Below are 68,297 nucleotides of genomic sequence, written 5' to 3' on the forward strand. Positions count from 1 at the left end.
TGGAGTGGATGGGCCAAGTCTGAGGAGATTGGGCTTATCTTAGAGGGAGGAGGGCCTCCTCTGGCTTCTACTTTTAAAATAGTCCCAAATGACCAGTTTGCATTCTAGGCCATAGTAACTCTTTTGCAGAATGAATAGTATTTTCTTAAGCACTTTTAAGTTGTCATTCACAGCCTATTTTAAAAATGACTTAATGAGTAAAAATATGCTGTTTATAAGTCCCTATGTGCATATTTTTTTAGAATGGCTAAAACAGTAGTTTTGTTTGCACACATTTACTGCAGTGGCCAAGAGAGATGCGATTGTGGTCAGACTCCCTCACAGTGATTCATGAAGGTCAGTGCTATCTGCCTGGTCATCTTTTTTAGGATCAAATTGGATTTTAACAATTGATTCACTTGAACTTGCACAGACCTTCAGCCCCACTTTTCAAATAGGGAAATTAAGGTTTGCATATATGCAAATAACTTGCTCCAGTGTAAGCCAAAGGCAGTGGGGCAATGAGGAACACAGGTCACTTGAAAACCTAGCCAACTGTGTTGCCTGTAAACTATAGTGAAATCTCCTTAGAAGAGCTCTGGTCAGCAAGACAAGAAGTGAGTTCTTACTTCTAGACTGGGAAGGATTTGCCAAGCAAATTAATAATCCACAAAGAAAGAAAGTTTAGTGTATATGCCATTTTAAGTCCAGGAAAGCAACCAGTCATGTATAATTGGCATGCTAATTATGAATTATTTCTCTATTTGTTAACCAGATCCCTACATTATCTGTTACAAGCAGTGCCTTTCTAGCTGTATGAGTTATGTATGGTTTACAGAAATGAAACTACATTGATTTAAAACATTCTCTAATTCAGATTAGACTGAATGAAGTTCATGTAGCAAGAACTCTTTGCTTCTTGTCCTAATTTTAAAAATTAGCTTTATTCATAAATTTGTTGTTGTTTAATATTTGTGGGGTTTGGAATACTTTTATTATTTAAAATTAACAATCATTCTAACTTTAAGTAGGAAACTGCATTTTAAAAACCATTTTCCACCAAGAGGAAGATTTAACTTTATTTTTTAAACCGTATCTCTATGAGCCACGTCATTAGGAGCAGCCCAGGCAAAGATAAAATTTAAATGAAAAGTAAATTTTCTTGTAGGAATGGGCTGTATCAAATCTTTAAGTGATTGTTTTAATATCTTATGTCCTTTTTAGTTAGATATTCCAGGAATAATCCAAAACCCTTGAAAAAAACTTTAAAAATATGTCCTTTGTTGCTTTTTAAATCAGTGTGGTGCTTTAGGAGTTTCAGATAAAATGACAGAGACCACCTCAATATTTCTCAGTAAAAAGGAGGATCCAGTGATATTATACTTTATTATAATACCCTCAAATAAAAATGGAAAAATAACTAGGGACTGTATACCCATACAATCCTGCAAATGCAGAGTCACTAATTGACTTGAGTTTTTTGACAAATCTTCTGGTTCAAATTAATTCATGTTAATCAGATCTAGGCCACCAAAGACTGTCTAGAAGGATTTAGGAGATGTACAGCTCAGGCCAGTCATGAGAGAATCAGAATTCTTTTAAAGAGCTACAGTTTTAAATTGTGAAGTGTTGAAAATGGGAAAACTCATTTTTTTTTTATTGGAAAACTGAAGTCAATCTAGAGCACGTCTTCTCAGCAGAGAGTAACATTGATTTGGGGGTTGGGAGTTCTTGATGATTAGTTTTCAAATAAGGATGCCATCCTCTGCAATTCTGAATCATGCCTGGTTTCATCTTCACTTTGAAAACTAGTTATTTTCATCCAGAAAAAAGCATTTTCTACGCAGTGGTAATATCACAATGAAATTTTATCAAATGCCTCAGTAATATATAGTCATCAATGAATCTAACAAGGATAAATTTTATAAGAAAACCAATAAAAGAAAATGATTGTATTGGTTACTAGAGCCAGCATCCAGAAATGAAAAATAGAAAGGAAAATATCACTTTGCATCGGACAGCATTTCAGTATATATAATATGTTGGGATCTTCTCTTCAAAGTTATTAGGTATCTAGCGGAACAACAGGCAGCAAAGGGATAAAAATACTTCAGCCCTTTTAAAATGTCAAAAACAACGTGAAAACCACTGTTTCATCCCTAATCTGTTGTCTGAATAAAGTGCAGTTTTCTGTCCCACTGAAATGTTTATGTGTTTAAGTCAAAATGTGCTGTGAGCCACTGTTTGGAGATGCATCTACACGTGGGAAAAACTATTCAAATAGTGAAGTGAAAAAAAATCAGTGAAGGATTCTACCAGATAGACATCTGGAAAACATGAGAAATGAATTTTTTTAACCTCTGAGCATTGGGGGTCTTGTACTTATACATCATCTGCCTAGTGTTGCTTCCAGATGCAAGAATGAACTTGGTAAAGAATGATACATGTTATAAAGAAGAATAGAAAATACTTAAGATTGTAGGCACATCATAATAATCTGATTTTTTTCTTCAAAAAAGTATATTTAGTTTGAAATTGTAAAACTTGAAATATTGTTTAATAAATTTGTCAGAGCAAAAGAACTTGAATGTTTAATAAGTTTTATCATTAAATTTGGAATATGCATCAGCTATCATAACTGTAGCTGATTCTAAAATATGGATTTATTTTGATATATTGATTCTATTAATTTTTTGTCTCTTTATTTAAAAAATTTTTATAAATTGCCTTGTACAATTTACAAGGCAAATCATTTTAAAGGGTTAAAATTAATAACAATAGCCTCTGACTCAAACTTCCCCTCCTCTGAGTCCTTTTCAATGGAAACCACTTTTAGCTCCTCCAGCTTGTTCTTCTAGTATTTGTGATCATTATTTTGAGAAACATCCTTACACCACTATTAAAAATCCTTCTTTTCAGCTTTAGGTATTATCTATTAGTTTCCTACTTGTGATGATGAGGGTCAGTTTTCTTCCACATCCTTCCTCCCTCCATCTTCATTTTACTTAGACCAATATTCAAAGTTTATGACTATGTAAATATTTTTTACAGCTAAGCCGTACAATATGATACTATTTCCTTTATTGCATACTATATTGTTCTCTCTGGAATTGGTAACTCTCCTTCTCTTTTTCGTTTGCTTAGTTTTCTGTTTTTGTTCTAGCTTATCCCCAAGTCTTGGACAGAGTGGTACATTTTTCTCTGATTTCAGTTAAACAAACCAGGTAACTTTTTTCTTAGGTACACCCCTCCAGAATCTCTTTTCGCCTTGCTCTAGTCTAGACTAAGCTGTGTGCTATTTATTGTCCTAGAAGCTTCCTTTACTATCATCTTGTAGATTCCACTGCCTTTCTCTGCACTGGAATCTTTGTTTCCTGGATCCCATACATTTCAGGTTCTTGTTTTTCCATCCTTTGGATAGTAAGCCTCTATTCTATTAGCTTTCTAAATAAATAAAATGCAGAGAAGATACTTTTTTTTGTCTTTGCATTTACAAAAATGATGTTATGCTATCTAATATTTGATCAATAGTTTGGCTGAGAATATAATTCTACTATGTAAGTAATTTTCCCTCAGTATTTTGATGGCATTGCTCCATTGTCTTCCAGTTTCTGATTTTGTTGTTAAGATTTCCTATGCCTTTCTTTGTATGAGCCTGTTACAAAGCTTCCTGGATTTCCTCTTTGTTTCCAGAGTTTTGAAATTTCATGATCATGAGCTTTGATATTAGACTTTTTTCATTTGCTGTGCTGGGTACTTGAGCCCTCTTAATACATGAATGCATGTCGTTTTCTTCTGAGTGTTCTTTTCTGGTGTTATTTCTTTGATGATTTCCTCTCCACCTCCTGCCCTAGTCTTCCTTTGTAAAGGTACTATCATTCAGAAGCTGGACTTCCTAAACAGATTACTTAAATTTTTCATCTTATTTCTCTCATGTTCATATATTTATCATTTTTATTTGGTTTCTGGGATTTTTTTCTCAACTTTATATTCCAAACAGTGAATTTTTTTCTACGATCATAATTTCCAAGAACTCTTTACTCTTCTTTGAATATTTTAAAATAACATAATTTTGAAAATCTTATTTTTAATTTTCTTTTCTGATCATACATTGTTTCTGTTTTCTCCAAGTCTGATCTTCCCTCCCTCCCTCCCCTCCTTCCTCCTTCCTGCCTTCCCTTCCCTGCCCTTCCCTTTCTTACTTCCCCCTCCCTCCCTTCCCTTTCTTCCTTCCCCCTCCCTCCCTTCCCTTTCTTCCTTCCCTCTCCCTCCCTCCCTTCCCTTTCTACCTTCCTCCCTCCCTCCCTTCCTCCTTTTCTTCCTTCCTTCCTTTCTTTCCCTCCCTCCTTCCCTTTCCTTCCTTCCTTCCTTCTTTCCTTCCTTCCTTCCTTCCTTCCATTTTTATATGTTAGAAGCATTTCTCACATGTCTAATGATCCTTGGCTGTCTGTCCATTTGTGGGAATGAGCCTCTGTCATGTGATCTGGAAGCTGTGTGCAGGTGCACGTGTGTGCCCAAATTCTCACTAGGCTTCACTCTTAGGTGACCCGACAGTATTCTTCTATTAGGGGAATGTCCAAGCTGTTTGTATGTATTGGTCTTTTCTTTAGCTTGGTCAGTTGTTCTCAGAGAGAAATACTGCCTGGGAGCCATTAGCCAGGCCCCCAGCATTCTTGCATTCAACTGGGGAAGGGTACTGTTCTGTGTGTAGACTTTCACTTAGTCCTTCTGTTTCCCGTAAGGAAATCCTATGCTCAGCTGTGACTTGTGTTCTTGTGACCAAAGTCACTCGAATTCAACTTTCCAGAGAATAAATCTCTAGAATTCTACCAGCTTAGTTAGTGATAGTATATTGCCGAACCATGGTGGCTGGAGAAGGAGATCTGTTGTATATAACTGCCATAGAATACACTGTGTATAAAATTTTAACCAATCCATTTGTTTTCAGTTCCCCCACAACCCTACCTCCAGAGGTATCAACTGCTCCATTTCCTAAGCCTTTTAGGGTTCTGTAGTGCAACTATATTTGTTCCCAGACTTTCCCCCACTGCTGGCTTCAGTTTCTGTTTTCTGACTCTGCCTAGAGAGTTATAACTTCTCTACTTGCTTCCAAGTAGAGAATTCCAAGATATTACTGTTATCTTCTCACTTATTCTCTTAATCCTTGTGAGTGAATACTTTTTTTTTTTTGAGATGGAGTCTCACTCTGTTGCCCAGGTGTGAGTGAATACTTTTAAAAAAATTATTTAATTCCCCCTGAAGCAGTGATTTGGAGAGAATAAATGCATCAGTGACAGCATCTGTTACATCTACCCTGTTTAAATAGAAACATCCTTTTTCCTGACTCTTCGGTTGTCCTTTTTATGTTAGGCCTGCTCATTCTTGTTTCTTTTCAGGTTTTCAAAGGAGACTTCCTTAAAGCTCAGCCCTTTGTACTTCCTTCTCTTTGGTGTCTACTTTGAAGACCTCATAAATACAATAATCTTTCTTATGCTACTTCTTTAAAGACTGTATCCTCAATCTTATTTATCATCTAACCCCAAGTTCCATATTTCCATCTGCCCAGTAGCGCAGGGACTAGGGGGAAAGAATTGTGGTCCCAGGTGCAAAGTTTAAGGAGGCCCTCACTCTCAGGGCTGTGCTCCCTGAGACCTTGAGAGTCACCACCTTCTTGAGTTTGGTATCCTGGGCTTCTTACCCTCCCCAGCCCAATGCCAGTCCTGCTGCCTCCTACATAGCCACATTTTGGCTATCACAATGTCACCTCCCACTCATTATGTCTGTATCAGTCCATTCTTGCATTGCTATAAAGAAATACCTGAGACTGGGTAATTTGAAGAAAAGAGGTTAAATTGTGTCATGGTTCTGCGGGCTGTACAAGAAGCATAGCGGCATCTGCTTGGCTTCTGGAGAAGCCTCAGAAAACTTACAATAATGGCAGAAGGTGAAAGGGGAGTGGTCATTTGACATGGCAGGAGCAGGAGCAGGAGAGAGTGCGGAGGTGCCACAGACTTTTAAACAACAAGATCTTGTGAGAATTCACTGACTATTATGAGAACAGCACCAAGAGGATGGTGCTAAACCACTCATGTAGGATCCACTCCCATGATCCAATCACCTCCCACCAGACCCCACCTCCAACACTGGGGATTACAGTTCGACATGAGATTTGGCGGGGATACAGATCCAAACCATGTCAATGTCTAAAACCAACTTCACCAATTTTCTATTCACAATTCTTCCTTTTTTCCCTACCTCTATTTCTGGTTATTTTCAATAGCACTACCATTCTCCCTGTCAGATTCATTTATCACCTTTTCCAGTGTCCTGATATTCCAATTCTAACTTTTACCTATTTTCCCTTTAAAGTATGTCTTGGCTGGGCGCGGTGGCACATGCCTGTAAACCCAGCACTTTGGGAGGCTGAGGTGGGCAGATAACTCAATGTCAGGAGTTTGAGAGCAGCCTGGCCAAAATGGTGAAATCCCGTCTCTACGAAAACCACAAAAATTAGCCACATGTGATAACGCATGCTTGTAGTCCCAGCTACTCAGGAGGCTGAGGTGGGAGAATTGCTGGAACCCAGGAGGCCGAGGTTGCAGTGAGCTGAGGTCGTGCCACTGCAATCCAGCCTGGGCAACAGAGTGAGACCCTGTCTCAAAGAAAAAAAAAGTATGTCTTTTATTTGTTCTGTCCTTTTCATGTTTTTTTTTCTAATTACTTCCAACAGAGATTTTAACTCTGCAAGCCTTGAACAGAGACTTTCCCTGCTTCAAAATTTCCTACACACTGTTTTCATCACCTCCCTCCTAGAAACCTCAGTGTCTACTTCCTCCCCATTCAAATCTACCATGCCTACTAGACTTTCAAAGCCCTCCATTACCCGACTCTACTTCACCTTCAACAAATTCATCTTTCTTTAAGGTTCAATACAAGTCATAACTCCTTCGTGAAGCTTTGAGTCACTATTCATTCCTTCACTGACTAGTCTGTTTAGTTTCCTCCTTTCAGTTCCTCTGGTACTAATTGTTCATTTCACACTTAATTTTACGCTGACTTGTGCTATTCCATGCCTCACGGCCATCTTCCACTCACTGGGCCAGAGCCAAGTCAATCATCTTCCCACTCACAACTCACTTCTCCTTTTCTCACCTATCATTCTAGTTTCTGTCAGGGACACTTCTAATCTCTAAGCCAGATTCATGGATCTCCTTTACCTGCCCCCTGATACTCTGATTTAAAGTTCGATCAATTTTTCCTGTAAAATATGTCTCATGTTTGTATGTCTGCCTCCTTCCCTAGACAGTAAGCATCTGAAAGGCAGGATGCATATGTGAATATGGCTTCTTGCAGAGTTTTAAGCAAATAGCAGGTTTCCAAATTCTCCTTAACAAGTAAGAAAACCTCCTCCAATATTTTACATGATAGTTATCCATGAGAAAGAAGGACTAATTTATCTTCTTATCAAAATATATCATTTCCAAAGAAGAGGATATTGCAGGGTTACCCCAGTCCCACGTGGGAATTATCATTCAGCATGTATTTTTAAAATATTTGTACAATTAGATAAAATGTTTAAAACTGAGTGCCAAAACTGTCTGTAACACTTAAACTTTAGTTATTCAAAATATGTCTCTGGTTACTATGATTATTAAAAGGCTGTGTTTTCCATAAAGGCTTATATAATGTAAGACACCAAGAAACTTTCTAAACATTGCCAACTCAACGTTATAGAATGTACTGACCCCAATAAAGTCTCAATATCCTGTTACCACTTCCCAGCTTCTTTCCCTGTTCCTTCCCTTTTTCCTTGGTGAATGCCTACGGTTTCATCACTAAAAACAAGAAGTTTAAAAACCAAGGAAGAACAAACAACAATCATTATAATTTGCTAATACATTTTCAGTCTTTCCAGAATTCCTGAACAAGTAATTTGTTCAGTTATTCCAACAACAATAAACCTCTGCAAACTATCAAACTACCAGTTATTTGGGAAATGAGAAATTCAATTAGGAAATGGCAAATGGGGTTGAATTAGCACTTCTCTGGGAATATATGGGATCAGAATTTAGGGCAGAATCTCAGAGCTTTTTGGCCTTCATGGACATTTGATGGGGAAGAGTCAACAGATGATGGCTGTTTTCCTAATTGTTCAGGCCTGGACTCCACACTATTTAATTATCCATCTTGGTCTTGCAGTGTTTGTGGTGGTTACCCAGTCGTCATGAGATACCATCTCTACATTCACTCTTTTCTCAGCAGCTTCCTGACTATAATTAACAGGTATTTGCTACTTTTGTCCTTATAGCAAGGCTGCTCCAATTTTATGTGCTTAGGAATCACTGGGATTTTGTAAACATGCAGATTCTGATTGGGTGCTTCTGGGTGGATCTGGAAGGGTGGTTCTGGTTCTGGGTGGGTCTAGAAAGTTGCATTTTGCAAAAGCTCCCACATGAGGCCAATGCTGCTTATCTAAGGAACACACTGGGAATAGTAAGGACTTTGGAATATTCAGAAAAATGTATTCATGTTTCAAAGTATTCTTTTTAAGAATAAAGTGAGGCAGGTTGCCAAGTTTCTGTATGTTGAATTGTTTTTTTTTTTTTTTTTTTTTTTTTTTTTTTTGAGACAGAGCCTGACTCTGTCGCCTAGGCTGGAGGGCAGTGGCATGATATTGGCTCACTGCAATCTCTGCCTCCTGAGTTCAAGCGATTTTCCTGCCTCCCGAGTAGCTGGGATTACAGGTGCCCACCACCACGCCTGGCTAATTTTTTTGTATTTTTAGTAGAGATGGGGTTTCACCATGTTGGCCAGGCTGGTCTCGAACTCCTGACCTCAAGTGATCCACACCCCCGCCCCTCCCCCAGCCTCTCAAAGTGCTGGGATTACAGATGTGAGCCACTGCACTGGCCTGAATTGTCTCGATCTCTTACTGGTAATTATAGGCCCATGATTTTGCCCTTTATTTCCAACTTCTAGTGGTCTAGGGGGTGCCTTGTCTCATATTGGAGAAGGCTGGCATTGCAGACAGGCAAGTTTTCTTTGAACTCACTGGGTCAGCAGCTGATCAGGGCTCTCAGGAAGCCAAGGAAGTGATTCTCAGCCCCTTCAGATCCTGCTCATTTGGGGATTTGGGGTATTTCTAATGCCATCCACCTCTGAGTAATTGGATCTTTATTTTTAAGAGTGCTGCTCTGAAGTACTTAGCTTTGAAGAATATTCAAGGGTCCCACTACTGGCCAGGAGGGCTGCATGTGGACTGCAGGACTCTCTGATTTATGGGGCTTCTCTTTTCCCTGTTCAGCAGGGAGTCACTTGCCAGATACTGAAACAGAAATATGACTCTTGGTGGTGATAAACATTCAGAGAAGAGGGCATGAAATGTGACTGAGCAAGGAACTGAAGAAGAAAATAACATTTTATTAATTGCACTACAGTCAGCCTCTATCTCCATGAGATTGTATGGGGGCCCTTCTTTTGGGTGGTAGATAGAAAAATATGAAGCTATGCATCACCAAGCACTGGTCAAGCAGGAGATTTTCACAATGGCTGCTTTTTGCCTGCTGTTTCAGAAGGGTTGATTCATTTTAAGATACAGATAAGATGGAGATATCTCCCTTTACAAGTGAATTTTATTTTGTTTTGTTCTTTCTTTTTCTAGGACCAGGTTGAGTAGCCTTGTGCTGGAGTTGAAAGACATTTTATCTGAACTGATATTTGTCTATATCAAAAAGGATATAGACAAACTTCTCTATTTTTAGTTTGCTAAATTTTTGTCACAAATGGGTACTGAATTTTGTCGAATGCTTTTTTTTTTTAACATAAATTGATAAGATCATGTGGTTTTTCTTCTTTAGCTGGTCAATTTGTTGGATTACATTGTTTGATTTTTGAATAATGAACTAGCCTTATATACTTGGAATAAATCTCACCTCGTTGTGATATATAATTTAAAAAATATGTTGCTGGATTCAATTTGCTAAAATTTTGTTGATTTTATGTCTAAGTTCATGAGAGATTTTTATCCATAGGTTGCTTTTTTTTGTGCTATTTGTTTGCTTTTTGTATTAGGGTAATGTTGGTCTCATAAAATGAGGTGTTCCCTCCTTTTCTATTCTCTGAAAAAGATGATATAAAATTAATGCTAATTTTTAAAATGTAAGGTAGAATTCTCCAATGAAACTATCCAGGCCCAGGAATTTCTTTTCTGGAAACTCTTAAATTACACATGCTATTCCTTTAATGGTTATAGGACAATTCAGATTTTTATTTCATCTTGGTTGAGATTTGGTAGTTTGTTATTTTCCAGGATTTGGTCTATTTCTTCTAAGTTGTCAAATTATGAATGTAAAGTTGTTTGTAGTATCCCCTTTTTATCTGTATTGAAACCCTCTGCAGGAACTATACTGAAATCTCTTATTTTATTCCTGAGATAGGTGATTTGTGTCTTCCCTTTGTCCTTGTTAGTCTTGCTAGAAGTTAATCAACTTTATTGCTTTTTTTTTAAAAAAAAGAAACAGCTGTTTGTTTATTGATTTGCTCTATTGTTTTCCTGTTTTCAATTTCAATGGTTTCTTGTCTTTTCTTTATTGTTTCCTTCCTTCTGCTTGGTTTGGGTTTATTTTGACCCTTTTCTGTGTTTTGTTTTGTTTTAGGCTAGTCAAGTGGAGCAGTGAGAGTGGAGAACTTTTTCTGTTTTTTTAAGGTAGGAACTTAGATTATTGATTCGAGACTTTTCTATTTTCTAATACAAACATGTTTCCTTCTCAGCACTGCTTTATTTGCATTCCACAGATTTATTATGTCGTATTTTCACTTTCAATTTAGTTCTATGAATTTTTAAAAATTCTTTTGAGATTTTTCTCTTGCACTATAGATTATTTGGACAGTGTTGTCTTATTTTCAAGTGTTTGGAGATTTAGCTGTTGTCTTTCTATTGTTAGTTTCCAATTTGATTTCATGATTGTCATAGAACATATATCATTTCAATTTTTATGAATTTGTTGAGGTTTGTGTTATGACCCAGCATGTTGGTCCACCTTGGCCTATGTTCCACAGCCTTCTGAAAAGAATGTGATCCTGCTGCTGTTGATAGAAATATCATTTAGATCCTCTTGGTTCATAGTGTTCTTCTGTTCTCCTATATCTTCGCTAATTTTCTGTCTAGTGATTTTATCAGTCACTGAGGGGGTGATGAAGTCTCTAACTGTAATTGTGGCAATATGTGTTCGAACAAGACTTCCAGGTGGTTTTGATTATGCTGAAGTTTGGGAACAAGTGCCTTTAACTATTTGCAAATTTCAACATTATGAAAGGAATCCCCTTCAATATTGAGAAAACATGACTTTTTTGGTGAAGTTGAAACTCCCTAGCTTAGGTTCTTTTCTTCCAATTCATCCTTCTGATCATTAGGTACCTTTAATAAAGAAAATTCCAATTATATCACTCCCAGGGACACATTTAATGACTCTCTGCTGCCATCGAGTTAAGCCTAACTATCTTAGCTTGAATGGTCTAGCCTCCTCTCCAGCACTGGAATTTGCTACCATCCTGTATGGGTTCTGCTCTCTACCAGACTGGACAAGTCATAATGTCTCACATCCACACCGTGCCTTCTTTCCCCTGGGTTTTCTTCATGCATTTTTTTTTACTGAAATGTCTTCCCTCCATATGTATTTTTTCCTGTCTTTCTATTTCAAATAATACCTTCTGATCAGGAGTTTTCTTAATATCTGAACAATATAGAATTTCTCCCTTCTCTGAGTCTCCATGGCAGTTTTTGTCTTTCTTTCCCATTTCTTTTTTACATGTTTCTTCTTTAGAGTTATTTGGGATTTTATCTTCTCTCTCCTGCTAGATTGCAATTTTATTGAAGCCGCGGACTCCATCTTTGTATTTCCAGCAGCACATCACATGGTTTCTTAAAATATTTTAAAATATTTGTTGAATTAAATTTTCTGGACAATTAATGATACTTAATGTGCCATTGCTTTGTTCCTATAAAATTAAAGAAGATTTCTAAAGTGAGTAAAGACAGTGTCCCCTTTCAAGGATCCTGGAAGTAAACTATTTTTCTTTTTTAATGAAAGAGCATTCATTAGGAATTTACGGTGTTTCTAAAGTGGCCTTTACATATATTTTAAGCCCTTTTTAAAGTAATGGTACTGCAGTAAAATACATAGCAATATAAATGTAATTGCCAATGCTCATAGTGATTCTAATGTCTAAGTGTAAATGATCTCTACCCTCCTCTTTTTTATCCCCTCTACCACTCTCATGGGCTGTGTCTTAGTCCATTTTGTGCCACTATAACAGAAAACCTAAGACTGAGTAATTTATAAAGAATAGAGGTTATTTCTTACGGTTCTGGAGGCTGGATAGTCCAAGATTAAGCGACTCACACCTGGTGAGGGTCTTTTTTCTCATCATTCCGCGATGAAAGGTGGAAGACAAAGGGGAGGGGAAGGAGGAGGAGAGAGAAGGAGCCTGAACTCATCTTTTTATCAGGAATCCACTCCTGCAAAAACTAATACACTCCTCATAAGTGGGCATTAGTCCATTCATAAGGACAGAGCCCTCATGACCTAATCACCTCTTAAAGGTTCTACCTTTCAACACCATTTCATAGAAGACTAAGTTTCCAACACATGAACTTTGGGAGACACAGTCACACTATCGCAGGTTGTTTCCAATAATCTATTCCTTGGACTATTGCCATGTTTCCTAAACCTGCCTGGTTATAAGGATAGCCTAGAGAGCTCACTAAAATACAGATTCCTTGGCCCCACCCAAGATCTCCAAAGAAAAATCTGGGAATTTATATTTTTAGCAAGCATCCCCTGTGATTCCAGTTTTCAGGCCATGCCTTCTAATAGTTTCAATTTCTCACCTCTCCAATCCATGATTTGTCTGTCATGTTACTTAACCATCAATTTTATTGCAAACTACTTTCATCAAGTATTTGCAGTTTGTAATTGAGATGATAGTGTCTCTGAATGCTTGATTTTCTAAATGAAAGGGACTTTCATGGTGGTCTGGTTAGGAATCATGGAATGCTTAGTTTCCTCAATAGAAGCACAAAATATATTATTATTTTCCCCTAACCAGAATACATTGTTGGATATTACAAGAACAAAAGAAAAAATCTTTTCACAGTATAATATGGAAACATTGCAGAAAGCAATATGAAACCATCTTACCTGTGCTTTAGGGCAAACTATGTTACACTGTGTATATCTTAGCTTGAGTGGTATAGCCTCTGAAGTATAATACCATAGGTATTATACTAAAGAACTGATACAAAAGCATTTCAGGATGTCCTGAGAATGTGTTGGATAGAATAACTCAATCCATTTGGTGCTCTATAGTATAAAAAACTAGGTAATTGCAAATGGGATGAAATAAATTTACTCCTAAGGTGATATAATGTCTACTAATGTTACCATGCGATTGCCAGGTAGCAACTTTGAGTGTCATAAAACAGAAGAGCAACATTGCTATCTTGGCTTTAGAGTCAAAAGGGATTTTAGAAAGTATATCATTTAATCCTATTGGTTATAGACAATAAAATGGTGGATATTTGAACAATTATATCAGGACAGACACTGTTGTAAATGTTTTACATGTACAGCATCATTTCATCTCACTGCCTCTGAGTTAGGTTACTATTGTTGTTTACATATAGGAAAACAGAGCAACAGAGAGGTTAAGTCACTTGCCCCAAAGCACACAGCTAATGAGCAGTAGATTGGAGTCAAGGTAGTCCTACTCCAGTCTGCTCTCTTAATTGCTATTCTCTTCTGAGGAAATAAGCCACAAATGTACTAAGGCAAATCCCTTTCCCCCAATAAGGGCAAAGCACAGCTTTCTTGGCTGTGACCAGTGTCCTTTCTACCTCACCAGGCTAAGTAAAAACGTATCAGACAAATTGCCATGTCTTTGAGACCCCTTACTGTCATCAGTTGGAATATGCTGCATCTCATAGCTACAGCTATGTAAATACTGGAAGGTAAATACTTTCACTAATAGTAACAGCAAGATTTTCTAAAGTTTGCCTTAATTTCAAGTCTACAATTTTTCCATTCATAGACAGATAATTATCTTACTGCCACCATTACATTAATTAAAATGTAAGAACATTATAAATAACCAAAACAAATATTACCACTTAAGAGTTACTTTGCTTTCATATGCATGTGTTATGGGCTAATTTGGGTCTTCTCCCAAATTCCAACATTGAAGTCCTAACCCTCACTACCTCAGAATGTGACTGTATTTGGACACAGGGTCTTTACAGAAGTAATTAAGGTAAAATGAAGTCCTATGGGTGTGTCCTAATCCAATATGACTGGTATCTAATACAAAGAGATTAAAATACAAATAACACAGACAGAGACCATGTCAGGACACAACAAGAAGGTGGCCGTCTGCAAGCCAAGGAAAGAGACCTCAGAGGAAACCAACTTTGTCTATACCTTGATCTTGGACTTCCAGCCTCCAGATATGTGAAATGATACATTTCTGTTTCAGCCACCCAGTCTGTGGTATTTTGTTATGGCAGCCCTAATAAACTAATACAGCGTAATTGTCAGAGCTTATATAATCTTGGGAATATTGATACTTGAGAAAGCACTTTGGTCATTAAGGGGATTCTTTTTTTTTTTAAATTAAATTAAATTAAGTTCTGGGATACATGTGCAAGACATGCAGATTTGTTACATAGGTAAACGTGTACCACGGTGGTTTGCTGCACCTATCAACCTATCACCTAGGTATTATGCCCCACATGCATTAGCTATGTATCCTGATGCTTTCCCTTCCCTGCCCAAGGGGATTCTTTATTTACTTTGCATAGAGCAATCAGCAAATTAAATATTTGCTTTGAATACAGCAATTAACAAAAAGAATTGTCTAGTTCAGGATATGTTGCCCCTCTCTGTGAACATATTTTCCTTCATCGGTAAGTTTAATTTGAATTTCTTCGTAAGGGCCCCAGAAATCATTCCTCATTTTTGCTCATCCCTTCAATCAGCAACTTTCTCAAATCCTGTAACACTGACCATTCTCCTGGCTTTTCATGTCTTTAACCAAGGCTCTAGTTTGAGGTAGACAGCCTGGTAACTAAGTAGGGCAGGGAGTTCTGGCTTAGCAATTGTTCTGTGGCTTGGTCAGTAGTTAAGCCCTTTTAGTAGTTGGCCATCTTGGGGAAAATTTCTGTTCTTCAATACCCGGTGAAGATTAAAAAAAAAGAGAGACAAATATGCTTTCGGAAAGTAGGGCTTTGGAAAGTAAGTTCTGGCAATTATAAGGAGCATTAAGGAAATTGTACTTATTTCCCCCAGGCTCCCACAGGAAGGACTATGGCAAAAGTTCTTGGGAAAAAGATGTGTAGAAAGGTCATCTTTCTGTCTGGAGCTTTCAAACTTAAGATGTTATTAGCAAGTACATGTTATTCGCTAGTTTATTTGAAAAGTATTCAATACAAGCCCTTATACCTCTTCTTCCAAACTCAAAGGAACGTTAAAAACTTTTATGCTGTTTCTTTTGTTTAGGTCTTTTGCAAAACAGCATGAGAAAGATCATTCTTTTTCTTCTAGAATGAAATGTCTGTATGGGTGAAAGGAAGGAGTTTGGATACCCTAAACTTTTCTCAGTTTTGTCATAAATATCAGTACATAAGATAAAACCAATGCCATCAAACACACACCACCAGAACATTCCTCAAGCAGAGTTAGACTGGGGCAAAATGCTCACTGTAAATTTTGATAGCACATAAAAGACTTTAATGTCTCTAGGTCCACAAAGCACCAAGAAGTGGCAAAAATGACAATTGTAATGGAAAAAGAAAAACACAATTCTGTCACGTTCCAGAATTTTAAATTATGTCAGGTTTTAGATGCATTTTGGTAGCTTTACATCCATAAAGTTCTAGGAAGTAGTAAAAACAAGAACAGTTTTTAAAAATTCTGACACGTCCCAGAAAGTTCTAATTGTGTCAGATTTTAAATAATTTTTTTTCTTTCACAGATAACATATATTTCACAAACATACACATGATTCACTAGATGTTTATGATCATATTTTGGTGGGATGGAGGCCTGAGAAGCAAATCACATGAATATCTTTAAGCATATTACTGTAGTTACCGACTTCTGGGAACATGAACTGAGGTATTACTCATGATGCAAAAGTAACATGACTTTCCTGTTTTTGCTGCTAGTTTCCTATTAAACAATTGCTGCTGGCAGCCATAATAATGTTGTGAACATAAAGCTTTCTTCGTCTAACATTCCTGACAAGTGCTTGATTGTCCAGAAAAAGCCATCTGTATGTATCTGAAATCTTGTAGGATGCTATGTGTCACTATTTTTTCACAAAGAAATGTCTGCATCGGGGTGTAGGTGGTCTCTAATGCATTTCTTTAAGTGTTGATTTCTTTATAGCCAGTCACAAGCAGATGCCCCAAATGAGTAAACCAGTATTGAATCCTTGAACCACCAGTCCTATTAGCCATGGGGTGGATGAGCTTCCAAGTACAAAGGAGAGGGCAAAAGTGGGATCCTTTCTTCCTCAGACTCAATAATTCTCTTGAAGTGGTGGTTTAACAGGTGGAAAATGATGTGAAACTTTAAGAACAACAAGTCAAATGCATGGCGAGGCTCCAGGGATTTGTAAAGGGATATGGACGTTTCTAGTGCAGATTACCAGGTCATCAGTTCAAATGCAGCTGTGCTTAGCTATCACTAAACATGGTTATGCATGATGACTGCCTGGGTCTGTTGTGAAGTGGGGTGGTGCTCTTGGTTCCCTAGTAGACAGCTGGGGAGCTGAAAACCCAGCTAAGAGGACCACGATTTCAATTGGCACTCATGGAAATTTGAACTCACCAGGAGACCCAGGCTTGCTGAACCCTCAACTCTCTACCTTCTTAAAGCATCTCCTGGGCTCTGCAAGCTCAGGACGTGTGCTGAAATAAAGCACATCCTGTGACTGTGTGAATGGCATTAATTCTGTCAGCCCAGAGAAAATCTTTCATGCATGGATCCAGCTGGCCGGTAATCGAGCCGGTGAATAGAGGACTTGGCTTCCCAGTTTGACTTCTTGTCTCTGAAAAAGTCACACAGTTCTGAATTTCCTCCAGGCCCCTGTCTCACCCCAAAGTGCCAAGAGGTGTCCCAGGAATTACCTCCAAGAGTGTCATGGTGCAGTCCTTGGATGCGGCTCAGTTGCAGTAGGATTTGTGTAAATGTATATACCATGTTCACAGAATCTCCAATTCTGTCACACATTTTTTAGGACTATGACTGTGTTGGAACCCAGGAGCCAGGGCTCAGCTTCCCATGAAATAACGAACAGTTTTTAAAAGACAGGAAAGTAATCACATCTTTGGTAGTCAGGTTAGGATTATGCTATTCAAGCCAGCTCTGCGCAGAGACAATAGCAGCTGCTGGGTTCCCTGTAGTTGGAGAAACAGACAAGCGGAATGCTGTCTTTCTATGATCCCCATGCCTGCTCTGACATCCATCCCAGACCAAAGAGTCTAGGGGCTGGCAGAGGCAGCTGTGGCTAGGCAGAAAGAGCAACAGTTTGGGGTTTTAGAACATTGAGTTACAGTCTTTGATCTGCCAAGAATAATCCTGGCTAGTCCCATAGCCTCTTTAGAACCTCAGTTCCCCCATCTATAGCCTTTCTATTGCACTAGAAAGGCTTCTGATGTGGTTTCCAACATGCTATTTTAAAAACAATTTGAATCCTTCAGAAGACAGGGCTATAAAAATAGAAGTAATTATGACCTAAGCCACCAATAGTAATTAAATTAAATAGGCTCATAGTGAATGAACAAAAATTTATTTGTTGTGTAGAAACCTGAGGATGTGTTTATAAAGTTTAAAAAGCAAAACCCATACTGGCATTTAAATAAAGATTGCTCTGTAAAACGTGTGCATGTGACAAAGACTGCACAGAAAACGGTGAAAGTGGCCATGTGAGTGGGAGAAACACAGGTGTGGTTTTTATTTTATATAAATTTGTTCTAACATTTTATTTGTTGCACCCATTATTTTTTTCAACAACTAAAAACAAACTTCCAAAGTGCTTTTATCTTTAAATTTACTTTATGGAGGTAGTCACACTGCCTTTAGAAAAACTTTATTAGACTGCACTTACTACATTATCTAGAAAATAACACATTTATATGCCTATAGATTCATCTGCCCCCCAAAACCACACAAAACAAAAAATATAGATGTCTGGTTTTGTCTTTCTCTATAAATAAAAGGAGGCAGAGACAGTAAATATAGAAAGGTGGCATGTTACATTACCATAACACACCAGAAACCCAAGGTGAGGATAAAAGTGCTATTTATCAACCCACTGAGAGCTATGATTCTGTGGATTTTCATGTCTTCAGTGTTACTGGAGCTTAGATAATTCCAGAATTTTATTCTTTATCTTAGAACTTCATCTTTGGAAAGCTTTTTAGTAAAACTAGGAGGTAGAGTAAAGAAGGTATGAGCCTGATGGGGAACAAAGATAAATGAGTGAAACATGTGGAGTATCCATACTCCAAATAGAAACAGAAGGCAGGGGAAATTTCAAATTCAAAGGGAATACTAAGTGTCAAGATACTCATCACTTCCACATTCATGTACTTGTTTGCAACCCTAGCTCAGGCAACACCACCTGATTTCTGTTTAGTATCTTTCCAAAAACACCATTCCAGGTCAGGAATTCATTTGTCTCATTTTAAAATAGAAATTTAGTAGAAAATAAAATAGAAGTAGACAATATTAATATTATATTTCTTTTCATCTTGAGTATATTTCTTATTCTCTCTGTGTTTCTGTTACCTCTTAAATACATATCCATGTATTTATTATTAGGTATCTGTCTTTGTAGATAACATAACAAAGGTTTGTTAGCATTAAAATAAATCGGATATTATTTAGGGTGAAGAATACAGCATTTCTCTCTTTTAATTCAAAAATTTTCAAAAAACAGTCTGGGTTTCTAAGAGAAGTATGACGAACATTTTCTGACACTTAGCCTATTCTAGGCTCTGAGCTATGTGCTTTAAATGTTTTATACCATTACCCCTCATACCAACTATCAGAGATAGAGGTTGTTCTCAGTTTACAGGTGAGATGACTTGCTCAAGGTCTTGGAGCAGGGAGTTAAGCTACACCTGACATGGGAAACAGGTTAAAATTTTATACTGTACAGTTTGTGAGAAAAGAGTAGCTTTCTTTGTTTGGTTTTTCTTTTTTTATTACACTTTTTTCTATTTTTTATTATACTTTAAGTTCTGGGATACATGTGCAGAACATGCAGGTTTGTTACATAGGTATACACGTGCCATGGTGGTTTGCTGCACCCATCAACCCATCATCTATGTTAGGTATTTCTCCTAATGCTATCCCTCCCCTAACCCCCCACCCCCTGACAGGCCTTGGTGTGTGATGTTCCCCTCCCTGTGTCCATGTGTTCTCATTGTTCAACTCCCACTTATGAGTGAGAACAAGCGGTGTTTGGCTTTCTGTTCTTGTGTTAGTTTGCTGAGAATGATGGTTTCCAGCTTCATCCATGTCCCTACAAAGGACATGAACTCATCCTTTTTATGGCTGCTTAGTATTCCATGGTGTATATGGGCCACATTTTCTTTATCCCTTCTATCATCGATGGGCATTTGGGTTGGTTCCAAGTATTTGCTATTGTGAATAGTGCTGCAATAAACATATGTGTGCGCATGTGTCTTCATAGTAGAATGATTTATAATCCTTTGGGTATATACCCAGTAATGGGATTGCTGGGTCAAATGGTATTTCTGGATCAAGATCCTTGAGGAATTGCCACACTGTCTTCCACAATGATTGAACTAATTTACATTCCCACCAACAATGTAAAAGCATTCTTATTTCTCCACATCCTCTCCAGCATCTGTTGTTTCCTGACTTTGAGTGAACAGGCAACCTACAGAATGGGAGAAAATTTTGGCAATGTATCCATATGACAAAGGGCTAATATCCAGAATCTATAAGGAATTAAACAAATTTACAAGAAAAAACAAACAACCCCATCAAAAAGTGGGCAAAGGATATGAACAGACACTTCTCAAAAGAAGACATTTATGCTGCCAACAAACATATGAAAAAAAGCTCATCATCACTGGTCATTAGAGAAATGCGAATCAAAACCACAATGAGATACCATCTCACCCAGTTAGAATGGCTTTCTTTGTTTTTTAAAAAAGATCTTGCCCTTAAGACACCACACCACTGATGCTGGAAGAAAAGTGCATATTTGTCAATTAAGGAAACGTGAAAGAGAATGAGTTAGACTGGAAAAGAGGCCTTGAAATGCAAAGAGATAAAGAGAGATAAAGGTATCTCGGCACATCAGACTTACGCATAACAAAGTAGGTTATAGGTTTTGCACATCTGAGTCCTAGTGTATGAATTCTGGCTTGGCACGCAGGAAATTGTGGGTGGATATTGTGACGGGGCTTCTGTGGAGAGAGTGTCCCTACTCTCCTCTACCCACCCAGCTTCAGCCTGGGTTGCCTCCTCAATGTCAGAGACTCCAATAGCACCCCGTGCTTCTCATTTGCAGAACCCCTTGCCCTTCCGATTACTTTTTTTACATCCATCTCCCCAGCCAGGTCAGAGGCTCTAGGTGTGCTGTGACCATCTCCACTCATCACCATGGAACACCTGGCATACGGGGCCTCAGGCAAAGCTGCTAGTGGAGGCCTTGGGCCACCCCCTTCTCTCTTCCCACACTGGACACCCCAGTTTCATACTCAAGCTCCATCCTCTTCCACTTAACCACAGCTGGTCCTGTGCCTCCTCCTTGAAGCCATTTGGACAGGGAATTCTGGGGTCTTGGGTACCTGGAGCAGGGCCTAGAAATGGAGGAATGTGACCAGGGCAAACAGTGTATATTGTGGGGCCCAGGGCAGAGGCCCTGATTGCCTGAGTCTACAGGCAATGTTGCCAGCATTCCAGAAACACTGTTGTGCATGTGACGAACATTAATAAACTGCAGCACTGCTACAGAGAAATAACATGAAGCCAACTCAGAGGGCCCTGAACAGCAGGAAGCGGTGTACAGGCTTTGCCGGAAGAGAGGGCAGGTCTGAGGGGCAGCAATGGTAGAGCCTGAATGAAACACTCACTGTAGCTTACCATACTCTAGCTATTATTTTTCCATTACTTTTCTATAACTTTTAAGGGCAGAGAATGTTCCTTTTCATTGCAGAGGAAGTTCCATTTACTTGGATGTTTACTAAAGGATAATCTCAAGCTTCCCAGTAATGACTCAAACAAATAGAATTTGGACATTCTGAGAATAACCTAGACCCTCAGATTTTTTCCCAATCTGTCACTAGTAGTTTGTACACCCACACAGCATGCCTAACACGTTTCTGATAATGTATTTAAGGTTCAGAGTGAAATTTCATACTCTGTGAAATTTAAAAGCAAGGTAAATTCTTGTTTATACAGCAGTGCCTATAGGGTAGAGATCAATGAAATGGGGACATCTGAATGAAACAAATATAAAACCCAAACAGAAATTTTTACTGTATGAAAACAAAACCATCTTTTCTATAGCTAGACCAATGCTATATGTCAGGATGATTTTGAAGTTAAAGTTTAGGGCTAACAGGAAGTGAGAGCATGAGGTGCTGAGAGAATTCTTGTGAAGCAGTAGAGAAAGTTCCTGGGAATGAACCAGAATACCATTTGTTTTCCTCCATTGTTTTATTTTAAGAATAATTCTGAGAGATTCAGAATGTGCTTCATTTATAGAAGGAGAAAAAAACAAGGGAATATATATTCAGTAGACAGGAACTCCATTTAAAAAAGAATTGACAATTACTTAGAAGTCAGGAAACCAATTTTCAAATCAATACCTTGTTTGAGAAGGATAACGTGATGTAGTGTCAAAGTAGGAAGCATTATCAAAGCTGCATTTACTTTGCATCAGTTTTTAAGCAGTCCGAGTCAATGCGGAAACATCTGAGAAAGGAAGGTCAGACAAAAAGGAGTTACAATCTGAACTAAATCTTTATGCTGTCTTAGCCAAACCTTACCATACAGGACAAAGCCAAAAATCAAGTTTGAGTTGCGTTTATAACTCACATTTGCTTAGTTGTAGCCTAACTGCCAAAGAACATCTCCATCCAAGCCCTACCCCTGCCCCTGGAATAAACAGCATAACTACAAACAGGAACAGCCGCAGAATTGGGTCCCTTGTGTCCCACTCAGATTCTTGGTGGCATTGCAAAACACAATTTGAATATTATTAAAGGGGACATAGACAACAAAAGGAGGTTTAAAGTAAATTACATGAAATGAGTTTTTATCATCTCTGCTTTATTTGGTATGTGAGAAATTCAATGCCATCTACATATGTACATCACTGAAGAATAATTTCAGCGTAACCAGCTGAAGGAGCAGAAATATCTTTAATTTGTGGAATGATTAATCATGATTTGCATATCATTATCAAATCAAGAAAGTGCTCAGTAAAGTGCACTCTAAGACAAAGTAAAGACATAGACTGCTGGAACGGAATGATGAAGGAACCAAATTTGTTTTTTCAATATTTGGCACAAAGCCTTTTCCCATTCGTTTTAAATTACTAGGAAAAGTAAACGTTTTGGTAAATGCTTCAGAGAGATTTATAGGGGACCCTAAATGCAGTCTACTTGGTGACTGACTCAATTTTAATTCCTTTGGTTCTTGGTTGCAGAAAGGGCAACATTGTTACCACTTGCCTGGTCAAAGGTTACACTTCCTGCCCTCCATCAACCTGGCTGGGACATGTGAGTATTTTTAGATACTACGCAGGTCACCTTCCAAGGGGAATCACTCAGGCTAACCATCTGATTAAGAGGCTTTTGTAATGAATACTGCGGCCAGGTATGCAATTAGCACAGCACTAGCTCTCCCTTGTTTAATGAAATGCATACTAGGTGCACATTCATGGAAGAGCTAAGTAAACAGCCAAATAGTCATTCTTTCTTTTCAAAACTTTTAACTACTATTTTAATTGCATTTTTTTATATATATAATACAAAGTTTTCTGTTCACATCCCAGGGAATTTGGAAATTCAGAGTGCCAGATTTGGGTTGTTGTTTCTCCTAAGAGGCTTCCACAGGCGCAGCTTGAGTCATTCGCTTTCAGCTCAATGTTAATACCCATGGCCATGCATGGGTGCTCTTCCCCTATGATCTCTGTTAATGGAGAACCCTTACTGAGTGCTTACAGGAGCCAAGCACTGTCTTAGGCTCTTGACTTGCTTAAGACGATCATTCTTTCTTTCTCACAGACAAGGAAACTGAAGCCAGACAGCTGAGAGCCTGTGCCCTCACCTGGGACCCAGATCAACAAGACTGGGCCAGAGCAAAAATAGTGAAGACTTCTGAAGTTGTCCTGGGTTCTCCAATATCCCCTCTCTGTTTTCCCTGTAGTAGTGTCCCTCTCCTCGCCCTCAGACACTAAAATGCTGGACTCTAACCACCATCCCAACTCAAAGCAGAGATTTGCCACCTTAATTTCCTCAGCTCAGGATGGGCACTGTTGTGGTACCACCCATGGGTGTTAACTTGTTAGCTTGGCCAATCTAGCCTCACATCCTCTGACTCTAGGGATCATTTCAGGGTGTGTGCATGACCCACAATAGTCCAATCAGAGTTGAGCTAGGTCCTGGCGACAACTGTAAGGCCCAGTCTGGCTGGATCTGCAGCTGGTTCTACCCGTGGTCCTCTCAGCTATGTGACCTGATGAATTCCCTTTTTCCTGAAGTAGTTTAGATTGAGTTTTCTGACATTTGTCTCAGAAAGGAGTCCTTGTATCAGAAAATAAAAATGTTGCCCAGTGGCAGCGAGAAGCCACTGTGATCCTTCAAAGAAGCAGAGGGGTGGGGTGGGTGTTGTGACAGATGAGGGTGAGGGGAAAGAGACTTAACACTGAAAAGCTACAACTTCGACATTTATTTTATCATTTAATGCCCCCAGTGATCTTGTAAAGAAGGTGACATTCTCTCTAGTTCACAGATGAGGAAACTGAGGCCCAGGAAGATTCAGTAATGTCACTCATTTCACAGTTTATAAGTGGCTGATTTGGCCTTCAAACTGGGCCCACCTGGCCCCAAAGGCCACAAGTGACTTTCTGCCACTCAGTGCTGCTCCAGAGAGTGCTGTGTAAGATGGAGCACCTGGGCAGTGAAATTCTCCAAGGCACTGTACGTTTGATGTGCCATCTTCAAAGTACTCAACGTGTCATCTCATTTGCTGGGTGTCGTGGATGAGGTGGGTGAATATGATGGGTAGATGTTATATTCACTTCTTGGAGATGAGCTCCTGTCATGAGAGTGGATAAGATTTGGGCTAACACTTTGGTTGTAAAGATTGAGAGGAAGGAAACAAATATGAAAATGTGATGCATTCAAAGTAGTAATGTTTTGCTGTAAGAGGACTCACAGAAGACAACGTGGACTTAACATGGCTCTTGGATTTTTTTGTTTTTGGTCTGGGAGGAGTCTGAAATGCGACAGTTGCCTGGTAATGAGTATGAGGGCACTAGGTTGAGGAAGGAAGAGGACATTTTCTCTTTCTTTCCCCCCGCTTTTTTTTTTTTTTTTGAGACAGAGTCTCGCTCTGTCACCCAGGCTGGAGTGCAGTGGAGTGATCTCGGCTCACTGCAAGCTCTGCCTCGTGGGGTCAAGCGATTCTCCTCCCTCAGCCTCCCGAGTAGCTGGGATTACAGATGCCTGCCACCATGCCTGGCTAATTTTTGTATTTTTATTAGAGACGGGGTTTCACCATGTTGGCCAGGCTGGTCTCATTTTTCACATTTAATTGACGGCAAGGCAAATATTTAACATTTTAAATGTTGTACTGTGAGTACAGTTCTGTACCAGGTGCTTTGAGAATATTAAAGAGAATTTTGTTGAGGAAGCCAAAATATACAGAACCAAGGAGCAATTAAATAGCAAGACATGAACAAGAGAAGATAAAAACACATGTATGCATATGTTTGGAGTACACCAAGGGTAACAGGAGGGATCATGAGTTAAGTGGGGCTGGCCAAACGCAACTTTTTGTATCTCTTGAGTTTTAAGCTGAGATCCTGAGAATTAACCTCATCAGTAGAAGTGGGCAGGAAAGATATCTTTTATTATAGTAGGAGCAAATTTAGGTGGCCTTTTATTCTACTGAGCAAAAGAAAGTCGTAGCTGGGTCTCTGGAGAAGGGGATGCTGGAAACTAGGGTTTGAGCCAGATTTCCACTGTGCCTGTCTGAAGAGCAGACAGGGAAAGGCAGCCTATCATGAGGTTGCTATTAAAGTCCTGGAATGACACTGGGAGGCTTTACCTAGAATGGCAGCTGGGAAAACATGGAAAAGGTGAATCCAAACAAATAGGGATTTGGGCAACTGTCCTTTCTGGCTCAGTTGCTCAAGGAAAGTGTACACCATTGGGAAGTAAATCAGACTGGGTCTTATTCATCTTCCCTTAGTGTCTGGCACTCCGGGGATATTGATATGTGTTTACTAAATGAACAAGTGAATGAATGAATGAATAAGACTGACTCAACTGGGAGGGTACCTTAGAAGCAGGAGCAAGATAATAGCTATTGATCAATGGCTGGAAGTTACGAAGAGTTCAAAAAGATTCAGAATGGAGTAGGGCCATTTTTCTTTACAGAAGTGAAGAAGTCATTAACTGGATGGGAATTGTGGTTTCTTTTGCGGTGGGGCAGGTGGAAATTATGCTGGAAAGGATGGATCTCTTTGGCTCATTTACATGGCCTGGTTACACCAGGTCTTCAACTTCCACACCAATCAATATTTATATCCTTAATGCTCCCTGGCTTCCCTTCTCACAGAGGTAAGACACATCAGGATTTGAATTCCAGGTACTTTGCTCTCTGTAGACATATTTGCTTTGGTATGAGAATTATCTTGCTTGACATACCTTAGTATTCTTTACCTCTGCTCAGCGGTTTCAGTAGTTTTTTTTTCCCCCAAACCTGTTTATAGGGTTTTGCAGACCTGCCTTCTCTCTTAAAGGGACATTTCTGTTTCCTCCAAACATTTTCTAAAACACCTGAACAAACCAATTAAAAGAAAAAGTCATCTTGTAGTTTATAATGGTATTTGTGACTTTATAGGCAGTGAAATCTCTTCCTATATACATCCTAAATTAACAGAGTCTGCCCTTCATCTTTCCTTGTTTCTCTCAGGGCAGGAAATTGTTCTGGTAAATGGAGTCCCTCCCCCACGAATGCCTGGGATGGCCAGAGCCACAGAGTCCTCTGATTGTGCCCCAGGTTGATGGTTCTGTGTGCAGGGGGTCTGCATTGCTCCAGTGATCCCATGAAATGGAATTCTTTCCCCAAGCTGGAGCCCCTAAATTTACCTCTTTCTTCCTGCATTCCCTCAGAGATAGAGAATCCGAGTTAATCCCTTCAGGATTCTTATGGTTTTAACTCTTGCCTCTTCTGCTGCTGTCCTCCACTTAAATACCCGAAGCGAATTCCCTAAGCTTATTCCAGCATTGATCCTTATTTTCTTGTATAAAGGGAGAACTGCATTAAAGGTAGAGTTTCTTTAAGTGAGATTCTTATGCAATTATATATTTTTTTCTGTATTTAATGGTTGACTGTTATTCTCTTACAATGTCAAATCCTTTCTAACCTTGCTTTTCAAAACAAGCTTTGCTTTCTATTTCTTATAACTTGCTTTGGGGGAAAGAACTTTCACAGCATTTAGAGGAAAGGATGCTTAGACTAGGAGTGAAAATACCAGGTTTTCCTTTTCCCTTGTCTCTTGGGGAATAAAACATCTTCACACAGGCACACTGTCAGGTGCTGCCAACAAACAGCTACTTCTATAAATCAGTTTATTAGGCCTTTAATTTCTGTGACATTTATCTTCCCAACTTAGTTGTAAACTTTTTTTGATCATGGGAACTGACTGTTTATTTCTTTTCCTTTTTTGTTTGTTTTGCATATTCTAAGCCAACTTCAGGATTGGGTTCTCCAAATTGTGGGAAGGGCCTCTATATGTGTAGCTGGTGCCCAGGTTGAGGTAGCTACTAATTCCTGTGGGGTTGGTTCTGTTTGTTAGAATCATTGTTTTAAAATTAAAACATTTTAAAAATGAATTTATGCCAATATATGAAATGTGATGGCATGTTCACTATAATTATTTAGGATATTTTTGTCTACAAGTGTCAGAAAACTCAATTCAAAGTGATGTAAACAACAAATGGAGTGTTCCCTGTACTTTTTCCCTGTAATTTACCTTACTTTTTCTGCCAAAATTATTACTAGCATTCCTTTCACTCTCAAAAGTGCCTGGATTTGGATGATAAAATATTTGGTCATCCATATCCGTGCTTAGTGGCTGCCGTAATAAATGACCATAAAGTTTGTGGTTTAAAACAACACAAATTTCCTTTCTTATGATTCTGTAGGCTAGAAGTCGAACACAGGTTTCACTGGGCTAAAATCAAAGTGGCACCAAGGCTGGGGTCCTTCTTGATGCCCTAGAGAAGAACACATTTTCTGTTGTCTAAAACATTTATTTTTAAATAGACTTTATCTTTTAAAGCAGTTTTAGATTCATAGCAAAATTGGGCAAAAGGTACAGAAATTTCCCATATGACCCTGTCCTCACACATGCATAGCCTCCCCCAGTATCCTTGCTTTTCCCGGTTAGGAGAGGTTGCCTGCATTCCTTCAGTCATGGCCCCTTCCTTCAACAGTGTGCGGCCACGTGCTCCTCATACTACCGTATCTCAGGTCCTCTCTCCAGGTTCCCTTTCCCATGTTTAAATGCCCTTGTAATTACAGCACACCCATCCAGAACAATCCAGGATCATCTTCCTTTTTAAAAGTCATCAGTTGAGTTGCAACCTTGATTCTATCTGCAACTTAATTCCTCTTTGTCCTGTAACAAAACATATTCACAGCAGCCAGCAATTAGGCCACGGTCATCTTTGGGGGGACTTTATCCAGCCTACCACATCACTATACTCATAAAGGGCTTTATTATTGTATTATACATATCAAGAAGTCTAGACATGAGATGACTCCGGGAGGGTAAGTTTACAGCTGATGCCATCATTATGGGCCCAAGTTCTCACGCCTTTCTGCCAAGCCATCTTCAGCGAGCAAGCTTGTCTTTTGCGTTGGGTGCAAGATGGCTGCCGCTTTCTCAGCCACTGTGTGCAGTCACAGCCACAGCCAGCTCAGATAAGCAAGGGGTAAAGAGATGGTTGTTTTGTCTCCTGTAACTCCTTACTAGTGATGAAAATCTTTTCCACAGCCCCATAAGAAGATTCTTGTGTTTCACTGGCGAGGATGTAGCACACCATTGTTCACCCTCTGAAGCATATGGCTGAGGAGGGAGTGGACGCCAGAGTAAACTGGGGTACTCTCAAATGAAGGACAAAAGGGGAAGGACTCACAGGCAGGCAACCAACCATTTCCTGTGCATTCACAGGAAGGCGGGAGCAGGAACCTTCAGGGCACTCTTGTGACACGTCCTAGTTTCTATGCATGAAATTCTCTGGGACTATGAAGTGGGTAATAATTTTATTTAGAGTGACCGTTCCAGAAATCTTAAGGCACAACAAGATTGTTTTCAGTATTGCATAGATGAAGGAAGAAGACACTGTGAAACCAAATGCCACTCACAGAAGGAGGGTCTGAACCGCAGCCCTTAGGTATCCATCTTTGGTTTGCACCTGAGCCTCATTGCAGCTGTTTGACATCTTAGTCCTGTGACGACGTTGCTTCGGGTATAAATGTATGTAAAATCTTGAGGTAAAAAAGCATAACTTGTCAGCATATTTTTTTATGTTTTATAATAACTTTGCAAGTTTTCTATATTATCCATGCTCGATGCTTCAATAACTATTGTAGCTAATAGTCTCATGTACTTTTGTGAATTTATACAACCATATTGATAGCTATAGCCTCATAATGCAGAGCAGTACATTCCAGTAAACAACTGGGCTGTAAGATCCTATTATTACTGGCAGCAGGAATATATGGCAAACACAAGAAGCCACAAGCAATAAAAATTGCCTCATGTCCTTGTAATAGTCCAGGTGAAATGACATGCCAGGCACGGGTAAATATCCACAAACTACCACAGAGCACCTCTTCACCCCTTGGGGAAGTAGGCTGTTAACACCAGAAGAAAAATTGCCACTGAGATTATTAGAATGGAGTAGTGACACCTGGTAGTGAAGTGGCCCATTCTAGTTTTTCCATGGCTGTGGATAAAGTATGGTTCTCTCACATCATTCTACAGAAAAAAGTGGAATAAAACATGAATATGCCATTTATTTATTACTCCAAATTATTATCTTTATGGAAACTCATTCATCTAATCAATAAGTGTTTATAGAGCACCTACTATGTGCCTTCTACCATTTCAGGCTTTGGAGATAGATCAGTGAACCAAACAAAGATCCCTGCCCTTATGGAACTTATATTTACACAGGTGATGGACAAGAAACAGTAAATATAACGAATCAGTAAATTACATGGTGTGTTAGAAGGTGATAAATGTCATGGGAAAAGAAAAGTTAGAGCAGGTTAAAGGGGATTCGAAGTATGAAGAGAGGGACAGAAGAGAAGAGGAGGGTTAGTGTTTACAATCGTAAATATGGCAGTCAGAGCAGGTCGCATAGAACAGGTGGTATTTATGAAAAAAATGGGAGGTGAGGGAGTTAGCTGTGCAGATGGGAGAAGCATAAATCAGATTACATCTCTCCCTGATTACCCCACTCACACTTAAAGCCTTTCAAAGTCTTCCCTTAGCACATACAGGGAAGTCTAACACTAACAGGACCTATAATGTAATTTTTTCTTCCTCTCAAATCATATGTTGTTCATCTCTTCCCCCAGCCCTTACACTGCTTCAGCCACCTGGTCAACCTTCTGTTCCTTAGGGGCTTCACTCTCTTTGTTACTCGGGACCATCTTCCCTGGAGGTTTATCACGGCTGGCTCCTTGGCTCCTTCTCACCCTTCAAGTCTTAGCTAAAATGTCATCTCCTCAGAGAAGACTTCCTAAGTCCCTGTCAAAATTGGACACCAGTTACTATACTGTATCACCCTATTGATTTTCCTTATAGCATTTTTTTACTATAATCTGCCATTTTCTGGTTTATATATTTGTTTCCTTATGTTGTCTGTCTTCTTTCTTTGGAATGTAAGTGCCCTGAAAGAGCCTTACACATGGAAAATGACCTTATCCATTTTATGCCTTACTTTATCTCTAAAATTTAGCACACGGTAAGCACCCAATACATTTGTTAACTGATATGGTTTGCCTCTGTGTCCCCACTGAAATCTCATCTCAAATTATAATCCCCACGTGTGGAGGGAAGGAGGTGAATGGATTATGGGGGTGGTTTCCCCCATGCTGTTCTCGTGATAGTGAGAGTTCTCATGAGATTTGATGGTTTTATAAGGGGCTCTTCCTCTTTCACTTTCTCTTCTCTCTCCTGTCACCTTGTGAGGAAGATGCCTACTTCCCCTTCTGCCATGATGGTAAGTTTCCTGAGGCCTCCCCAGCCATGAGGAACTGTGAGTCAATTAAACCTCTTTCCTTTATAAATTATCCAGTCTTGGGTATTTCTTTATAGCAGTGTGAAAATGGACTAATACATTAAGTGAACAAATGCATGCTTGTGTGTATGAGTATTTGGAGGCCTGTTGCTTTGTAGTAACTTAAGGCTTACAGAGTACTCACCAACCACCACACCACCACCACCACCACAAGTGCGTGCATGTGCACGTGCACACGCACACACACACACAGAGATAAAACTTTTGTGATGTTGCTGGGGAAATTACCGGATAATTAATCTGCACCACCCTGCTCTCTCTTGCCAAAAGACCAATTGCTACGCAAATCTGAGGGAGGTAGTGTGTTTACAGACAGATCGACCCTGGGATGTACTGCAAGTGACCGACATGACAGCTGCTTAATAAAGCACCTGCTCCATTGCAGGTTAAATTAGGCTGATAATTGTTCATTGCTATTTCAGGGGCTATCTATCTATCTGAAAAAATCTGAACTAGAGTCTTGCCAAGGTTTGGAGTTTTTCCCAACAAAATCTGGAATAACTGGATATCAGCACAACCAAGTTGCCACTTACAGAGGTTGTAATTGCACAGCTACAGGTGGTAGCACTTGCTTCGTTTCCATTGTTTTCAAAACAGCTGTCTTGGTAATATGTTTTACTCTTCTGAAATGAGGTGAAAGAAACAGAAAAGAAAAGAAAAAGATGGGGGCTATTTTCTTGAGTTTATTTTCCTTGAGCTCTTTAGAAACTAAATCAAATGTAACTGGTCTGTAGCAGGCATTCTACTAGGAGAGAGTCTATGGGGGTTAAAGGATATTAATGTTTTAAAAACCTAATGATTTTTGTCAAACACTTTCCATAAAGGTTGTTTAAGGATTGCATGGATGGGTGGATGAATAAATAAAATAAAGATGGCAGATTTACTTTATTTGGGAAGGCAGCATGTTGGGATAGAAAATTCAAGGACTCATAATTGCTTTGTGACATGTCTAAAACTGGAATAATTCGGGGGAATTAGCATAACCTCTGAAGAACAACATTGCATTTTTAAAAACATATGAACAAGAAGCTTTCATCTGTTAGTTCAAACAAGAATGGTATGCCTATTTTTCATCTATCCATTAGCAAAGATTAAAAAGTAATACAGTAATAGTCATAGTAAGGGTGTTGTAAGACAAACACTCTCAATTACTGCTGGTGTGAATTGATACAACCTTCCTGGAAAACTCAGTAACAAGTAACAAGAGTCTTAAAAATTTCCATACCCTTTATTCCAATTATTCATCTTTTAATTGAATTTCTTGCCGAGCATGATTTGTATATGAAGAGGTTTATTGCGGTGCTTTTTGTAATAGTGAAAAACTGGTAGCGTCCAAATGTATATTAGAACGATTAAGTAAATGATAGAATATCCATATAATAGTATATTCTACTACCATTAAAACTTATAAGTATGGCTGGGCGCGGTGGCTCACGCCTGTAATCCCAGCACTTTGGGAGGCCGAGGTGGGTGGATCATGAGGTCAGGAGATCGAGACCATCCTGGCTAACAAGGTGAAACCCCGTCTCTACTAAAAATACAAAAAATTAGCCGGGCGCGGTGGCGGGCGCCTGTAGTCCCAGCTACTCGGGAGGCTGAGGCAGGAGAATGGCGTGAACCCGGGAAGCGGAGCTTGCAGTGAGCCGAGATTGCGCCACTGCAGTCCGCAGTCCGGCCTGGGCGACAGAGCGAGACTCCGTCTCAAAAAAAAAAAAAAAAAAAAAAAAAACTTATAAGTATGATGTAACGTTAAATAAAAAAGCAGGATATGAAATTATATATGGACTGTGAATTCAACTATTAGAAAATATGCTGAAAAAATATTGGAAGGAAATTTGAGAACATAGTGAGTGAGTGTCTCTACAGGGTGGAATTATAGATTTTTTCCTTAATAGTATTTGTATCTTTCCATATCTTTTTTATTCATCATGGGTTATTTTGATCCTTCTGGGAAACAATGTGGAAGCAGAAGTAGATCCTGATTTAGGCTTTACCGTATACGAATTGTGTGATATTTGGTAAATTATTTAATCTCTCTGAGCCTCAATTTATACCTGTAAAGTGGGGACAATAGTATCCAACGTGCAGGGTAGCTGTAATGCTTAAATAAGACACTGTATTTAAGGAGCCTTGCAGAATTGCTGGCCTATGTTAGACAGCCAGTAAATAGTGCTTCTTATTACTCTGGGGTAACAGGTGATTACAAGCTGGCAGGAGTGTTTCCTTTTACTTTACCAATTAATCTTTTATTTTTTATTCCATACTCGACATTTTACAGAAAAAAGATGGTAAACTACAGTTAATTACATATATGTTTTCTGATTATTTTCAGTATAGAGACCTATATTTTTATATAAATACCATTAGTGAACACAATCATTTATGTTCTATTAAACATTTTGATTCTCATTTAAGCATTTTGCATACAATTATATATATAATTTTTTTTCAATAGCTACATGTATGATGACAACAGCAGTACACCAAAATTTACTTATTCATTTCCCAATTTGGGGCTTCTTCTTCTTCTTCTTTTTTTTTTTTAAAAAAAAAACTTGTATAAGTGGGATTGCTAGAAACATCTCTGTACAAGTAGCTTTGTTTTCTTTGAAATATTTTCCTGGGCATATGCTACTCAAAGTGGGTTAGTATGTCAAAAGATAGATTGATTATTGTGCTCTTATTATATTCTTTTAGCCCTTCTTTAAGGAAGGGCTAAAGAGGCAATAGAGAACAAAAGCCTCCCTTTTAAGAATATAATCCAGCAGTTGCTAACATCTCATTTGCTCCCTTTGGAATTTAGTAACATGGTCTTCATTAGCAGGAGTGGGGGCTGGGAAGGAGGATCTCTAGTGACTATGTGCTCAGTTAAAACCCATGTTGAGATGGAGTGCAGAGAGTGTATTCTACCATGAAAAGCAGGACAGAATGGAGAAGGGAGTTTTTCCCATTATCTGCAACACTTTCTCTGTGAAGTTTTTCCTGTCATCCTTAGGCAGAAGTAGTTTCTCTCTCTGCTGGGTCCCATATTTATGGTAAATAATTTTTGCACATCCTTTTCTGTCTTGAGTCTGCTCTGCTTGAGGACAAGCATAGTGCTTCCTTCCTCTTGGAATTTACCATCTTATTTCATACTTTTATGGATACTACATTCATTTTTCAGTATCAGACATTATCTAGCACGTTGACATCTCCCTTAGAAGGTGAAGTTCTAAGTCTGTTTCACCTTCTTCCCATAATACACACACCCATCTTATGTCTTCACCCACTCGATATAGTTATACAGTAATTTTATTTATGTCAACATTGTGTTGTGTTTAAATAATTATGACCATGTAAATCCTTGTTTATGTATTGAGCAAGCAATTATGACTAATGCTTGCTCATGTGCTGTAGTGTAATATAATAAAATTTCCCATCCTGTCCAGTATTTTGTTTTCCCTGGAGTTTATAGTTATGCTTGTTTTTAATAAATTATTGTTAAGTATCTATGTAGTTATCACTGAATTCAATCCTAACTTTATCCAAATTGTACAAATATCCTTTTAAAATGTTTAAACACATTAAGCATAAATTACATCTTCTTGAAGAATACACGCCTTCTGATATGCTCTAAATGGGACTGTTTTCTAGGCCTGCCAAATAGCTATTATCTTCCCTTGCTATCCCTCAACTCTTTTTTGTATCGGTTCCCTTGTTTTTGAGGTCCCGTTTCCTGGTTTATTCCCTCCTCTCCCCCCGCCCTTTTTTTTGGTAGAACATACCCTCCAGAAGCTTCTTGAGAAAGGATTTATGAGAAGTAAGATTTGAGACCTTGTTGATCTGAAAAAAATATCTTTATTCTACTCTCATACTTAAATGAGAGTTTGGCTGGATACATAAAGTTGGAAATACTTTTCCTTCAGAATTTTAAAGGGATTACTTCATTGCCTTCTAGAATTTGGTGTTGCTCTCAAGAATTCAGATGCTGTTCTTCTTGAAGCTTCTCAACCATTTTGCTTTCATTTCTCTGGAATAGTCTAGGATCTTTTCTTTGTCCTCAGTGTTCTGAAATTTCATGACAATATACCTTGATATGAATCTGTTCTCTTCTGGGTAACTAGTAGGACTTTTCATTCTGAAAATTTATGTACTTCACTTGTTCAAATTGTTGTTGAATTATTATTTTGATTTTTTTCTTCTCAGTTTCCTTTTTGTTTCTCTTTGTAATTCCTATTATTTGGATTTTAGACTTCTTAGCCTGGTCCTCTGATTTTCTTACATCTGTCTTATTTTACTTCATATTTTATTTCTGCTCTAATTTCTGATTTTCAAATGTTTTATTGTTTTTTCCATTTCTGTTATCACATTTTAAATTTACTTAGAAATGAAAGGCTTATTTAAAAATGTTATATGTGTTTTTTAAAGATTTTTTCCTTCTTGCAAAAATCTTTATTTTCTTCAACTTTCTTTTTATTCTGCTTGTTTGTTTCAGCCTCCTTTTTTCATATTATGGGCTGTCATGCCTGGTGACCCTTGGCTATTTGCTCATTTTAAAATTAAGGCCAGTAAGCCTGGGTGTGGTGGCTTAACGCCTGTAATCCCAGCACTTTGGGAGGCTGAGGCAGGCAGATCACTTGAGGTCAGGAGTTCAAGACCAGCCTAGCCAACATGGTGAATCCCTGTCTCTACTGAAAACACAAAGATTAGCCAGGTGTGGTGGTGGGCACCTGTAATCTCAGCTACTCGGGAGGCTGAAGTAGGAGAATCACTTGAGCCCTGGAGTCAGAGGTTGCAGTGAGCGGAGATCATGCCATCCACTCCAGCCTGGGTGACAGAGTGAGACTCTGTCGCACCAAAAAAAAAAAGATTAGGGCCAGTAAAAACCTCTGTGTATGTGTGCAGGGCCTGTGGACTAGATGCAGAAACAAATGAGTTATATGGGTCAGAGCTGGGTAACACAACATGAGGGAGAAATAAACCTTTATTGTTGTAAGTCACTGAGATTTGGGCATTCTTTCTAATGACAGCAAAACACAGCTGAGGAACACAAGGGTTCAAGACCCTTTTCTTTTATAAGAGTGGCCTCCAAATATTTTTTAAAATCACCCTTTATTGAAGTATAACTGATATATAACAAGTTGCACTCATTTAAATTGTACCACTCCAGTTTTAATGGATGTGTGCACATGGGAAACCACTTTCATAATCCAGATACAGAACGTTCCTATTACCCAAAACATTCCTCATGTCTCTTGCAATCTATTCTTTCTCTGTCTGTGGCCCTAGATCACCAATGATCTACTTTTATTACTGTAGATGAGGTTCCATTTTTCACATAAATGGAATCATAGAGTATGTACTTTTTTGTATCATACTTCTTTTATTCAGCATAATGATTTTGCGATTCACCCATGTTGTTGTGTGTATTAGTGATTCTTGGCTTTTTATTGCTGCATGTTCTTCTACCGTATGGATGTACCTCCAGATGTTTTTGTTTACTCTTCTATATTATTAAACTTTTTTGAGCATTCACCCCTCTACACATATATTTAGTGTATTAGTACTACAGTACTAATATATTTTATACATTATAAAATGACACAAACATCTTTTGAAAAAATGAGATCAAAATAAATATAATTTATTTTTTTCTTACCTCCTAGTGCATCATCCTCATTAGTCCCTGGGTGTACATACTTGGTGGCCATTATATTATGCCTCTGGATGTACATCTCCATTTGGATATAACTTATGATATCTCCAGAATGATTCATTATCTTTCCCCTAAATTCAACTTCTCCTGATAATCTGTGCATGAAATTAGTCTTTTCACTCAATCAGACAAGATTGGTAAGAATTACCTTCAACTATCTCTTTCTTACCCCTTATAAGCAATGCCCAATCAAAAAATGTGTTCTGGATGCATCCAGTAGGTGGTCCATCACTACCTCTCTGTGTTCATGGTCTATTCATATTTACTGCTGCTTCTTGGATCAACTCTGAACAGTTAATTGTCTTTTTCTAGGAAATCATTTCCTTTTGTTTCCAAATGTGGTGGCATAAGTTGTACATAATATTCCATTATAGTCCTTTAATCTTTTCTAGAACTTGTGATTATGTCCTTTTCATATTTTCAATTTTATTGTTTTTCTCTTTTTCCCTTAATCAAGATTGATAGGGGTTTATCCATTCTATTAGTCTTTTCAAGAATCCAGTTTCTAAATTTATGTAGTTTTGTTTTCCATTTTACTAATTTCAGCTTTAATCCCCCCAAGGTATAGTTTAGATCATATCATTCCTTCTTGGTAAGCTCTCAATGGCTCCCCGTGGTCCTCTGAATTAAGTACACACTCTTGAGACAGGTACTTTTGGCCTTAAGGAGATGTGTATTGAATGGAGTTCTTTCTCCATTGTCAGCGAAGGAGAGTTAGGGTTGTGTGGAGAAGAAAACCATGTCTGCAAACCAGCCCATAATCTGTTTAGCTGTGTTATACAACACCTTTTATGTTTAACATCGGGGCAGATCCCTGACCTCTGGCAAGCCTGTGAAATAGTCCTTGCTTTCCCGAAAGTTGGGGATATAAATAATATTTATATATAAGGTCTGCAATACTATAGGATCAGTTTCATGAGCTGTAATTAAATAGGACTCTTGCCATAAATTCTTTAGTTCTTGATGGCATGCAACAGCTGGCGACCTTAGTTTTTAATAGTGTTTTCAGGGGAGGAGGAAAGAAAAAGAGAGGGTCATTAATATGGTCTAGCCTTTGAGACCTTTGTGAATATTTTGGTCTAGTATATACTCCCACCCACTAAGTGAAAGACATCTGTTCATTCTGTCTGCAGTAGTTGGTATTGGCATTGAAGGCAGCCTAAATGAATGGATCATCCCAGTCATGGGCTACTCGTTTGATTGAGAGGCAGTATTTATCACTTTTGGTGGACTTAGTCAGCTGAGCTGACTTTTTCTTTTTTTCTTCCCAGAGTAACACCTCAAAAGCCAATATTACTGATTGATCTGATATCTCTTTTTTACTTCCTATGTGAAAAAAAAGATACCACCAGCTGTCATACTCAGGCTAGTGTGACTGGGGCCTCGTGGGCTTGTGGGTTTTCCTGAGCAGGTTGCATGAGAAGGCCATGGCTTGGTCTCTTCCTCAGTGGTGGTCACTCCCCACACTGAGTTACCAGGCTCACTGTGGATTACTAGGCATGGCAGGTAACCAGTGGTCTAAGACATTGAGGAGATTTATTGACATAAATATGATGGAAAACAAGTATGAATTTATGTGTAATTTTTACTTGAGGGTGTGGTAGATTGCTCCATGGTTATTTTGCAAGATATATGGGGAAAAGTGCCTAGCTAGCACAGAATATGGAGGCAAAATATTGTTTGTGTCGTTTCCAAATTTTAAAAGTTAAATATTTGTATTTGATTTGTTTCTGATCACAAAATTAATAAAGATTCAGTGTAGAAATTTCAAGTAAAAAAGATGAAAATAAAACTCATCCAAATTTCAGGGAATATCATTCAGTATTTTACTTATGTCCTTATGGTTATTTTTGTTCCTTGCTACATGTCTACTTAAGAAAACACAGCTATATTAGATAAATTCTTTAGTAACATGCTGTGGCAGTTTAAAAAATGATTGCAAACTTGTTGACGCTCCTTTCATTGTTCTCTTGCCTTGTATTGGCAGGTTTGTGGTTTGCTTGTAATCAATAGAATGTGACCAAAGTGATTCTATGGGACTTCCCAGGGTAGGTCAAAAAATGTGATTCAGCTTCTGCCTTGTTCTTCCTAACACTTGTGGAGGAGCCTGGAGCCACCATTCAAGTTCAATTTCCTGAAGCAACCATGCTATAAGGAAGCTCAAGCTTTATGAAGAGGCCATGGGTAGGCACTGCAGTCAACAGCTCCAGACTAACTCCCAGATGACAGCCATCTGGGGTATTCAGCCCAGGAGGGCCTTTGATGACTGTAACCCCAGCTTTCATCTTACTGTAATCACTTGAGGAACCCTGTGCAAGAACTGTCCAGCTGAGACCTTTTTAAACTTCTGACACATTTTTTAGAAAAACAAAATAGAGTAATTGGGGTAATTTGTTATGCAGCAATAGTAATCAGCACACATGCTGAAAGCCAACCAACCACCAACTTAGCAGCATATTATGAACTCTTCTTTCATGTCATTCCATTTCCTTCCACACCATTTTAATGGTTCATTGTATTTTATTGTATGGAAAAATATACCATTTTAAAACTAATTCCCTAGTGTTGAATATTACTTTGCCTCGTAGCTAAATATTTCAATGAATAACCTTATAGGGAAATCTTGGTGCATGCTTATTATTTATTTCTTAAGATAACTTCCTAAATTCAGAAAGTAGAAGGGTTGGAGTAATTATTTTTAGCACTTTTTACAAATAGTCTCAAATTATCTTATACCAGTAGTGTCCAATAGTGTCTTTGTACCTGTATGTGCACACACATGCACACAGACAGCTGGAATATGGGAGACTGTGGGTTTTAGAGTCAGCAGGCTTGCAGGCTTGACTTCCAACTCATCTCCACAGTTTGCATGACCTTGAACAAATTACTTAAGCTCTCTGGACCTCATTTTAATCTCCTGTAAACTGGAGAGAGTAATACTTACTTTAAAGGATTGCTATGAGAATTAGATGAGACCGTATTAAAGTGCCAAGCACAGAGTGGCCATTTAAAATGGTAACTATTGTTCTTATAATTAGCAGTTGAGAGTGAAGTAATCATTCCCAGATTTCTTTTTCCTACTCTCTCATGCCTACTTGGTGACTCTGCTTTCCTTCTGGTATTTACTGTGGCTCTGGTCATCTTGGGCCTTGCAGGTAGCTGGTTGATGAATCCTGGGTGAGTGATAGCTGTCAAAAGTCAAAAGTGTTATTTCTGCCAACTGGTGAGTGCATTTTAAAAGGCAATTCTTGAAAGCAAAGGCATTTTGAAGGCCAATGGAGTGAGTCCCTGATGCTGGGGCTCCTGGCACCTTCCCTGCAGAGGAAGCTGATGTTCTTGGGAGGAAGACTTCTGTGTCATCGCACCTTTCAAACCACATGCCTCGGGCACTCCGCATTGTGAGACTGACCCTGTTCTCAGGCAACCTGTATGGGACAGCTGGTCTTCTAAATATGAGAGAAGTAAGAAAACCAAACAATGCAGACAGTTCTTTCACATTAAGTTTTGAATTACTTTGGAGAGACACCACGTGGAGCTCTGGAAAGTGTGAAAGGAAAAGTGGTCACAGATGTGGGGCAGGACCTGGGTGGTGGCTCTGCAGGCACCCTCGAACATGTTTAGCTCGAACATGGGTAGCTGAGAAAGACTGATATTCACAAATGACTTCTGCAGATTATCAGCAGATAAATGGGAATGAATGATGTGGTGAAGATCTGAACCATTTATATTTCTCTATTCCTTTGTTTACTTTCACTCATTCCAGAAAACTAGATAAATTGAGGGCTAAAAAGGGACAGAGTTTTTTCATCTTTAACTTTATTGACTCTTCTATATGGGAATCAGGCCTTGGCTGGGAAGGTGTTTACTTTTAGTAATTTGGATAGTCTTATTGTAAATATGCTGTTATATAGCAACCGTAGAATCTTCTTTAGAGACAGGGACTAGGCAAGATTATTTTTAAACAATGTAAAATATTGACAATATAAATTATTTTCATTTTGGATATTTCCTTTTAATCTTTGTCTACATATTCATGTTGTAAGGTCACAAATTTTCTCATAATATACTTAGCTGTGCAAAAAATATAGCTTTTTGTTTATATAAAACCAACTTGATCTTCCTCATAAATCCCCATCTGTATCTTGGTAGTCAAGATACAGATCTTGATCTTTCCTGGAGAGAAATGTTAACCACTAGATTTTTGCTAACTGGCAAATTTAGTCTATTGCAGTCATTTAATCAGTCTTTATAGAAGTTCAGATGCTTTAGATAAAATGGGCTGTGACTCACGCCCACCCTGCCCTGCTCCTCTCTTAAAAGGACTTGGGAATATAAGGTAGAAGGACCCGGGGGTCCTTGAATCTTTAGAGATTTCCGTGGGATCCGTATTGGTCCCTGTTCTGAACTGTTGGTCTGGTGGCTTCCTGGGAGGGTGACTGCTGGGGTGGGACCAGTCCCATGATGGGTGTCAGCTGACAGCTGAGGCTGAGGCCTGCTGCTGGTGTCATCTGTAGTCTTGCTTGGGAAAGGCTGGAGGTTTCTCCCAGGGACTTGGCATCCCTTACCTCATCTCCTATTAGGCCCTTTGAGCCTGTGCCACATGCTCCATTTGCCCTGGCTGGGTCCTTCCACTTCATTCATCACCTGGGGTGTCCCCAGGCTGTCTCTCAGCTTAGTTGCCAACTGTGTCTGCCCTGGAGACATGAAAGCACCTCTGGGTCCTATCCAAGCCATGCAGAATCCAGGGTGACCCATAAAAGCCTTTGTGTTCACAGCCCATTCTGCCCTGCAGTGTTTACTGGGATCGGCAGCCTCCAGTTGGGTGTAGGCCACATTTCTTCCAGAATCTAAAGACGAGGGGGCCAAAGCCTGCCTTCCCACCAGCCAACACGCATCCCCTCATCTTCTTATTGGGTAGGAACCTTCCTCAATTAAAACTATGATCTAGCTGGCGAGCCTCATCTTACATATTTTAACAAGGACACTTTGTTATTTAGACACTCCTCTCTCCTTCAACCAAGTCTTGCTTTCAAGACCAATGTTTTATGAAAGAAAAAAGAAAATTGGTTCTGAGACTCAAAGCTAATTAATTGCCTCTTTGTTCTGACTACATATTCCACTGCACTATTTACCTGCATACGTTCCCTGGGGCAATCACCCTATTGGTTTAGCCTGGAAGTCAAAGGCAGAAGCAGCCATGATCCAAAGTGGGAAATAGAAATTCATGGGTTTAACATTTGCAATATATTATCCCAGTAACAGAAACATTTATATTATTATATTCAGAGTACATATGATTCAGTAATATGTTTTTCATCACTATAATATGTACCCTTATACTCTAATAAATTTCCAAGTTTCCACGAAATCATTTAAAATTATAATTTTTAGTGGTTATAAAATGTTTCATTAGTTTGACCTTTCATAATTTAATTACGTGTCTCTCTTGTTAGACATAGTATGTCTTTGCTAGTGTTGCTGTAACGAGGTACCACAAACTGGGTGACTTAAACATACAGAAATATATTGTCTCACAGTTCTGGACACTAGAAATACAAAGTCAAGGTAGCAGCAGAGCCATGCTTCCCCTGAAACCTGTATGGGGAGTGTGCCTCTTCCTAGCTTTTGGTGGCTTGCCAGCAATCTCTGGCTTTCCTTGGCCAAAGACACATCACTTCAATCCTCAGTTTTTGCCTTATATTCTCCCTGTCTCTTCACATAGTCTTCTCTTTGTGCATGTCTGTGTCATGTCCAGATCCTTTCCTCCATCCCCCGCAGTTTAAAAAAGAAATTTAGTACTTTTAGAGACAGAGTCTCTCTCTGTTGCCTAGGCTGGAATGTGGTAGTACGATCACTGCTCACTGTAGCCTCAACCTCCCTGGCTCAAATGATCTTCCCACCTCAGCCTTCCAAGTAGCTGGGACTACAGCAGCATTCCACCATGCCTGGCCAATTATTTTTATGTTTAGTAGAGATGAAAGTCTCATTTTGTTTCCCAGTCTGATCTTGAACTCTTGCCCCCAAGTGATCCTCCTGCCTTGGCTTCCCAGAGTGCTGGTATGACAGTTGTAAGCCTGGCCCAAATTTCCTCTTTTTATAAAGAAAGCAGTTATAGTGGATTTAGACTCACCCTAAAGACCTTTCATCCTGACTAAATCGGCAAAGACCCTCTTCTAAATGAGTTCATATTCTGAGGTACTGGAATTGAGGACATCAATGCATCTTTTTTTGGGACAAGTGATTTCATCCGTAACAGATATTGAAGTTGTTTCTAGGTTTGTGTTGTTGGTGATGGTAATGGAGGTTGTATTATCATAGATAAAACTGCTATGGATGTCTTCAGGTATATAGCATTTTACTTCTGTTTTAAAAGAATACTAAAATTTAAAAGCAATGAAATAAGATTGTAGTTAACTATTTTTAACTTAAATGATTTATTTCTACTTTTTATTATTCACACATTTTCAATTGATACCATAAAGAGAAGTAGAATAGAGATGGTTCAGGGCTTGGAATCAAGTCATTAATAGATAGTAGGCTCAGAATGAAATAGACATTGTCTTGTAGATAATAAAGCATCATGGGCAAAATAAAATTTTAAGAACTGGGAAGTTTTGACTAAACTTTTTCTAAAGAGTTGTTTTGGGGATCATGTTGCCTTGGCATGTGTGGTAAAGTTTTTCCAGATATTTTTCCATGGAAGATAATTGGTAGTGTTTTCAACATGTTTTGAAGTTCAGACATTGCCAAAGACTTCCAAAAGAAAGAAACTTCTGTTTGATGAAGAGTAAGATCTTTATAATTTGAGACAAAGCAGTTCCTCAGTCCCAACCCCCTATCTATTCCTGACAAATGCACCCAGATCTCATTCAGGCTCAAGGCCTGAGTCTTATTGCATGCGTGTTTCTGTCTTGGTGTTTCCAATTGCATCCCAGCTACTTGGTTGTGCTTCTCTTGGTTTAGCCTCATGAATAGCTAGAATTCAGTTAGACTCTTGGTCCTCTGGGAAGGCCTGATAATTCCCAGCAAAGCTTGGTTATAAAGTTTTCCTGTGTCAGCCAGCTTTTCCAACTTGGAATCTTCAAGATCTACACTACAGCTCTACCATATTTCCATTGGTAAACCCTTCCTCTTCTCTGGTAGTTTTGGTACCATGATTAGTGACAGGGAGTTAACATTATTGTGCTTTTCTGGTGTTCCAGGCATTGTGTCACGGTTTTCAGACACAATTTACTTAACACTTTATCTTGGAAGCCGGCATTTTAATTCCCACTAACAATTGAGAAAATGGGGCTATGAGAAATTTAAAATATTGTCCAAGGGCTCCCAGTGAGTGAGTGACAAAACCCGGATTAAAACCTATATTTTCCAGGGGCACAAGACTCTGTGCCCTTTCTAGTGCACCACAATTCCTCTAAAGAGAAAGAGGGACTTCTCTGAAATGGGCAAATGACCTAAAGCAATCTGGGTCATAACTGGGACTGGTTTGGAGCTAAGAATCACTAGGCAAATCAAAGTAAGTCAAGAGCAATGGATCTCAACTGGGTTGGTTTTGGTTCCCAGGGAACATGTGGCAAAACCTGGAGATGTATTTGGTTGTTACAACTGCGAGATGGGTGCTACTGACATACGGTGGGTAGAGACCAGGGATGCTGATAAAGATCCTACAATGCACACGTTGCTAATGTAAACAGAAGCAGACCAGAGATGGGTTGGAGTTTGGAATCAGTTCCTTTATAAATAGGCTCAGAATGAGAAGATTACTGTCCAATACACAATATAATACAACAAAGCCTCCCACAACAAAGAGTTATCTAAAATGTTAATAGTGCCGAGGTTGGGAAACCCTAGTCTAGAGGACTGGCATCTCATCTTGGCTTTTCCAAAGGGTTGTGAACCTGAATGTGTCACTTTGCTTCTCTCTACCTTGCTGTCTTCAACTCTGATGTGGTTTGGATGTTTGTTCCCTCCAAATCTCATGTTGAAATGGGATCCGTAATGGAGGTGGGGTCTGGTGGCAGATGTTTGGGTCATGGGGGTGGATCTCTCATGAATGGCTTGGTGCCCTGCCCATGGTAATAAGTGAGTTCTCACTGTGTTAGTTCTCATGAGAGCTGGTTGTTTAAAGGAGCTGGCTCCTCCTCCTTCCTCTTTTGCTCCTGCTCTTGCTATGGGACATGCCTGCTCCCTTTTCACCTTCCACCGTGTTTGGAAGCTCCCTGAAGTCTTCACCAGGAGCAGATGCTGGTGCCATGCTTGTGCAGCCTGCAGAACTGTGAGCCAATTAAATCTTTTTTCTTTATAAATTACTCAGACTTAGGTATTCCTTTACAGTGATACAAATGGACTAACAAATTATGAAGTATGTTTGTAGAGATACATGAACTCTATGATTCTGGGGTTCATTAAAGAAGGTAACTAGGCCAGGCACGGTGGCTCACGCCTGTATTCCCAGCACCTTGGGAGGCTGAGGTGGGTGGATCACCTGAGGTCAGGAGTTCAAGACCAGCCTGGCCAGTATGGCAAAACCCCGTCTCTACTAAAAATACAAATAACTGGGCGTAGTGGCAGGCACCTGTAATCCCAGCTACTTGGGAGGCTGAGGCAGGAGAATTACTTGAACCCACGAGGCAGAGGTTGCAGTGAGCCAAGGTCGCAAGGTCGCACCATTGCACTCCAGCCTGGGCAACAAGAGTGAGACTCCCTCTCACAAAAAAAAAAAAAAAAAAAAAAGAAGGTAACTAAAAATGCCCACACTTGAAAAACCAAAACCAAAAATGGGGGTAATCCTGCTTTTCACCAAATCTGGGCAAGTATTAAAGTATACTAGAGCTGGAGTTTTAAAAGTTCTGATTACCTTTACATGAACTAATAGGAAATAGCTATCTTTTTCTCCCTAAATTATTACTGGGGTAGCATCCTCTCCTTCCAACTGACTGCTTCAATTCACCTTCCCAGTCGGCTGCTGTTGCTGCTCTGATAGCCATAGCCAACAGCTCCACTTATATAGATTACCGTTTTGTTAGAACAATCTTTATCAGCCTATGTTAGCTTTCTCTTGAATCACTTGAAGAGGAGTCTTGAGTCTTCCCTTAGAGTGTGCTAAGGATTTCAGTTTTTAAAAAATGAGTTGGATTTCAATAAAAGTGTGACTATTAACATAAGTTATTTCAAATATTTCATGCAAAGTTGCATACTTCTGGGGCTCAGAGTTTGGAAAGAGCATCAGAACACAGAACTGCTGAATTTGTGTGCACAGACACAAAACCTTAAATCAGCTTAAATTCATTGTGCTAGTCTAACTTCTGTGATGTGAACAATATATATATATCATATGGCCAAGTGTTTTTATCAAATTTTCAATAACCTATTTTGTATTATTTATATAATAGCACATGGAACTTAGTGGTTAGAATATTAATACTAACTAAAAAACATACCTAGTTACTTTTTCTTAGAACAGAAGATAGATGATTCTCTTCTAAGAACACTAAATGGGAAATACTAGGTAATATTTTCCCATGCCCCAGTAATAGGAAATATAATAGAATTTGGTAAAAAAGAAAATTTGCTTTTGGTGTGACTGCAACCGGCCAAATGAAATCACATATCTGCCATTCAATGCAGAAATCAGTTTGTGTGGTAAAAAAAAAAAATACTTCCAGTAATCATGAGCTGTTTTATTCTTCTTTTCATTGTTTTTTGTTTGTTTGTTTGTTTGTTTGTTTTCTTAAGAACCAAAGGTACAGAGCATAGGTTTCCCAGCACCCATCATGAAATAATATTCCGGAGGGTAATATCCTTTTTTCATGTGGATAGGTTAGAGTTGTTGCCAAGCGATCATTATTTAATGACTTCTGCCAAAGTAGTTTACATCGTTGTCCTGAACTGATGGATGTCTCTATCAGGAGAAAACAGCTGTGGTAGGTTTCCTTGTTACTAATTTAAACAAGGCCCAAGAAGAAAGGCCCAGTGAGACAGATGTTTCAGTAGAAAGATTCCCTTATTAACAAATAGTAATTAAGTGTACTATGTACTATGGGGTAAAAGAGAAAGGAGTAGGTCTGTTATCTAGAAAGTATATTGGCTTTGTGGTCAGAAAGGACCAGTCTCAAGTCCTCACTCTACCATTACTAGTTACATGAGCCTGGACAAATTCCCAAGCTTTTTTGAAGCCTCAGTTTTCCTATCTGTGAAATGTGGATATTATCTTCCTCATTGAGTTTTTTTTTAAATGATTTAAATGAAACAAAATATGTAAACTGACTTAAAATAGACACTTAATAAATATTAGTGTTCTTTCCACATGCACACTGCTCATATTCCTCCCGTCATCCTCCACAGCTTATATTACAACGGGAGAGAGAAGGGCATTGTAGAGTACCGTGCAGGGGCATGTGATTGGTATCATGCAAGAGAGAGACTCAGTACTCTGTAAAGGGTCACACCAGCCTGGTGACTTAGGAAGAAAAATAAAACTGAATGGGGACTAATCTCAACCGTCCTCACTTGATGGGACACCTGTACCCTACTTCTAGTTCCAGATTATGCATGAGTACCCATGGCTCTATGCATAACTCTGGCCCAGCCCTTCTTACCCTGCATTTTGTGTGTGTGTGTATGTGTGTGTGTGTGTGTATGTACAAATCCTTGGTTTCAATGCCCTTCCCTTGTCCATTCCTATGTTCTCTGGTCTACCTCCATAGAGCAGGTAAAAATAAATGGTCATAGAATGAATGAATGGAATGAGTGAGCTATACTAAGAACTGTCACTTTTGGAAATATCTAATGGAGAAGAGCATTCTAGGAAGAGTGACTTGCAACCAGCTTTCTCTCCCCTGTTTAAGGTAAATTTAGTAAATTGTGCCTGCCATGCTTTGTTATTTGCTGTGGGCAAATGGTTAAGAGGCCATTGCAATGATAGATTGTTTTTCTTTAGGCTCAGGCCCATGAAGAGGAGCAGGTTAGAGCACATTTCACTAAGATTCCACCAGCATCTTCACTTCATTGTAGGAGCCATGAGCAGGGTTCAGCTCTGCTCCTCATTTTACTGATTCTGGACCTGAGGCCCAGAGGGCACCGGCCACCGGCTCCCTCTTGCCTAGCCCACAATGCTGGTTGGAATGGTGATGAATAGGAACCAGCTCTTCCAATTCAGCTTAAACAAAATGAAACAAACCATCAAACAAACATTACCATTTGCTTTCTATGAGTCATTATTCTGGCTGTGTTTATTTATGGCCAAGCAGAGACCAACTGGTCAGTATTGCTCACTAAAGGCCTCTTAACCACCAGCTGGGCCACCAGGCGGAGAGACTAACTGAACCGGCTACAGTAAAAATCAAACTGTTTCTGTCACTGACCCAACATTTATTCCAGATACAGGATAACAGCTTTTATGTGATCATAAGTTTGCAGGAACAAGAAGTTAGAAGAATGTAACTGTTGCAGGCATAAACCGGTTTTCCCCAAAGTTAATGAGGCTTAAGCTTCTGGGCTTCTCACTTGTGTACAGACCCCACCCATACAAGGCCTTGGAAGGGTCTTAGCAATGTGGTCACAATATCATATGCTTTGCAACATTTCCAAAAGTTAGATATTTTTGTATTATTTTCCCTGAGAAAGATCTTTGCTCCTGCCTCCACCCTGATTATATGAGCTTCAGGCTCCAGAAAAATCTAGATCTGACCCTGGTTATGGGGTATTTTTCTCAAATTCTGATTGCTTAAAGAAAGAACACATAAAAATACTCCTTGGGCCAAAAATGGTTCATTTCCCCTGATTTCGATGTTCCCCTCCTCTCTTTTAGAAACAGCATCCCATAACTTTTAGCTGGGCAGTCTGGCTCAGCTAGAGAGTGTATTTCCCAGCTTCCCTTGCAGTTAGGTGTGGTTATGTGACTATATTTGAGTCAATAGGATGTGAGCTAATGTGAGAATGCACAAATTCTGGGCCTTAAAGCCTAAGCTACATGTCCTAAACATCCCTCTTCCTCCTTCCCACTGGCTGGAAAATGGTGATAACTTGAAGCCACAGGTGCAGGAGGGTAAGACTGCTCTCCCTGTCCTGGCCTGCTCACTCCAGACACAGGTATGAAAGAAATTAAGTCACTTAACTTTTGAGTCTATTAGTTATAGCAGTTTAGACTGTACCCTAATGAATTCACTTCCTCCTTCTTCCTGTCAAAGGAAATAAACAAAACTGAAATCCGACCCAGTAAGAATTTATCTCCATAATTACTCCTGAGCCTATGAACTACGAGTGAGTTTGTTTAAGATAGGCAAAGCTCTAGAAGTGTCCTTATTGATAGATCCTCTCAAGTTCTGTTGTCCTTACATTGTAAAGAGCACTGGACGAGCAGGTAGGGGATGAGGATTCTGTCATTTATAGGTACAGAGCAGGCACTCTGGCTCTCTGGGTCTTTTTATCCTTGACTGTGTGTATTGTGAGTAATTATTATTTCAACAGGGTCTTGGGAAGCTCAAATAAATCCATATATGAGATAGAACTTAAATTTTATATGTATTATTTTACTTTATTTATTCTTGAAATATCTAACAAACTTAATAATGACACAAACCTGTTAGTTTGTTGTAACAATTTATTCAGTGTTTAGCACCAGCCCTGCACCTTGTAAGCATGTAAGTGGTGATTTACTGTTAGAAATGATAGCTTTTGCTGTTTATAATACTTTGCTATTAATAATAATAATATATATCAAGTATTTTAAAACTGTAAAACTGCACAAATGCCTGTTTTTGAGCTTATTCTACAAAAATATAAGCACTTATTATTGTCAGATATGATGCAATAAAAGTAACTTAGGCAATATTTACAAGATACAAGTCTAGAGTGTAGTGGACATGAGAGAGGATGGCTGTGCAGCTCATAGTACCCTTAGTGACCCTGTCTGCGGTTTCATCCCTAGCTCCTGACCTCATCTGATTGGTTCAAGGATAGAGATTTTAGACCCAAGCTGGGCCAATCAGGTTCCCTATCTTGAGAGACTGAAGATGGGTGGAACCGAGTCTGGGGCTCTGAGAGGGAGGTCACTGGTACTGTCTGAGTTTCTGCTCTTCTCGCCCTCCTCTCCATGAGCTGTATCCTTCCCATAACCTGCTTCTTGCATTAGCCAGAGTCTGTTTCTCTGGCTTGTACCCAAAGAATCTTGACTGATACCTATAGGGAAACAATGTTTGCTCTTCTCAAGTGCCTGCCTTGAGATTACATGCCTCTAAGATTTGTATAGAGGACAATAAGAATAAGAGCTTATTGATAAGGCTGAACAAAACTGGGGAAACAATATAAATCCAAAAATTTTTGAAAATTTTATCCAGCTTTCTTCAAATTATTGACTTGGCAGGTATAATGAAAAATATTAAAGCCAAGTAGAAATGTTTTTCTTATCAAGTTATAAAACTATATGAGACTAAACAAAATCAAATTAAGGCTAAATTAATACATTTTGTGTAGAGAAAATAAATACATGATTAAATGTTTCATGGTATCTTTACCTAAGACCACGATGCAGGAGAACCTTGACCCAATTGTAGCAATGTGTGAGCCACCAGAGAGCCTCACTCTAGCACTCTTCCAAGAGGGAGGAGTTTGGTGGGCTATGGGCCTGTCTTGCCCTCCAAGGAGTGCTTTATCGCTAATGTACCAAATGCGCTAATTATAGTGCCGTTTTCTCTTTAAGGCAGTTCTTGAGCACAACCTCTTGAGAATAGTCTATCTCTGCCACTTGTAAAACTGCTATGAAGTGGGTTTTGAAACATAAACAATTACATGGATAATATATGTGGGAATAGACTATTGTTAAAATAAAAATTATATTTATCTTCAGTGGCATAAAATGGAATGTGTCCTTTGCCCTGGTCACACTTTATCTGTCCCCTCCATTTTATAGGGATTTTTTTTTCTTAAATAAATCTTTCCCAAGCATAATAAAAATCTAATTGATCCTTTCTTTGGGGACGTTCATAACCAGATCTTTGATGAAATGCCCCATAATGGTTCTAAATGAGGTGTATTGAACTGTTTTGTCAATTCATTGCAGGAACAGTGGCATTGCCAATATTAAGCACGAGGTAAACAGATCTTATAAAAAGTACTACAGAAGGAGTATAATGTTTGCCTTTTAAAGCCACTGTTTTATATTTTAGATCTTTTAAATATAGTTTGAGAATGTTCAACACTATTAGATAATGAAACTAAAAATGCCATTCAATGTAAAGCCCCGCTAACAAGGCTTGGCTTTCTGTGAAGGGTATTGCCAGAAGTTCCCTTTTGCTTCTCTACCTTTCACAGCTCCCCAGACAACATTCATCCCTTCATTCATTCACTCAGTCACCCATCCAATCATTCCTTCATTCATTCACTCAGTCACCCATCCAATCATTTCTTCATTCATTCAACTATTGTTTATTAAATGCTCGCCACGAGCCATGAGGGGAACATATTTGAACTCAGCTTTGAATATGTCTTTGTTTCCAAAAAGTGTGTCTCTCAAGGTACACTGCCCATATGTATTTCTTACACTCACTGGTCTCCCCTGTGTTACTGGGAAGACTCTTTAACCCTCATTAAATGAATAAATCCCTGCTGCTGGTCATAGGGAGGACACCATAAATGCAGCTTCTCGAGAAGCAGTTCTATCTTGAACTGATGCTTGCAGTTGAGAGGCCTTCATGAGTTTCAGTTTGGGCTCGCATCTGAAACTCCATTTTGTTTTCTTCCTTGCCATATCTCAGATTAGTAGTTATCAGCACCTCTCCTGTCTCATTTTTACCTGCTCCCCAGGGCCTCCTGTAGTGACTTGCATGTTTGCAAGCCCCATGGCCTGTTTCTTCAAGTTGGGACATCCTAAACACATCCTCAAAATTGATAAAAATCTGTCTAGCTGTTTTGGTATGATGTGGTGACAAAAAAGATAGAAACTTAACTTTAGATGTATGGAACAAAGATAAAGCTTGGTAGTATGCTACAGAGAATTCCTGCAGGTTCAAAATGAGTTCAAGTGTGTGGCAACAAGGCTCTCTCCCTTTTGATGCAGATTCAGGAATTTGGATGCCATGAATTTCAATAGCATCAGCTTTGGTTTCAAGCGCCTGTTTCAGGGCTCCTCCCCGACTTTCCACCATCTGGAATCTGAGTGGTTAATGGGAGAGGCTGTAAATACCGAATCATTTTGTCTTCTCCTTGTCTGTCCCTGCAGTGGGGTTTGTTCACATGAAAGCTACATTCTGCAGGAAAGGCATCATGCACCAAGGAGAAAAATGGCATTTCTTGTCAACTTTGACTTTTTCACACACTTTCTCCAAATTCTACTCTGAGAGACTGTGATAACTTTTTTTGAAAGTCAGAATCTGAAGGAAAAGCTGCTTTCCAACTAGCTACAGGGGCATTTCTTGAGATGTAAAGTTGTGATTACATGTGAAAAAGTCTGACCATACTATGAATTATTAATTAACATTGATGTCCTATCAATCAGACAGTGCATTTATAGTTAGATATAAGTTAGAGCAAGTCAGCCATCCTAATTGGCACTCTGGAGGGAAGGAGACTCAGACAATCCCTGCAGAAACCCCTTCTGCTCTAGGGATATGGCGTCTATTTACCCTCCAGACAGTATTAATTCTTGCAAATATCTGGACAGCTTGTTGTTCCAGTGCCAGCTTTCACAAATTGCAGTATAAAGGAGGACCAGTTATTTATTGTTGGGTAACTAACCACTCAAGAGATAGCGGTGTGAAACAACAACCATTAATTTCTTGATTTTGTAATTTGTGCTGGGTTCATCTCCATGGTTCTTCTGCTTATCTTGCCTCCTGGAGTCACCTATGTGGCAATTGATTGGTGGGTTGCTTGGAGGCTGGCTGGTGGGGACCATCTCATTCATATGTGAGTGAATTGCTGGAACAGCTTGCTGTCTGGGCCTCTCTACTTGGCCTTATCCTCAAGGAAGCTAGCTTGGGCTTTCCTATATGGTGATAGCGGTGTTTCAGAAGAGTGAGAGTGGAAGCTGCAAGATCTCTTAAGGCCTGGGCTTGGAAGCCTCACAACAACACTTCTGTTGGTCAAAGTAAGTCACAAGCGCAGCCCTGATTCAAGGAGTAGGAAAATGGATTCCATCTCTTTAAGAAAAGAGCTGCAAATAATTCATGGCCCTGCTTCATCTACGCAGGTAGGAGGAGTCAGTGTTAGAGCCATTGGCCCCTATAAATGTGGGCTGCTGGGATGTTTCTTTAATGTCAGGTGAAAATTCACTTTGGGAAAGGAGTTGCAAAGTGAGCCCAGGTTATGGTCTTTCTACTGTCAGATCAACCCTTGGCAATAAGCTCCTGCACTCTTGCCAGATGATTTTTCTAAGATTCAACTCTGATTGTATCACTCTCAAGCTCATACCTTAGTGGTTTCCTTTCTCCTGGAGTCTACAATTCTCATTCTTTTTTTGAGAGGAAGTTTCACTCTTGTTGCCCAGGCTGGAGTGCAGTGGCATGATCTCAGCTCACTGCAACCTCCACCTCCTGATTTCAGGTGGTTCTCCTGTCTCAGCCTCCCAAGTAGCTGGGATTACAGGCACCCACCACCATGCCAGGCTATTTTTTTGTTTTTTTAGTAGAGATTGGGTTTCACCATGTTGGCCAGGCTGACCTCAGGTGATCTGCCCACCTTGGCCTCCCAAAGTGCTGGGATTACAGGTGTGAGCCACTGTGACCGGCCTATAATTCTCATTCTTTAGCATGGCCACTCACAGTCTGGCTCTTGTCCACCTTTGAATCATCTCTCATGATTTCCCCATGAGTAAGCTTTGCTTCTTGCAGTATCTATTTGTTCCATGTGCTTGTATGCTTTGGTGCAGTTCCTGATGCCTAGAACCTCCTTTCTAGGTTTGTTAAGGATCAGGTGGCTCGCAAAGCTTTCTGCAAGACAGCCTCAGCTAAGTTAGGCTCCCCTCCCTGCACTCCCCTCTGGTGTCCACAGCATCCTGTGTGTGAAGGCTGGTCTCCTTGACCTCCGCTCCACCAGACTGCAAGTCCCTTGAAGGCAAGAACTATGCCTTATTTCTCTCTGTTGCTCCTAGCCCAGTGTTGGGCATGTAAAGGGAGCTTGAAATATGTCAGCAAACATATGATTATATAGTAAAATCTCTTTGGGATTTATTTCCTACTGTTTTTGATAAAAAGACCCCAACTGTCCTTTGGGCTCCCCAGGATGTACAAATATGGAGACACACCATGGAGCAGTCTCCAGGCTTGTTTGTGGGTCATGAGAGATCCTGGTATTTCTCACCACTTCCAAGGCTCTGCCTGGCCCCTCTTCCCAGCACCAAGGTCTCTGGATTCTTTCTTTTTCTTTCTGTATTTTAGAATTATGCCATCACATAATCCTTATCAGTGAAAAGTTCTTTTTGGGTGTAAAAGAAACCATCAAGAAGTGGCAAAACAAACAAACAAAAAAAAAAGCAATATTAAAATCTTGGCCAGGCACGGTGACTCACGCTTGTAATCTTAGCACTTTGGGAAGCCGAGGCAGGCGGATCATATGAGGTCAGGAGTTCAAGACCAGCCTGGCTAACATGGTGAAACCCCGTCTCTACTGAAAACACAAAAATTAGCTGGGCGTGGTGGCAGGTGCCTGTAATCCCAGCTACTCGGGATGCTGAGGCAGGAGAATCACTTGAACCCGGGAGATGGTGGCTGCAGTGAGCCGAGATCGTACCACTGCACTCCAGCCTGGGTGACAGAGCAAGACTCTTTAAAAAAAAAATCTTATCTTCAAATTGCCTATGGAGTCCACGAGAATCCCAGGAAGATGGCACATAAATACTACTTCCCAGCCATGCATGTGACCACTGGAAAAATGCTACCCTGGACTGATATGGAGTCATTAATCAGGTGTCATGCAGTGGTCCAAAATGGCCCTTACGCATCTATAGTGGACTGAGGAAAATCACTCTCCATCCATGTCAGGCCATGACCACCCTGATCATTCACTGAGGCCACCTGGGCCTTGTCACAGCCACTGGCAGCAAAGGCAGCTCACTGTGCTCTTTCACCATTCAACAGCTGCTCCAGGAGAAGGTGTGGTAAGGAGGAGTCAGGCCAGAGGAAGTGAGAAGGAAATGAGAAGAGGTGATGGCATGGGGGTGAGAGATGGAGCAAGGAGAGGGAAGGAGGGGGTCAGGCCTGCTTTCCCCTTCTGTTGCCCTAAGCATGGCCAATCTGTTTCTCCTCTGTGATTTCTTTATCGTCTGGGCTGTCAAGGGTAGAATTTCCAGTTTTCTCTGGCACATATTATAAAGTATTGGGGACAGAGGAGTATTGAACTTGAAGCTCCATAAACCTTGCAAATTTCAGCCCATAACTGATTTTCTAATAGTGCTGTTAATGTTTTTTCCTTTCAAAACCCTCAATCAATGTTGATTACCAAAGGCTTCTGTGTCTCTCCAAAAATAGCTGAACTTGCTTTTTGGGGGAATGTTTGAATAAATATTTGCTCTTATATGATACTATACACTAAGTCTTTAAATAAAACTGGGTTTAAATGAAACCAAAGGGAAGAATCATAACCTTTTACCCTATGCCAGTCACCGTGCTAAGTTTTTTGTGTGCCTTATTTCATTTATCCTCACTTCACCTCTGTGAGGTAGCATCTACTGGTATTATCTCCTGATGGGGAAATGGATATTAGTGTGATTGAGTTGGTTTAGTAAGGCCACACAGATAGTGATGGAAAGAGCTGGAAATATCCTACTTCTGCATAACCAAGTGCTCCCAACCACTTCCCTAAATGAATATAGGTCAATATATATGTGTACATATATCAGTCCTCCTCACCCAGTACCAATTTTTATTGAACATGTACTATGTGCCAAGGACTAGACTAGATACCTTCCAAAGGTCTTCACATTTCATTAAAATAGCCACTCACTAGCTGAGTTTGTATACAACTATTGCCCCTTCTCTACTAAGAGATAACGTAACATGTTGATTTAATACTTGGACTTTGGTTTCAGACAGGCTGGGTTCAAATCTTGACTTGTTTATGTGCTGTTTATTGCATATTCTGGCAAGTTACTTAATTTCTCTGTGCCTCAATTACCTCTCTGTGACAACACATAAGAGTAGTATCCACGTTATGAGGTTTAAAGGACTTAAAATTTCAAGAATGCCTAGAACAGTGACAGATACCACCTAAGTTCTATAGGAGTTTGATTAATAAGTGAACTGGCTTTTAAAACATGGCTCAGGCTGCAAAGAGAATAGGGTGAATAGTGAACTCTTGCTAGAGAATAACTCCTGCAAGAAAGATATTTAAAAGAAAATGAAAAAAAAACTATCAAATTACAAAATCTATCACAAGTTTAAAATGAGAATATTACCCACATGTGTCTACGGAGCTGTGAAGTGTGAGAGTAATGAGCTAAACTGTCTAAGTTTATTCAAAAAACAAAAGTAATAGGTCTCTTAAAATGTTTAAATAACAATGGCTGGTGATACTGGATCTTGGTTTTGAGAGGAGAACACTGTTGTCCACTTCTGAATTATTTGCTTCCAAGATGTTTTTGGATTGTCTAAAACAGGGTTAATTATTTCAGCTAATGAGTGGATTATTTATTATAATTATTTATGCACTGCCAGGGGAACATGAGGTGCTTTCCACACAGGCTTAAGTTGCCAAGGAACACAGTTGACCCTTGAGAAATTAAATAACTGGAGGCCAGTTTTATACTGATACACATATGCATTATTGATGCAGGCTTTTATGAGACAGTCTAGAAATGTCTTGTGCCCTTTGAGTTGATCATGAAAATCAGGCAAGCCTATCTTGAAACTTTTGTGGGCATGTATTCAACCTTCTTCATAATCTATATTTAATTTCCTTGACAGTCATCTTTCCTCAGATTTTGCTTTTAATCCTTGCTATAAGAACCACTACTCATCAAAATGTCCATTTTCATAAGAGGTGGGAGGAAGGCTTCCTAGAGGGGAGTGTCTGCTTTGAAGGAGGAAGCAGAGGGTTAGAGAAATCAAAATATCAATTATCTGTAAGGTCGGCTGCTGCAGAGCAAAGCTATAAAACCGAGAGAGTTTACTGCAAAAGGGTGCCCCCTGCTGGGGACTCTTTGAACTGCACGGTCATCCGTTCTGAAGATTTAGCTCAGCTCAGCCCAGAAACCTAATGCAGCTGCTGGAGAGGGGCCTCCTTCCCCCAGCACACAACTCGTGGTCCCAGACATCTCTCCCAGATGTTTCTTTATGACCCGTCAAAATGTTTGCTAAATATCATCTGTTAATTTCCCAAACATCCTGGCTCTAGTTCTTTTATGTGTAACCTGATTCAAGATCTTAAAATAGCTGACAGCAAAATAAAATATAAAATAAAACATGAAGGTGCATTTGTCCTGAAACATCAACAAAGTGTGCTGTTCAGTAGGATTCCAATCTCAAAGGACATTTATTCATCACGATGGCAGACTGGTCAGGTGTTTGGCGATCATCCCTAGTCTTCAGCTTTTTAATCATGAGATTTTAAAAAATGTCACCATCTGTAGGGAGAGCTATTGGTCTCAACCTCAGTTTGTTGTGGTGGCAGTCACTCTCCACCCTCAGCAAGTACCTCACAGCAGGACTTTGGTGCAATTGTTAAGGAGGTAGCATTGCTGCTGTCAGCCTCTCTTCGTGGATGAGGTCTGGCAATTTCTCCTCTGAGGCTGGTACCAGGCTCCATTTGATGAAAGAATTCACATTCCTCCTAAGGACTGTTTGGATTGTAAGACGGGATTCGTGGATGGAAAAGTGCTTACTGCAAAAGGAGTTTCTAGTGATGAAATACTTTCATCTGGAGAAATGGAAATGGTGGAGCCCACCCATCAAATCACACACCAGGGTTCCTCTACCCCTCAGTGGATAGAGGATCAGTTGCCATGGCAACCAAACCTTCAGCAGTTGCCCTCCAGACAGTGTAGGCTGGTTCTGGCAGGAGGGCTGACGTCAGGAGGTGGGAGGAAGTGGGGAGGAAGTCCACCCTTGAGGCCAGGCTGCTCAGGCCCTTAACACACCCACAAGTCCCCTGGATAGAGGGAAGTAGGTCCAGCTGCAGCTCTGCTCCAGGAAGCTGGGAGCCTGCAGCTGGTCTGGGAACCTTTTGTGCTAAGGGAGGTCTGTGAAGACAAGCAGTCACTGATTATAGGATATTTCATCAGAGCAGCTGCAATTGATCAGCTCCTGAATCAGTGCCTCTCAGAAGGTCCACCCTTAGAAACTTCCCAAGCTGCGTGCGTCACACATTATCTGAAAGGCTCTACTACTGTCACAGTTGTTTTAAAGGGAAAGGCAACCTTAAACAAAAATTTTCCCCTAAGCAGCTGTTAGGATAGGTAACTGATTCTCTGTGTTCCGTAGACTAGCAGCATCATGTCACCTGGGAAACTGATGGAAATGTGCCCCATCCCAGACATACTGAGGAAGAAACTTTAGTATACGGCCCAGGAATCTGTGTTTGTACAAGCTCTCTGGGTTATTCTGATACACACTACAGTTTGAGTACCAAGGAAATGGGTAATAAGTACATAATTTCATTAATACAGGAATATATAATGGAAACGAGTTGGGTGGGGGGGAGGTGAAATGGTGAACCAAACCCTCTCTAACTAAGATGAGGCCACATGTAGGTTCTTCATGCACAGAACCTATTGGTTTCCTCTTCTTCTGGAACCTAGCCCATCTTTAGTGTCCTGTTGAGTCTGGACAGATAGCAGTACTGTCCCCATCTTTGACATCATTCTTATGGAAGACACCAATGTATTCAATGATGATCAGCTTTCTAGTGGAGTTTCCAATAGCCCATTGCAGGGAAACACAGGGACTGCCAAATTGCTCGAGAGCTTTCTAAAGCCATTCACAAGGTATCTCAAACCAGCTACATAAAGGAAAACTTTGGCTTCAGTAACTGTGATAGGCTTCAGAAGATAGTTGTAGGATGAGTGATCACAATGAACTATTATTAAGAGGCTGACAATTTTTTCACAGGGCACTGTGGTGTTTAGAAGGTTGTTTTGATCCTTATCTTTTTAGCCATTCGAAAAGTGCTTGGCCCAGGTCACTCTTAAAAAGGAGGACCTGAGTAACAGCTGCCCTTGATGGAGGGCTTACTATCTACTAAACCAGCACAACAATCCAACTTCTCACTCAGTTCTCACCACATCCCTATAAAGTAGGTGCTTTTAATTTCCCCTATTGAGCAGTGAAAGAAAATGAGCCAGATGAGAAGTAACTTGCCCAAATTCCCAAAGCAAATAAGGGGCCACTCCAGGATTAGAACCCTGAGTAGTCTGACTCCAGAGACCATGGAATTAACCACAACCTCCCTGAAGCCCTAGACCAAAGGCCACCTGCTTTCCAGATCTCTGTAGAAACCACCTCTTCCTCTGTATACCACTCCTAATATTGCCACTGATAATTTGCAGAATTTTACATTGATGATCTCATTTTATATTCACAACAGTCCTATAAAGTAGACAGCTGTATCAAGGTTCCTATGTTACAGATGAGGAAACTGAGGTTCCAACTAGCCCAGCAGCCTGTCTGAAATTATAGTTCATACGAGGCTGAGCCAAGGTTCAGACTTGGAAGCACATTCACTTTTGATACACTCCATTCACTCACTTAGCTCATCATGGCTTGCATCCAAATTATTTATGTTGAAATCTGTGGTTATCAGCTATTGATGGCAGACTTTCTGAGTTAGTAACCACTTTTTTTCTTTTAAATATTCAGGAGATGAGGACTTAGAACTTTTAAAAACTATTACTTATTTTTGTATTACAAAAGTGGTACATGTTTATAATAACATGTCAAACAATTTCAGAAGCCTGTTAACCTTTTTATATTCCCCATAGCACCCAATATGTTGCCCTGGCATAAAGTAGCTTTTTAGTAAATACAATGGATGTAATTAAATATTGAATTGGTTTCTCACACAGGCACTGAGTTTCCAAGTGTTCATTGAACACCAAAAATTGTGCTGGGGGGTTGTGGGGATGCAGCTGTGTCCTCTGTCCTCCCGGAGAACAGGTAATTCAGGTGACATGAATGGGGCAAAGGGGGAAGGGCAGGCCCTGGAGGAGACTGCACTACACAACCAGATTCTGAGATTTCCATAAAGGCTTCCCAAGGAACAATATGAGTGAGTCCACACCTGAGATACATGTCTGAATTCTGCTCGCTTACTCCATGTTATTAATTTAATCTGCGACTGAATCCCCCCATTCACTCATTATCCAACAAATATTTATTGAACACCTACTTCGTGCTAGCTTCTGTGCTTGGCCCTAGAGGATTTTGTTGTTATCAAATAACAGGTTTATTGAGATACAATTCATATACCATACAATTCACCCATATAAAGTGTACAGTTTGATGGCTTTTAATATATTCACGGAATTGTGAGCCCATCACAACAATCAATTTTAGAATATGTTCATCACCCCAACGAGAAATTCCACAGCCATTCCCCACTTACCCTCAAGTCCCTCTGTGCTAGACATCTATTAATCTGCCTTCTTTCTCTATGGATTTGCCTATTCTGGACATTTCGTATAAATGGACTCACATAAAATGTGATTTTTGGTGACTGGCTTCTTTTGGGCTGTGTTTTCAGATTCAGCAGTGTTGTAGCATGTATTAATACTGCATTTCTTTTCATTACTGGCTAATATTCCACTGTATATACCATTTTTAATTTATTCATCGGTTAATAGGTATTTGGGTTGTTTCCACTTTGTAGCAATTATGAATAATACTCCTATGAACATTCAGGTACAAGTTTTGGTGAGGAAATATGTTTTCATTTCTGTTTCTCACTTAGGAGTAGAAGTGTTGAGTCAAGCCCCCACAGGGTTATTGTAGGAAAGCTACCTGGGGGATATCAAGTCAACTAGCCAGAAATTCCTCTCTTAGGTGAGGAATAGAAATGTTTAACCATTGGAGAAACTGCCAGATTATTTTTCAAAACAGCTGCACCATTTTACGTTCCCACCAGCAGTGTATGAGGGTCCCAATTTCATCGCATCCTGACCAACATGTGTTATTATCTGTCTTTTCGATTATAGCCATCCCAGTGAGTGTGAAGTTGTATCTCCTTGTGGTTTTGATTTTCTGGGTAACCTGGAGAGTTTTGAGCACTGTGGTAACACAACTTGGCTTAGTTTTAAAAGAATCTGTTTGGCTAAGAATGAACTGTAGGGGGAAGAAGCAGTGGGGTCGGGTGGGGGGTTGGCGGAACTAGTTGGGAGGGTAATGCAATCATCCAGGTGAGAGAGGCAGGAGAAGTGTTGAGGAGTGATGGAATCTTGGAATCTGAAGAGCTCCCATGTAAGACGTGAGGGATTTCCATATTCTTTATAAGATTGGAAAGACAAGGATTCCATTGTTGTCCCTGGAAAACAAAGTAATGCATGAACCTCAGATTTTGTACTGAGAAAATGCAGTAAGAAGAGTGGTGAGCCTGAGAGCTCCTTTGTGATGGGATCTGTATCTGGATCAAATGCTTGATAGCATAGGGAGGGACTGCGGTGTTGAGCCTGGCCATGGGGTCTGCCAGAGAGCTTGCGCTTGAGACCTGGTTCCTGCACTCATGAGTATGGGTGACTTTGGGCACCCCATTTAAGACCTCTCTGCCCCAATTCTTATCTGAAAAAGGGAAACAATTCCTGACTCTTCCAGAGTTGCTGTGGGAGAAATATTACTTTTAATGGCAAAAACCGCAAATACTTTTGCACCAACCTAATGTTTGGGGGGATTCAAACATTACAGTGATTTTCTCAGAACTTGAGAAGAGAAAGATCAAGTTTGAGAGGAAGTCAGTGGAAAATAAGAGCTCTAAAATGTTTGGTTTAGAATCACCTTTGAGATCCAACTGCCATTCATATATTTCTACTCTCAAGTGCTTTTTTTTCTTTGACCTCCTGGAAAATGCAAACATTTTAGATGTGAAAATCTAAAATTACTTGTTTTTTTTTTTGCCTTCCTGGGTCATATGACAGTCACATGACTTGATTTAAATAAATTGGCTGGAGGTGTGTGTCAATGGATTCAGGAACTGTAACCATCAATAGCTTCAGTCTAACCTTGTACAATGTCACTCAGACACTGTCAAATCTCTGTAAGATCTAGTTGATCAATCAAATTAAGAAGGACACATGAGAGGCAAGGCAAGTTGCCATTCTTTGCTGATAGAGTGCGCCCTTTACTGAGTGCCCTTTGTTGTCTGAAGAAGCCAAAGACACACATGCTTCCTGGGTAGAGCAGAGGAACAAGATTCTACCCATCATATTCACATTTCAATGGAATATACCTCTGGATACAATATCCACTGAGCTTTTAATAGCAATTTTTAAAATGCCTAAAACATAGATTATCACTTTTTCAGCTGAATGCTTTATTGCTTTACCTTTGGTTTCTGTTTCTAATTTGAAAAGTAAAATGCATAAATCAATTAGGTTATATACTTGATTTATTAGACAACATAAAAATATGTGAACATGTATATCATTTTACAGTTACAAAACTAACAGTAATAGTACATATAAGTAGTGGCATATACCTACTCAGTTCATAGAGGAATGAAAAGTATAAACCTTTTGCATTCTCAATATGATTACAGGGTCTTGAAGTGTGAGTCTAACAATTATCTTAGTCTTATGAGGTAAGAAAGTTTAAGCCCCACTAACTCCAGACTATCCCTATTTCTTGATTATTTTGAGTTGGGGATAGAATGAAGAAGAAAAAGACTGATTTGTCCTTTCCTTCAGGAACCTCTCCTTGGGCACTCAGTATTCTTGTCGGTCCAGAGATGGTGTGGCTGGTGTAGAGGTAGCTATTCACCAAACCCATTCCTCTTTGTTTTTGGACATGTAAAGAATGTACATTTCCTAGCCTACTTTTCAGTTAAATATGCTCATGGGACTAAGTTTTGGCCAACTACATGTGAATGGAGCAATGCTTTTCCATTACCCATTTTTATAACCATTATTCAATTTTTAAAAAGCAACCTCAAAATAGAAAACTCCTATAATGTGTTAAAGGGATCTTAATAACTGGTAACTGTTATTTTGGTCATCCCATACGTTTTGGTAGCCAAAGGTCTTGGCAAGAGCTTGCCTTAGAATAGCATGTTATTTACTCATTTAAGAGCAATTCTGACCAGTGAAGTTTACTAAGATGCAGATTCCAAAGAGAAGAAGACAGGAAATTATTTCACTCCATTGGAATTTATTCTCTGTTGCCAGAAGAACCTTGATTCCAGAATCATTCTTTGGTTGACTTTGGATATAGCAGCTGAAAACCCTGAGAGTCCCCAAAGAGTTCCAAGCTTTCACCATGACTGCTGGGTGGGGGTGATGCTCCTTCAGTGTTGGTGAAGACTTAAGTCTTTTCCTCATCTCTTTCCTGATGTTTGGGGCCTTCTCCATGGGCCGGAACTTGGGCCAGGGTCTTGGAAGAGCCTCTCCTCTCTCATAACCTCACGCAAGCTGATTAATGAAAACAAACTTTTTTTTTTTTTTTTAGTTTACTTATTTGACTTCCTTTATAAACGTTTCCAACCAGGTTTTATGCCTGGTAATGAAATTATGCTTATTTTTAAACTTCTAAAAATGTTTCCGTCATCCTTGAGTTGGCTGGAATTTCAATTTATTCAGGCATGGATTATTCAAAAAGAAGCTTGCTGTATTTGGCAAATGGTAAGAACAAGGACATTAAACTATTAGCACTTTTAAGTACCATTGAGCAATACTTTTATTCCCTAAATGTAAAGCTTTGCATGAGAACGTGTCTAATATTAGCTGGTAGACCAGATTACTCGGGAGTCTCTTCTGGTCTCCTAAGTAAATAGTATTTCTTGTGTTGTAATTATTTATTTTCCCAAGAGGCCAGAAAGGCTGTAATCTTAACAACAGTTTTATCTGTTTCCTCTCTCTATAACAATTTACTATGTATACCTAAGAGACTGGGAAACCTCTTTGGGTTTCCCTAATCCAGACTTCCAAAAGATATTTCTCTTTTAAAGAACCCAGGTGTTAAGCCAAATCCCCTGTTTATAGAACGTTAAGGTTATGACACAAGTCAATAAAAGCCTGGAAGTGCTGTTACTGCTGACATTGCACCCCTAACACACACCATTGTGCCTTTTATTTCTCTTTCACAATAGTGTGGAGTTAAGGAGGGAGTGTAAAACTTAACTTTGAATTTCCTGGCTTTTGTTGGTTTGTTGAGCAATCCTAATGCTATTGAATTTTTTTCCCCCTTGCTGGGTGGTTGTTTTTCTGGTGTGCAGTTGTGCATTGTATTTTTCTAAGAATTACAATGGTTTAGACACGTCATATTGGTGTGAATGTAAACCAGAGGTTAACCTTTGGCAGGATAAGGAGAGTAGAGGAATATATGTAAAATGTGTGAATTCATTTGAACCTGACAGTGATTTTCAGTAGGAGAGGGAGTTTTATGTACACAGTTCATTGGGCAGCTCTCTCTTCTTTTAGCCCATGGGTTGGATCTGCTCATGGAGTTGCTATTATTACATGAAGGTAAGAGCCCAGATGAAAGGGAACACATTCTGCCAATCAGCACGGTACTTCCAAACTTAGAGATCTCACATTTATTCTTTAGGGACAGTGGACACTCTAGTGAATTTACTGCAGAAAAGTGGCTCTGAGCTTGTTCCTATGGCGAAATTAAGAGGTCCCTTTGGTTGCCTTTTTCTCTTATTTCTTTTAGTAATTAACAAGAGTTTATACTGTTTATTTTTCTCAGTGCAAAAGCTATATATGTTCATAGTAGGAAAATTGTTAAAAATAAGCAAAAAGAGGAAGACAAAATCATTGCTTATCAACCACTGCTAATATTTCAGCGTATATCTTTGTAGGTAATTTTATCATGTAAACTAATTTTTTTTAAAAAGGAATCATACCATACATACTGCTTTGTACCTACTGTTTATTAAACCATAGTGTCAAACAGAATTGCACAGCAATAATGTTTATCTCATTTTTAATGTTAATTATAAAGGCAATACATATGTATAGTTTTACAAAAAGAAAACATCAGAGGTGATTTATGCTAAAAGTTTCTAACTGTACTTTTCATATATATACACACTTTTTTATTTACATATTTTTTTGGTTAGATGAATTATAATTTATGTGAGTACTCACCTCTCTTTTCTCTTTCCACTGGGCTGCAAGCTCTGTGGAAGCATGTCAGTTTTTATGGCCATCGCATCCCCAGCACCTGCATAGTGGCCAGTATATAACAAGCTCTCAATAAATAACTAATAAATGAATAAATAAACTTTTAGATTATTTTCATTTTTTCTCCATTATAAACACTCTTTAACATATCACTTTGGGCGCGTGTATTTTGTAGATTGTGTGTAGTTCTAGAAATAGAATATCGAGCCATGAGCATGTGTGTCGGAAGCCATACTGCTTGAATTTGTATCCTGGTTCTCCTACTTACAAAGTGTAGTGTGCCGAGGCTGGCACATGAAAGCCAATTATGTACATCTCTTCCCAACTCTGAATTCAGTGACCTCATGTTGGTAGCCTGAAGTCAACTATGGTGGAAGTATTTATACCACAGAAATTGGCAGGGCTTTTTATTTCCATTTTTCTTTCTTTCTTTTTTTGTTTTTTCTTTTTTTTACCCGAGACAGCTAGTTTACTACTTTACGATTGCTAAGACCCTAGGAAAGTTACATCACCTCTCCAGAGCTTAGTTTTCTTATGTATAAAATGGGGACAATTAAAGTCTGACCTCATAGTCAGGGAGGCTGCATTGCACAGTTACGGGAGGCATCATTCACATGGAAGTCTATGTGAAATGTGCCTTCTGGAATTGTGGAGTGTGCAGTGCTGCACAGAGGGTGGCTGTGAGGATGAAATGTTTAATACATGTAACTATATAAGCACTCAGCCTGAGCACACACTAAGCACTCAATCAATGCAAGCAATCATTATGTTACTTTATTGTAGATGTATATATTATCTTAGGAGTTTCCAAATATTCTCCAAAAATAACAATTTATATTCTCACTACTAGTTTCCTTACTCCCTTGCCATAAGTGACTATTATTGGTCTTTTTCTTAGTCTAATTGCTGCAAAATATCTAATTATGGCATTCATTTGGTTTTCATTGATTATTAGGAAATCCAGGCATCTTTTCATTTGATTATTGGCCACTGGATTTCTATGAATTATCTGTTTATGCTCCTTGTATATTTTCCTATTAGCAGCCTCTTCTCCTCTTTCTCCTTCTTCAATCAATCTGTAGGAGTTCTTTGTGTATCTTTTGAAATATATGTGTTGCAAGCATTTTCCTCAGTTTGTCTCTTGACTTTGTTTATCCTGTTTTGTTTTTGTGTTTGTTTGCTACACCAAAAATATTTTAAATTAGTATGTAGTAAAAATCATGTATGTTTTCTGGGTTTTGTATTATGCTCAGAAAGTTACTTTAAAATTACACATATAATCTCAAAAATAATAATTATGGCAGAGTATTTTGTGTTTAGACAGACATCTGGGCTATTTTCAAATCTATCCATCCCTTACCTATTTTTTAATTTGCTATTATAATTATGATAGTTAAATATGTATAAGTATATATGACAATTGTAAATGCACATAATTGTAAGTAGCTATTTTGTTATTATAAACAGCTCAGGTTCAATATCCTTGTGAGTATATTTTTGCACACATCTTCAATTATTCAACTAGGATAGTCCCAAATTGTCCCCCAGAAAGATCTTTTTCACTGTATTTTTACCCTCACTACCAGGAAATGTATTGAGAAAATAAGAAATCTGTGAAGCAAAATATTGTTCACATTGAGAGTCTGGGATGCAGTTTGTAGTATTTTTCTCTTTTAGGTAAGAAGATGTCTCAGTGTCTTTCCAATTCTGATTCTGTCACATCTTCGCCACATAAATTATCCAAACACAAAGACTGAAATGCGTTGCTAAGCTCCTTATCAGATTCGGGAAAACAGCAACAACTGGAAAGACAGTGTGAGCTGCTGCATAATGCTCATTATGGAGTCTTGAAAACAGACGTCGCATAAACGCAAAGAGAGGCTAAGCAAATAAAGATTAAGGTGATGTGCCTGTGCGAGAGCCAAGCCCACAAAACCCGAGATGTGAATTAGAGACAATAAGGATGTGAATCCTGAGCTGTTCAGGAACTTCAGGTTCCTGGATGGATGGTGGGGAGTGCAAATGTGGTCTGAAGACATCTAATATATTTCTGGTGTGGGCTGCCACACTGCAAATTCACCAAAGGGTGTAGGAATGATTTCACACAACAGTTCACTTGGTGATTTACATGGGTGCAGGCAGTGGGGTCATATGACACTGGTGAGCCAATAGACAGCAGACCTGCTTTGCCACTGACAATCAACCGACACTGAGAGATGTCAGCAGCCAATATGACTGAGAACTGGGAAGGCATAATAACATTTACATTGATGTTTTCAGCTGCAATTGCTACATGCTTTTTCTCTGCTATTGCGAAGATACAATATGTTGATTGTACAACAAATTCCCAAGCCTTCATTCTTTAAAGCTTTCTAACCTAAATTTGATAATTTCACAGCAGTGCTGTGGCTTGCTGTTACTCTAAAATGGAATCAATATCTATCTTATATATATGGTTTTTCAGGGATCATTGTTTCTATTTCTTGAATACCACTGCCATTTAATCAAAAGGCAAAATTCAAGAAAAGGCAAGATGATATTGTGCTGAATGTTAAGCAATATTCTGCATGCATTAGACGTTGATGAATATTTCAAGGAGCACCTCATGACTAATCTTTTGTCACTTTAAGATAAAAGATTTACTTGTTACACACCCAAACGCCTATACTCAAACCTGAAAAAGGTGATAATTTGGTAAGATTGAAGTCTGCTGTGTAGATTGCGTACCACCATGTTCTTCAGAGAGAAAGAGAATAAAGGTTAAAAGAAAAAGAAAGCAGGAGGTATGTTCTAATTATTATTTATATTTCATACTTATAAAGATGCAACTGTTTCCTAGACTGCAGTGTATTTTTTTAGATAAAGCTGACAAAAACAACCATCACAACCAAAAAATGACAACTGCAGACGTTTAAGGCTGATTGGTTATGGGGTCAGGGAGGTAATAAAGACAACTAGCTATCCATGATGCTCATTGAGGACTGGCTTGTTAAAATTTCTCTACCAGGAGGGCTAGAATCTCTTTGCCTTTTCTTACTGCTCATTTGGACTGCTTGGGGAGACAGTGCAGCATTAACAGAGAAATGCCATTCAAGTCCAAAGAGGACACTGGCTTTGAGCTTGGCTGGGGAGATAACTGTCCACCTTAAGAACATTGCTCCATTCTTTTTGGACTCCATGTCTTCATCTGTAAATGAGGTTTCAAATTCTGAGAAGAAAATTCCACGAATCTCTCCACCGATACCCACAGGGTAGGTGATCTTCTCTTTCATGCTGGAGGAAATTTGAGAGAGCAGATTGCCACTGTGTAGGTCAGGTCTGGGTTCTTTCTAGTCCAGAGTAGGGAAGAAACAGGAAAGAGGGCTGGTGTTGAAGGACCTTCAGCCACGAGAAGGGCTGTGTACCATGTAGCCCTCTGGGGAGGCACAAAAAGGCTCACCATTTTCTGAAAATGACTAGACTGCAGGATCCACGTGAGTGTGACTATTGCATTCATGACCTTATCCACAGGGCCTCACAAGGTGCCTGACATGCAGTAGGCTCCAGATGCATATTTATTATAAAGTGAATAGTCCTTAAGCTGCAGGGTCCCTTCTATTTGCATTCTAAGAAATAGTCACTTTTATGCCTAATTTTGTATTTGCAGTTTTATAAGTTTTATAAGAGGGTCTCCCAAATAGTATAAACTTCAAGCCCCACAAAACCTATGTTTG

At 39.3% G+C, this 68,297-nt stretch overlaps 5 annotated features.

Annotated features, from left to right (window-relative positions):
* Nucleotides 6,986-7,035: a silencer, noted in NCBI's record as "silent region_12136". NCBI's record gives its function as "represses an Ori minimal core promoter by ATAC-STARR-seq in GM12878 lymphoblastoid cells {active_cell/tissue: GM12878}" and the evidence as "EXISTENCE:reporter gene assay evidence [ECO:0000049][PMID:35858748]".
* Nucleotides 51,087-51,694: an enhancer, noted in NCBI's record as "OCT4-NANOG-H3K27ac hESC enhancer chr2:177314476-177315083 (GRCh37/hg19 assembly coordinates)". NCBI's record gives its function as "activates a minimal SCP1, AML or CMV promoter by ChIP-STARR-seq in primed H9 embryonic stem cells {active_cell/tissue: H9 hESC(primed)}" and the evidence as "EXISTENCE:reporter gene assay evidence [ECO:0000049][PMID:30033119]".
* Nucleotides 51,260-51,554: a silencer, noted in NCBI's record as "tiled region #8538; HepG2 Repressive non-DNase unmatched - State 21:Repr". NCBI's record gives its function as "represses a minimal TATA promoter and a strong SV40 promoter by Sharpr-MPRA in HepG2 cells {active_cell/tissue: HepG2}" and the evidence as "EXISTENCE:reporter gene assay evidence [ECO:0000049][PMID:27701403]".
* Nucleotides 56,280-56,574: a silencer, noted in NCBI's record as "tiled region #13302; K562 Repressive DNase matched - State 12:CtcfO". NCBI's record gives its function as "represses a minimal TATA promoter and a strong SV40 promoter by Sharpr-MPRA in K562 cells {active_cell/tissue: K562}" and the evidence as "EXISTENCE:reporter gene assay evidence [ECO:0000049][PMID:27701403]".
* Nucleotides 56,491-56,540: a silencer, noted in NCBI's record as "silent region_12137". NCBI's record gives its function as "represses an Ori minimal core promoter by ATAC-STARR-seq in GM12878 lymphoblastoid cells {active_cell/tissue: GM12878}" and the evidence as "EXISTENCE:reporter gene assay evidence [ECO:0000049][PMID:35858748]".

Source organism: Homo sapiens, chromosome 2 (genome assembly GCF_000001405.40).
Source record: "Homo sapiens chromosome 2, GRCh38.p14 Primary Assembly".
NCBI classification, from domain to species: domain Eukaryota; kingdom Metazoa; phylum Chordata; class Mammalia; order Primates; family Hominidae; genus Homo; species Homo sapiens.